We start from the raw sequence: 72,089 nt of genomic DNA, 5'->3' as shown, positions 1-72,089 counted from the left end.
AAAAAAAGGTTTATACCGAACAAAATGATGAGTCGAGTTCCGCCGTACATGGTTTCGTAATGAACAGGTACGAAACTCCGTCGTGACTCCATCGTGACTCCGGTTCCGGCGAGACCTCCAACTCCGGTGACTGGTGGTTTATGGAACTCCGATCTCCGGCGAACTTCGAGACCGTGAGAGTGAGAGATAGAGGATGGTGTGTGATGGTGTTCGAAACAGGTTGTGAAGTGGTGGTGGTTGCCGTGGTTGTTTGCGGCGGTTCAAGAAAGAAAAGGGAAAGGTTATGGCTCTTAAGAATGAAGACAAGGGAGATATTTATAGGCTTGTTTGATCGAAGGCAAAATAGGAAACGCGTAATTTTATTCCATCTCGTCAATCAAGTTCAAGCCGAAAAGGAAAGGATGATAACTCTTCACGTTTCGTCTCATATATTATGGAAATCAACTTGTGATTGATTCGTGTGTGCATTATAAAGAGTCTAGGTTCATGATTTACGTCGAAAAAAGAAACACGCGTATTCGGGAATAAATCCCGATGAATCAGTGATCGTGAGAAAGGAAACAGGTTGTCTACATTCTGTTTTGGCGGCAAAACATAAACTGGAACGAAATTGTCGCTTCTTTAAAGATTATTAGAGGATGTAATCTTCTTTCGATATCAAGGCAGTGGTGCACTGGTTAGGTTGTTGTTGTTGAACCGCGTAGACCTGGGTTCGAGTCTGTGCATCGCCCTTTTTATTCTATTTTTTTGTTTGAAGGTTTCCATAAATTACAATTAGCACCCCCTTAGTTATAATAACTGAGCTAACTTAGTTATTAACTTAAAAACCAATATTAAAGCCTAACTACTAACCAGCTTTAACTTAAATCTAACTAGAATTCATTAACTAGTTTTAAAATAACAAAAAAAGAAGATTAATTTTGCAAATGTTTATTTACATAAATTAATTTACTAAAATAAATAAATAACTATTTTGATATTTAAAATAAGGAGAGAAAAATGGTTTCAACGGTCATCTAATTCGCGAAAATTTTCCGAGGTTTCAAAAATTAGGATTCGGGTTTCAAAATGGGTCGGAATTAGGAAATTCATTTTGACGGATGTTACATTTTCGGGCAGCCACACTCTTGGTGAAAACTAGTACCGAGTAGTGCTTTTGTGTCTCCGTCGTGAATCGACAACTAGAAAAATGCATATGGTTTGGTTGCTTCCTATGTCGTGTCACATGTTAATGGCCTTGCAACCCATTAACAACCTTGATACATACAAGAATACTTTATTGGTACAAGATTTGTACCACAATAATACTTTATTTTACAAGAATACTTTATTTTACAAGAATACTTTATTTCACAAGAATACTTGATTTATACAAGATACATACCATGTTTTTCATTCAAAGTATACAAACGTTTAATAGAAGAACTGCATGAATTCACACCAATATTATGTTGACGTTTTTCCAAAACTCACATGTATTTCAGGTAATTAAAGTGGATGTGCGCGCGGTCTTACTCATGCTCTCGGATGTCGTTATGTTTATCGTTGAATAAAGCTGTAAACTTTTAAGACAATATGCTGTCTCGTGATGTAAACACTTAACCTATGTTTTCAGTAATGTAATGTTTTGTTTTGGGTATTTGAAGTTATTTTTACGAGCATGTAGTATGTTTACCTTTCGTGATGTAAACACTTTGGAAATGAGTTTTATGATTGAATAAATCTTTTGGATAAGAGTAATAGTTAAAGTTATAAGCCTTTTTGGTCAAATGCCTCGTAAGGGGTCTTTTCCGTGAAATGACAAACCGAAGGGTAGAATTCGGAATAAATAGTTCACTATATTAAATCCACCACAAATATAGTTGTCGTGGAAGATAAGCATATATCTTAATGTGGAAATGGGATGTGTGAAAAGAAAGAGCTAGATTTAAGCTTAAATGCTTAAATCCTCTAAACGAGTCAAGATGAATTATGCGCATAACTTGGGTAATTGCTGCGTAATTCATAAAAGTTATGATCACGAGTTAAAGATTTTGAGTTAGATATGTAGTCCATGTCTTTATGATGATTTAGTGTAACACCTCGAAAATTTGTGTCCAATAAATGATAGACACGTGTCGCATACGACAAAAATGATATAAACCCGGATTTAATTAAAAGATATACGGTAGGATTTTTGAACATGTCGACATGTTAATTTTATACCTCTGAGCGACTTCGTCATTATAAATCCCGAGACCCTAAGCAAAATTTATAAGCATCTAATATATCTTAACCCGGTAATTACTAGTAATCAAAAGTGTCCAAGTGCTAATATTGAATCTTAAAGAAAATAATACAATCCAAATAATTGCTCATGACCACATATTTGCCCCAATGAATGATACATGATGGAGTAGACATAACTGGTGCAAGCATGGGTTAAAAAGGGCCTCATACTGACTTGTTCCAAATTAAAAAATCATGCATATTGCAAGTTGACCATTCAAACCTTGAAAGGTTAATTTTTTTGCCTCTGTTAAGCGCTTACGGACTGTAAGGGTCCTGCCTTATGGACCGTAAGGGGGTGAAAGGGTAAAAATGTTTCCGCCATAGGCTTACGGACCGCAAGGGCCATGCAATACGGTCCGTAAGCGACGCCCAGCGACAGAAAGTTGGCTGTTGGCTGTTTTAAGCGATAAAACATTAATGCAAAGATTTTCCAGAGATATTGGCGACCCCTAATCATCTTCTAGCACCAAGGGACAGTTGTTGATCATCAAGGAGCATTGGTAGGCCTTGTTGTAATGATCTTAAGGATCTACATTGCCTATAAAAGGCCACATTGTTGCTACAAGTTCCTCACACCTTCTTGATCACATCTGGAGCTCAAGAACACTCTCAACTCTTCTCTTATCTTGCATAGGACTTCAGTAAGTTGTTCAACCCTTTGTGGTTTAGTTTTTGCTTAATTTTAGCTTAAAAGTCAATCCGTCGTAACTAACGGTTGACTTAACGGTTAATCACAAATGGTCCAGTGATTAACTGAATCAAAGGGAGTTATATGTTGGTATTCATGTGGGCATTAAACCCTTAAAAGGGCACCCTCTGATTCCCACTCTAACTAGTTCAAATGACGAGTCAAACATGCTTAGAAAAAGTCAACAGAAAGCTATTTTGCGATTTTACACATAATCTGTAATGTAGATGGTGTGTAACCTGTCTAAACACTCATAAAACATGATAATAAGTATATTAACTAGTCTAAGCTTGTTTGATCCGACCATTTGCTATATTGACCCGGTGCGGAACTGAAAGTCGCAAAACTTTGACTTTTGCTTTGACTTCAGTTCTGACCCGTTAAAGTATGATTTAGATATTCCTTAGGACTCTCTTAGGACCAGGTTACATGATGGTATAACCCTCTGTGACCGGTTCGTTGTTTGTCCGAGTCTTTTACACCTTTCCGTTAAATGCTTAAAAGTTGACCGTAACGCCCTTTTTAAATTAATACGAGAATTTCGGACATGTGAAAGGACCATAACCTTAGTTACTGAATTCTAAACATGTCCCTAAAATTTCACGTCAATCCGAGGTCTAGAATAGGAGTTATGCTAAATAGCGCAAATTACGGAAACTTTGTAATTAAATAGCGCAATTGGCATAACGCCTATCTAAACCCAGATTTCGACACCAAACCTTTTACAAACTGATGTAAAATAATATTTTGGGATTTTTAAAGATTTTTTATTATTTTTAACCTGCTCATAACCTGCGGTTATGGCAACGGTTCGGTAAATACCGAATATACCCTTTTCGGCCATAACTTGAGTTCTACAAGGTCTTTTGACCCGATTCCAGTTGCTACTGATTTTAAATAATAAATAAAGTATTTTGGGCTTATAAACTGATCGGGAAACACATATTTCCTGTAGAACTCAGAAACCTCTTTTATAATCTTTAAAAAAGACCGAAATACCCCTACGGGGCATAATATGAACTTAAACTCGTTACGGGCATTATGGAAGGTATCCTACTGATACCACAACCTCTTTAAAGCATATTGACTTAGGAAACCAGTGTAGGACCCTTACGGTTACCCGTTACGCCTTTTGCGCGCACGGTTCGGCTTATGTAACTAGTTTACATAAACTAGCCGAAACGGGTCAAACCATATGGTTTTGACCCCAAAATCCAGAGTGCGATTATTATACCCATATAAAACAAGTCTTCAAACTTGTTGGGTCAAAATCACATTCCATTCCCGGTTTTCGCCTTACACGCGATTAAACCATAACTATCCGTTGAAACTGACCGGTCTAAGCTACGGCTAAATTAAAAGACCCGTTAGGATTCTAATAGGTTATATTAAACCTTCGTTCCAGAATAGGAGACCAGTAAAAGCTATCTGCAATTTATTTCGATTACGGACTTATACTTGCAAAGGTAAATACTTTTAACTTATTTTCCGTTATACGGGCTTGGGTTACGGTATATAGCATACCGCTTGATCGGGCATCAAATTCTCCACCGATTGAGTGGGTAATTGAATAAATTTGATCGGCTCGTTTAAACAGTCTTGTTACTTAAAAGCCTTTGGGGGGTTAATGACCATGTCCCGGATATCCCTGGCATCATTTTACGAAATGGCCACGACCTAAGCGCGGAGTGTAGGCGTACACTCGTCAGTGCATAAATAGTCGTTGTGGTGTGTCTATTGATCTTTAACCCGGACTTGATCCGGGCTACTGAACGCATAAGGAACATGTAATTCGTTCACAAGATTATATATTTAAATAATTCTCCCAAGTTATAAAAGAGTTTGTGCCGTGTGCATTCAAATCAATTTTAATAAACATTTTTCAAAAGTGTCGGTTGAATGTATTTACCAGTGTAAACTGACGTATTTTCCCAAAAAGACTAAATGCAGGTACTATGCGTAATTGGCTGGATATTCTCCTTAGCATCATAAAGAGTCTCGCAAGCTTAAGATGCCTTCGTCTGTTGAACAAAACTTATATTTTTATTTGATCCCCTGTGGATACTTTTCGACTATGAGTAATACATTTGATATTACAAACAATGGTTGAAATATAATTATCTTTATGCTTCCGATGTGCATTCATATATTGTGTGGTTTGACTATATTGTTGCCAACTACGTCACAGTAATCCCCCACCGGGCCCACCGGTGAGACACGTGGAAATCGGGGTGTGACAGGTTGGTATCAGAGCCAACGTTGAGTGAATTAAACACTATCCTTAAGTGTTTAATCTCAATGACACAATTGCGCATACTAGAGTCTAGACAAGAACATAGGACAAATTCGAATTGTTATTCCAGTTTGTCTTTTTATTATTTATTGTTATTTAAAGTTTTGAAAGCAGGAAATATGCCACCAGCAATCAGACGAGGAAGAGGAGGAAGAGGCAAAGGAACGATCATTACTCACAATGATCACGAGGCTGGACCTTCGAACATGCGAGCTCCTTCCAGTACAAGAAGTGAGGAACCACAGAGACGAAGAAGAAACCTCTTTGAACCTGCGAGACATTCCACATCACACAGTTCGACACCCTCATACCGTCATTCGTTTGGACCAGATTCGGAAAACAATCCCAATAACCCTCAACCATCCTTTATACCTCTCTAGCGATCTGCTTCGCACCGTTCTTACGGCGATCCTTCACCTTTCTTTGTAGGACAGTTTAACCCGACGGATTATGTCCGAGAGCCAATAGGGTATAACCCTTTAGAACCAGAGGATCACTTTTCTGAAGATAATGCAGTGGACATGGATGAGGATACAGACCCCGTCGAGCCTGCAAGGGGTACTCCCAACCATCCAATTGAGATCTCTGATGGGTCATCCTTTCATGGGACACCCTATCAAGGTCCCGACAGCTACCAGGCGAGGTTTGACCAATGTAATTGGTACTTCACACCATCGCAACATTTCTCGCCTCACGATCATCAACAACAAACAGGATCCTTCCGAGGATTTGCGGTTCATGGCAGTTACGCCACCGCCACCGGTTCAACCAGTAATTCCAGACCCGCCAAGGCGTAGAAGATCAGGCGCTCGGATGTCCACCCGAGGAGGGGAATTCCACTTCAGCACCCCTCGCCACTCGAGTGCGAGTCACTTTCCGTCAGTACCTAAAGAAGAACCACAACTAGGGGAACCTTCTGGTCACCCTGCAGAGGTGAATTCTACACCAGTTGCACCACCTCCGCCACCTTTCGGATATGACAATCCGATACCAGCGTACGGCGGTTCCACCGCGTAGAATGCGTTTGAGCAGCCGACTCACACACACTACAACTATAACTATGATGCCGATCCATATGTGGTAGTGGCAAATTATAATGCCCTCCATGGAACCTCTTGGAGACCAGATTACTCAGCTCATGGGTATCCAATACCTCCTAGACCTCCAGTTCAGCAACCGTCGCAGCAGCCACGTTTTTCTCCACTGGAGCAAGAAGAAATACTCCACCGTCTAAACCGTGTGGAACGAGACTTCGAACAAGAACGAAAGAGTAATCGTGGATTTCTCAAGGGCCTAGCAAACCTACTAAAAGGGAGGAAGAAACGAGATCATTAGCCTCCTTATTTACAATTTGGTCCCTGCATGGACTTGTTTTTCTATAAACCTCTGCGTAGGTAGTTATTTATTTAAAAGTCCCGTTTAGGGCAGCGTGTAATCATATTTGAAGTTTATGGAATGTTATGTTATAAATTTCATTTTTGTTATTACTATATATGAAATAAATCAAAAAAATCATTCCTTTTAAATTTAAATCTGCCTAAATAAAGAATCTTAAGAGTGAAACCTAGCTAGGTGTCTTTATAAGATCCGGCCAAGATGGTAAGACCTGATTAAAAGATTCAAATTTCCTGTTAACCTCTGTAATCATGTTAACGTTCATGGCAGATGTGATTCGTTAAAAATCGCACGCGTCATTCTTGTATAAGAATCCTTCTAAGGATTCCAAAGCCCAAATTAATGATTTATAAATCATGGGTTAAATCATCAATAAAGATGATCATTTATTAAACATCCATTAGCGATGTAGTGCCTACGGGCCAAATTATTAAACATCCATTAGTGATGTAGTGCCTACGGGCCATAATTATTGTCATATAAGACAAAAGGCAGTGGTAGTCTATGACTCCCTGTCAGAAAAGGTAAAAGGACTACGGTTCAAACCTTCATGCCTTGATTCTCTGTAATCCCGGCTAATATTATAAAAACGTCCTCGTGACTAGGCTTTTATGCCAATAACAATATTGTTTGTAATTAGGATAAGTATGTTCAAATCCTAAATAAAAGTGAGTAACAAATTAACCAGATATGGTCTCTGTTTACCATGGTTAATGAATTGCCATAAAAGACAATTCCATAATAAACTCCTAAATAAAATTTTTCGTTATCTTCTGTAGCAGATTCAAGTTACCATGGCTGATCCAAGTGGGGAGAATAGTCATTCGAAAGAAGACGAATACGATAACGCCCAGGTTCATTTGACGGGCGCAGAATTGAAAGCTCTGGTCGACAGTGCTGTTAAGGCAGCCCTGGATCGACAATACGAGGAGTATACTGAATCCCGGAGCAGAACCATATCTAAACCACACTCAAAGTCAAAAACCCACTCAAAATCTCACAGCAAACCACCGTCCAAGCCTAAAAAGGACGATGATAACCACTCATCCAATGAAAACAGTGTCCGTCCAGAAAAGGTGTATACTGATGCATCTCGCGCCAGGGGCTGCACCTACAAGTATTTCGTATCATGCAAACCCCGAGACTTCACTGGGGAGAAAGGCGCGGTTGATTGCATGACGTGGCTAGACGAGATGGACACCGTGGTGGACATCAGTGGGTGCGCAGAGAAAGATGTGGTAAAGTTTGTTTCACAATCATTCAAGGGCGAGGCCCTGGCTTGTTGGAGGTCTTTGGTTCAGGCCTCGGGAAAGGCTGTTCTATGCAGCATGACATGGGAGGAATTCATTTCTCTCATCAAGGAGAATTACTGCCCTCAACATGAGGTTGAAAAGATAGAATCCGATTTTCTATCATTAGTTATAACGAACCTTGATTGTCAAGCTTACCTCACGAGCTTCAACACGATGTCCCGGTTGGTTCCGTATCTGGTAACCCCGGAGCCAAAGAGAATAGCTCGTTTTATCGGTGGTTTAGCCCCCGAGATAAAGGCAAGCGTAAAGGCCTCTCGGCCAGCGACCTTTAGATCTGTAGCTGACATTTCTTTGTCCCTCACTCTGGATGCGGTCCGACAAAGATCGCTGAGGAACAAAGAAGCTGAGAAGAGAAAGCGTGAAGATGATACTTCACGGAGGTCGGGCAAGAAGCACCGTGGAAACGGTGATAACAAGAGAGGGCCGGAGTCAAGGAGGGATGGGCAACAGTCTGGTGAGAAGCCCAAATGCAAGAATTGCAAGAGACATCACTTTGGAAAGTGTAGACTCGAATCAAACTCGCAGACTCAGTCGAAGTCAATTGCTTGCGGGTTATGCAAATCCAAGGACCACAAGACCGTGGATTGCAAAAAGATAAAGGATGCAACTTGCTACAGTTGTAATGAGAAGGGGGCACATCCGAACCAACTGCCCTAAAAATGCCAAGAAGCCTGAAGAGGCCAAGAAGACCATTGCGAGAGTCTTCAGGATGGATGCGAAAGAAGCAGTGCTAGACGTCAACGTGATCACAGGTACTTTTCTCGTAAATGATATCTTTGCAAGAGTACTTTTTGATTCGAGCGTTGATAAGTCTTTCGTAGATCATAAATTTTGCAAATTGCTGAATATGCCTGTCAAAACCTTAAATGTGAATTATGAGGTAGAGCTAGCAGATGGCACCATAGAAACCGTCTCCACCATGTTAGATGGATGTGTGATATCCATTAAGAACCACTCTTTTCCTCTATCTCTACTTCCCTTTAAATTGGCTGGTTTTGACATAGTTCTGGGTATGGACTGGTTATCTCACAACTAGGCCCAAATCGTCTGCAACAGAAAGCAAGTGGTGATAAAGACTCCAACTGGTGAATCGCTTACCATTGGGGGAGATACCCAGTATGGATTGCCTGAGCAAGTGACTATGCTCAAGGCTTCAAAATGTCTAAAGAAGGGTTGTGTTATCTACATGGCACAGGTGATTATTGAAGAGACTAAACCGAAGATAGAAGACATTCCCGTCATTTCGGAATATCCAGAAGTTTTCCCTAAAGATCTACCTGGTTTGCCACCAGATAGGCAAGTGGAATTCAGGATCGATATCATCCCTGGAACAGCACCTGTTGCCAGAGCACCTTACAGGTTAGCACCAACCGAAATGAAGGAGTTGAGGACCCAGCTGGATGAACTGCTAGCTAAAGGCTTCATCAAACCTAGTTCGTCTCCCTGGGGAGCACCTGTTCTGTTTGTCAAGAAGAAGGACGGATCGATGCGCCTGTGCATCGATTATCGCGAGCTTAATAAGGTCACGATAAAGAATAGATATCCCTTGCCGAGGATCGACGATTTGTTCGATCAGTTACAAGGGGCAGGTTATTTCTCGAAGATTGACTTGAGGTCAGGCTACTATCAACTGAAAGTCAGAGATGAAGACGTACATAAAACCGCATTTAGGACTCGTTACGGTCACTACGAGTTCCTAGTGATGCCTTTTGGGCTCACAAATGCACCGGCTACGTTCATGGATCTCATGAATCGCGTTTGCAAGCCGTACTTAGACAAATTCGTCATCGTTTTCATCGATGATATTCTTATCTACTCTAAGAACCAAGCTGACCATGAGAAACACCTTCGTTGTATTCTCAAACTCCTGCATAATGAGAAACTCTATGCTAAATTCTCTAAGTGCGAATTCTAGCTTCGAGAAGTCCAATTTCTAGGACATGTTGTCAGCGAGCGTGGTATCCAAGTGGATCCCGCTAAAGTAGAAGCTGTTATGAATTGGCAAGAGCCAAAGACGCCTACAGAGATTCGTAGTTTCCTGGGGTTAGCAGGATATTATAGGCGTTTCATTGAAAATTTTTCAAGGATTTCTGCGCCCTTAACTTCCTTGACCAAGAAGAAAGTAAAGTTCGTTTGGGGCCCTAAGCAGCAAGAGTCCTTTGATATTCTGAAGCAAAAGTTGAGCAACGCTCCTATGCTGACATTACCTGAAGGTACCGAAGAGTTCGTAGTTTACTGCGACGCATCACACACTGGCATGGGATGTGTGCTCATGCAAAAAGGCAAGGTTATTGCCTACGCTTCGAGACAGTTAAAGGTGCACGAGAAGAATTACACCACCCATGACTTGGAGCTGGGTGTCGTTGTGTTCGCACTAAAGCTGTGGAGGCATTATCTGTATGGTATCAAGTTTGTGATCTATTCTGATCATAAGAGCCTTCAACATCTGTTTAATCAGAAGGAACTAAACATGAGGCAACGCCGTTGGATGGAGACTTTAAATGATTATGATTGTGAAATCAGATATCATCCCGGCAAGGCGAATGTAGTCGCTGATGCCCTGAGTAGAAAGGAAAGGGTGAAACCCATCCGAATCAATGCCAAGAGCATTGAAGTGAAGAATAACCTGATTGAAAGGTTGTTAGCTGCACAGAGAGAAGCTGTGTTAGAAGCTAACTATCCTAAAGAGAAGCTGGGAGTAACTGAGGAGCAGTTAACTCTTAGCAAGGACGGAATTTTACGATTGAATGGATGAATATGGGTTCCAAGTTATGGAGGACTACGAGATGTTATCCTCCAGGAAGCCCATAGTTCCAAATATTCTGTTCACCCGGGAGCTGATAAGATGTATCAGGATCTAAAGGCAAATTATTGGTGGATAGGCTTGAAAAAGTCTGTAGCCGCTCATGTAGCCAAATGCTTGACTTGTGCGCAAGTCAAAGCTGAGCATCAAAAGTCGTCAGGCTTGCTACAACAGCCTGAACTCCCCGAATGGAAGTGGGAATGTGTAACTATGGATTTTATTACCAAGTTACCCAAGACGAGGAAAGGAAATGATACAATATGGGTTATCGTTGATAGACTGACTAAGTCAACGCATTTCTTACCCATCAAGGAGACTTATAGCTCCGACATGTTGGCCCAGTTATACGTTGATAAGATTGTAGCCTTGCATGGCATACCCGTGTCTATTATCTCTGACCGGGATACTAGATACACGTCGCATTTCTGGAAAAGTTTCCAGCAATCTTTGGGCACACATTTGAATTTTAGTACGGCTTACCATCCTCAGACAGACGGTCAAAGTGAGCGTACTATTCAGACGTTGGACGACATGCTACGTGCATGTGCTATTGATTTGGGTGGTAGTTGGGATAAGAACCTACCATTAATCGAATTCTCCTACAATAATAGTTACCATACCAGCATTAAGGCTGCGCCTTTCGAGGCATTATACGGTAGAAAGTGTAGATCGCCTGTTTGTTGGGCGGAAGTTGGAGATGTCCAATTATCAGGACCAGAGATAGTCTTCGAGACGACGGACAAGATTGTCCAAATTCGAGACCGTCTCAAAGCTGCCCGAGATAGGCAGAAGAGTTACGCAGATCCAAAGCGTAAAGATTTTCACTTCGAAGTAGGTGAAAAAGTGTTACTTAAAGTATCACCCTGGAAAGGGGTGATGCGTTTCGGTAAGAAAGGCAAACTAAGCCCGAGATACATAGGACCTTTCGAGGTTATCGAACGTGTCGGGTCAGTTGCCTATAAGTTAAACTTACCTGAAGAGCTCAATGGAATTCACAATGTGTTCCACATCTGCAATCTAAAGAAGTGCTTCGCCGATGAATCACTGGTAATACCACATACAGATGTGCACATAGATGAGAGCTTAAAATTTGTGGAAAAACCTTTGTTGATTGAAGATCGACAGGTAAAGAAGCTTCGAAGGAAGCATGTACCTATTGTCAAGGTCAAGTGGGATGCCCGTAGAGGTCCCGAATTCACGTGGGAAGCTGAGTCCACAATGAAAGAAAAATACCCTTATTTGTTTCAGTAAATCTCGGGTCGAGATTTATTTTAAGAGGGTGAGGATGTAACACCTCGAAAATTTGTGTCCAATAAATGATAGACACGTGTCGCATACGACAAAAATGATATAAACTCGGATTTAATTAAAAGATATACGGTAGGATTTTTGAACATGTCGACATGTTAATTTTATACCTCTGAGCGACTTCGTCATTATAAATCCCGAGACCATAAGCAAAATTTATAAGCATCTAATATATCTTAATCCGGTAATTACTAGTAATCAAAAGTGTCCAAGTGCTAATATTGAATCTTAAAGAAAATAATACAATCCAAATAATTGCTCATGACCACATATTTGCCCCAATGAATGATACATGATGGAGTAGACATAACTGGTGCAAGCATGGGTTAAAAAGGGCCTCATACTGACTTGTTCCAGATTCAAAAATCATGCATATTGCAATTTGACCATTCAAACCTTGAAAGGTTAATTTTTTTGCCTCTGTTAAGCGCTTACGGACCGTAAGGGTCCTGCCTTACGAAACGTAAGGGGTGAAAGGGTAAAAATGTTTCTGCCATAGGCTTACGGACCGCAAGGGCCATGCCATACGGTCCGTAAGCGACGCCCAGCGACAGAAAGTTGGCTGTTGGCTGTTTTAAGCGGTAAAACATTAATGCAAAGATTTTCCAGAGATATGGGCGACCCCTAATCATCTTCTAGCACCAAGGGACAGTTGTTGATCATCAAGGAGCATTGGTAGGCCTTGTTGTAATGATCTTAAGGATCCACATTGCCTATAAAAGGCCACATTGTTGCAACAAGTTCCTCACACCTTCTTGATCACATCTGGAGCTCAAGAACACTCTCAACTCTTCTCTTATCTTGCATAGGACTTCAGTAAGTTGTTCAATCCTTTGTGGTTTAGTTTTTGCTTAATTTTAGCTTAAAAGTCAATCCGTCGTAACTAACGGTTGACTTAACGGTTAATCACAAATGGTCCAATGATTAACCGAATCAAAGGGAGTTATATGTTGGTTTTCATGTGGGCATTAAACCCTTAAAAGGGCACCCTCTGATTCCCACTCTAACTAGTTCAAATGACGAGTCAAACATGCTTAGAAAAAGTCAACAAAAAGTTATTTTGCGATTTTACACATAATCTGTAATGTAGATGGTGTGTAACCTGTTTAAACACTCATAAAACATGATAATAAGTATATTAACTAGTCTAAGCTTGTTTGATCCGACCATTTGCTATATTGACCCGGTTCGGAACCGAAAGTCGCAAAACTTTGACTTTTGCTTTGACTTCAGTTATGACCCGTTAAAGTATGATTTAGATATGCCTTAGGACTCTCTTAGGACCAGGTTACATGATGGTATAACCCTTTGTGACCGGTTCGTTGTTTGTCCGAGTCTTTTACACCTTTTCATTAAATGCTTAAAAGTTGACCGTAACGCCCTTTTTAAATTAAAACGAGAATTTCGGACATGTGAGAGGACCATAACCTTAGTTACTGAATTCTAAACATGTCCCTAAAATTTCACGTCAATCCGAGGTCCAGAATAGGAGTTATGCTAAATAGCGCAAATTACGGAAACTTTGTAATTAAATAGCGCAATTGGCATAACGCCTATCTAAACCCAGATTTCGACACCAAACCTTTTACAAACTGATGTAAAATAATATTTTGGGATTTTTAAAGATTTTTTATTATTTTTAACCTGCTCATAACCTGCGGTTATGGCAACGGTTCGGTAAATACCGAATATACCCTTTTCGGCCATAACTTGAGTTCTACAAGGTCTTTTGACCCGATTCCAGTTGCTACTGATTTTAAATAATAAATAAAGTATTTTGGGCTTATAAACTGATCGGGAAACACATATTTCCTGTAGAACTCAGAAACCTCTTTTATAATCTTTAAAAAAGACCGAAATACCCCTACGGGGCATAATATGAACTTAAACTCGTTACGGGCATTATGGAAGGTATCCTACTGATACCACAACCTCTTTAAAGCATATTGACTTAGGAAACCAGTGTAGGACCCTTACGGTTACCCGTTACGCCTTTTGCGCGCACGGTTCGGCTTATGTAACTAGTTTACATAAACTAGCCGAAACGGGTCAAACCATATGGTTTTGACCCCAAAATCCAGAGTGCGATTATTATACCCATATAAAACAAGTCTTCAAACTTGTTGGGTCAAAATCACATTCCATTCCCGGTTTTCGCCTTACACGCGATTAAACCATAACTATCCGTTGAAACTGACCGGTCTAAGCTACGGCTAAATTAAAAGACCCGTTAGGATTCTAATAGGTTATATTAAACCTTCGTTCCAGAATAGGAGACCAGTAAAAGCTATCTGCAATTTATTTCGATTACGGACTTATACTTGCAAAGGTAAATACTTTTAACTTATTTTCCGTTATACGGGCTTGGGTTACGGTATATAGCATACCGCTTGATCGGGCATCAAATTCTCCACCGATTGAGTGGGTAATTGAATAAATTTGATCGGCTCGTTTAAACAGTCTTGTTACTTAAAAGCCTTTGGGGGGTTAATGATCATGTCCCGGATATCCCTGGCATCATTTTACGAAATGGCCACGACCTAAGCGCGGAGTGTAGGCGTACACTCGTTAGTGCATAAATAGTCGCTGTGGTGTGTCTATTGATCTTTAACCCGGACTTGATCCGGGCTACTGAACGCATAAGGAACATGTAATTCGTTCACAAGATTATATATTTAAATAATTCTCCCAAGTTATAAAAGAGTTTGTGCCGTGTGCATTCAAATCAATTTTAATAAACATTTTTCAAAAGTGTCGGTTGAATGTATTTACCAGTGTAAACTGACGTATTTTCCCAAAAAGACTAAATGCAGGTACTATGCGTAATTGGCTGGATATTCTCCTTAGCATCATAAAGAGTCTCGCAAGTTTAAGATGCCTTCGTCTGTTGAACAAAACTTATATTTTTATTTGATCCCCTGTGGATACTTTTCGACTATGAGTAATACATTTGATATTACAAACAATGGTTGAAATATAATTATCTTTATGCTTCCGATGTGCATTCATATATTGTGTGGTTTGACTATATTGTTGCCAACTACGTCACGGTAATCCCCCACCGGGCCCACCGGTGAGACACGTGGAAATCGGGGTGTGACAGGTTGGTATCAGAGCCAACGTTGAGTGAATTAAACACTATCCTTAAGTGTTTAATCTCAATGACACAATTGCGCATACTAGAGTCTAGACAAGAACATAGGACAAATTCGAATTGTTATTCCAGTTTGTCTTTTTATTATTTATTGTTATTTAAAGTTTTGAAAGCAGGAAATATGCCACCAGCAATCAGACGAGGAAGAGGAGGAAGAGGCAAAGGAACGATCATTACTCACAATGATCACGAGGCTGGACCTTCGTACATGCGAGCTCCTTCCAGTACAAGAAGTGAGGAACCACAGAGACGAAGAAGAAACCTCTTTGAACCTGCGAGACATTCCACCTCGCACAGTTCGACACCCTCATACCGTCATTCGTTTGGACCAGATTCGGAAAACAATCCCAATAACCCTCAACCATCCTTTATACCTCTCCAGCGATCTGCTTCGCACCGTTCTTACGGCGATCCTTCACCTTTCTTTGTAGGACAGTTTAACCCGACGGATTATGTCCGAGAGCCAATAGGGTATAACCCTTTAGAACCAGAGGATCACTTTTCTGAAGATAATGCAGTGGACATGGATGAGGATACAGACCCCGTCGAGCCTGCAAGGGGTACTCCCAACCATCCAATTGAGATCTCTGATGGGTCATCCTTTCATGGGACACCCTATCAAGGTCCCGACAGCTACCAGGCGAGGTTTGACCAATGTAATTGGTACTTCACACCATCGCAACATTTCTCGCCTCACGATCATCAGCAACAACAGGATCCTTCCGAGGATTCGCGGTTCGTGGCAGTTACGCCACCGCCACCGGTTCAACCAGTAATTCCAGACCCGCCAAGGCGTAGAAGATCAGGCGCTCGGATGTCCACCCGAGGAGGGGAATTCCACTTCAGCACCCCTCGCCACTCGAGTGCGAGTCACTTTCCGTCAGTACCTGAAGAAGAACCACAACTAGGGGAACCTTCTGGTCACCCTGCAGAGGTGAATTCTACACCAGTTGCACCACCTCCGCCACCTTACGGATATGACAATCCGATACCAGCGTACGGCGGTTCCACCGCGTACAATCCGTTTGAGCAGCCGACTCACACGCACTACAACTATAACTATGATGCCGATCCATATGTGGTAGTGGCAAATTATAATGCCCTCCATGGAACCTCTTGGAGACCAGATTACTCAGCTCATGGGTATCCAATACCTCCTAGACCTCCGGTTCAGCAACCGTCACAGCAGCCACGTTTTTCTCCACCGGAGCAAGAAGAAATACTCCACCGTCTAAACCGTGTGGAACGAGACTTCGAACAAGAACGAAAGAGTAATCGTGGATTTCTCAAGGGCCTAGCAAACCTACTAAAAGGGAGGAAGAAACGAGATCATTAGCCTCCTTATGTATTGTTGTATTTACAATTTGGTCCCTGCGTGGACTTGTTTTTCTATAAACCTCTGCGTAGGTAGTTATTTATTTAAAAGTCCCGTTTAGGGCAGCGTGTAATCATATTTGAAGTTTATGGAATGTTATGTTATAAATTTCATTTTTGTTATTACTATATATGAAATAAATCAAAAAAATCATTCCTTTTAAATTTAAATCTGCCTAAATAAGGAATCTTAAGAGTGAAACCTAGCCAGGTGTCTTTATAAGATCCGGCCAAGATGGTAAGACCTGATTAAAAGATTCAGATTTCCTGTTAACCTCTGTAATCATGTTAACGTTCATGGCAGATGTGATTCGTTAAAAATCGCACGCGTCATTCTTGTATAAGAATCCTTCTAAGGATTCCAAAGCCCAAATTAATGATTTATAAATCATGGGTTAAATCATCAATAAAGATGATCATTTATTAAACATCCATTAGCGATGTAGTGCCTACGGGCCAAATTATTAAACATCCATTAGTGATGTAGTGCCTACGGGTCAAAAGTTTAACAATTGAATTTTAAGTCGAGGGCTTAAAATCTAGAATTTTTGTTAATTCAGATGTCGGATTTTGACTCCATATGATGGACAATCAAATTACGATCACGTAGGATGAAATGGATCGTAAAACGGACAAAAAACTTAGAAAGTTATGATCAAATTGGTAAAAATTTGCAAAGATGGGAATATGCAGCTCTTCCTTAGAAACCTTCTGTCGAAATGGGGTTGTCACGTCACGCGACGAGTGAGGTTAATCACCGTCGCGCCCCGCCAAGGCCCTCACGCCTCGCGACGGCTTAAGCCTTATCTGGTCGCGCCCCGTGACGGCTGAAAAAGTTGTTTAAAAGTTGCTGTTTGCTTGTTTTTGGCTTACGGATTTGTTTAAACATATTATAAACTCTCATAACTAACTCAATTCATGTTTTATGAAATGTAGGTATACCGTAAAGTACCGGATGACGATCAAGTTCAACGAAGAACCGAACACCATCAAGTTTCTCGCTTCCGCTTTATGTTTTGTCAGTACAGAGTTAAACGACGATATTATGATGAAATGTTTTAAATCTTAAAATGTTTTAAGCAACTCATATTTTCAAATGTATGTGTAACTGTAAATACACAATTATATACGAAACTTATATGAAATAGTTACAATAGAACTAAGGGTCTTACAAGTTGGTAATCATAGCTCAAGGTTAAAGAGTAAAGTGTTTGGTTCGAGACTTGATCGCATAATCCGGTAAGTTATTATGCATATTAACGGTCTAGCTTGTCAAGCCTCAACTATCATTTATAATTCGTAAGACGGTTAGATTAGTCATTACCAATCATGACTACTCCACCTTACGGATTTTATGTCGAAATTATTATTCGTTCTTATTGTTGGTCAGTTTGACTTTTAAAAAGTCAATTGGCTTATTAACATATGCAAATGCACAAATTGGTTCATCGAACTCACTTAGGCATCTCATCCGAATACTTAATGAAATAAAATTTTACATACTAACTAGTAGGTAACATGTTTTCAAGCATCTATAACATGATTTTAACATAAATTTCTTTATATCATACAAAAACCCATCTCATGGCAAGTATGATCATATACCCGAATTCATAGATTATTCAAACACCTTCTTATCACCATCATGAATGATGATTCTAAACATGTTTATATCATCAATTTCATCATATTGTTAAAACCCACTTATCTAAGTGTGGTAAATCATCTAAACACTCAAATCATAGCAACATATGTATAATTTTCACCTAGGGATTTGTTCATAAGCAAGTATACATCACTAATTCAGCCATAACCTCTATGATTCATACATAAATCGCAAATTGTGATGTTCATCAAATTTCACAACTTCAATAAATATCAAAATTCTACATACCTTATGACCCCCTAGCTTGGGTGATCGTTAATTCACGTTCATTCATGAATTTGAGCTCCAATTAGCCCTTCAATTTGATGATTTTGGTTGAATTAGAGTTTTGGCTTCTTGGAGCCTCTCCTGGTCGTTCCAGAACACACACTTAGTGTGTGTTTTGTTTTGTTTTTCATTTAATAGTTTAACTTCCAAGTTATCCCACTTTGGTCCCTCATGTTTGGTTAGTTATTAAGTAGGCTATAACCTACTTATTTCCAACAATATTTTCTCTTATTAACTAGGTTAAACATTCCTAGTTAACTTAGTGGGTTCAGGGAGGTTATAACCCGTTTTATTTTAAGTCCTGTTAACTCGGGCATCTTGTAAACCTTTATTTTCTCAAAAGCTTTCGTTCACCTTTTATTTAATATTAGGTTTATTTATTTAAATCCTAATATTCACCAGGTTAATTTTTTCCACTAACGGTATTTTACCCGTTCATCGACCGGACATTTCTTTAAGTTTGAAATATGGAATGCATTGTGTATACCACTAAGCTCCTCGGGTAGTTTGAGCTTATAAGCGACATTACCAACACATGCTATTATCTAAAATGGTTCGATGTATCGTGGGCCTAACTTGCCTTTCTTTCCAAATCTCATAACACCTTTCCAAGATGATACTTTCAACATGACTATCACCGACTTGGAACTTAAGAGGTTTTCTTCTTTTGTAATCATAACTTCTTTATCTATCTCGGCCAATCTTGAGTGTGTCACAGATTTGCATAATACTACATGTGGCCTGAAGAACTATCTCAGGCCCAAACAACTGACTTTTTCCAACCTCTTACCAACATACGGGAGTTCTACCCTTCCTCTCGTACAAAGCCTCAAACAGTGCAACCTTAATACTGGTGTGGCAGCTACTGTTGTAGGAGAATTCAATCAACAGTAGGCGGTCATCCCAACTACCACCTAAATCGATGACGCATGCTCTAAGCACGTCTTCTAGGGTTTGAATAGTACGCTCACTATGAGTATTAGTTTGAGGATGGTAAATGCTATTGAAATTCAAATGTGTGCCTGAAGCTTTTTAAAAGCTCTTTCAGAAACGAGAAGTAAAACGACTATCTTTATCTGATACTATTGACAATGGTACTTCGTGAAGAGATATAATATTATCAACGTATAACTTTGCAAACTTCTCTAAACTAAAAGTCTCTTTGGCAAAAAGTGAGCCGACTTAGTCAGTCTATCGACTATCACCCAAATTGCATCATTGCCATGGATTTTTCTAGGCAGCTTAATGATAAAATCCATAGTTACTAATTCCTATTTCCGTTCTGGCAATTCTAATTGTTGTAGAAAATCTGACGGTTTTTGATGTTCGGCTTTAACTTCCGAACACATCAGACATTTAGTTTTGTAGGTGACAGAGGATTTATTCATACCCATCCACCAATAATGCTTTTCCAAGTCCTGGTCTCCACCAGAAAAAAGCTTAAAATCTCAAGTCCTAGCGAGCCCCTTGAGGGTGGAAGGGCTCCCCAAATAGGGAGTGGTAAACTTTTCCCCTAACCAATAATCTTATGCCATGTCAATTTCCATTTTCACTCCCTTATTTGCACTCAAACACTAGGGGTGTTCCCACATAGGGAGTGGCAAACAACTAAAAGAGAGATAAATATGTGATTGGTTGGAAAAGAGTTGAGCCTACCATTAACCCCCTCTCTCTTCACGTCCCCATATCGGTGAGTATAATCCGAATCAAACTCAATCACCCACTCAAACAAGGGGTGGCGGTGCATTCCCCGCACGGTGAACCCACTTACCGCACACACCCCTTCCACCCTGATAACAAGAGTTTTAAGCTTAAAATCTTATGTCATACGTAGGGGTGCAAACGAGCCGAGCCGAGCCGAGCCCGAGCTTGACCAGGCTCGAGCTCGAGCTTGATTAACTTTATGTGAGCTCGGGCTCGAGCTCGGCTCGATTCGAGCTTTGTTTTCAAGGCTCGAGCTCGGTTCGTTTGTATTTTCTCAAGCTCGAGCTCGACTCGTTTATTATATATTAGTTAATATATTAAATAAAAATAATATAAATAATATACTTTTTAGGCTCGTGAGCTCGATAAGTGAAGCTCGGGCTCGAGCTCGTTTACTAAATAAGCTTATTTTTAGGTTCGAGATCGGCTTGTAAACAAGTTTGAATAAGCTCGGCTCGACTCGGCTCGTTTACACTAAGGCTCGATAAGGCTCGACGAGCCTAACGAGTTTCACATGCGAGGCTCGAGCTCGGGCTCGATAAACAGACGAGCTTTATTTTAGGCTCAAGCTCGGCTCGGGCTCGGGCTCGATAAGGCTCGGCTCGTTTCGAGCTTTTCTCGAGCCGATCTCAAGTAGCTCGCGAGCCGCTCGGCTCGTTTGCACCCTTAGTCATACGTGAAGTCGGGGACTAAATAGTGAAGTACAATGAAAGTAAACGGGCAAAATTTAAAACTTCACAAAATCACCCATCACTTATGTAACTTATGTATGACCTGAATACCCTTTTCCCCAAAAGATCTCAACCCCGTACGAGTCATCTTCTATCCGTAACCGCCTTCTGCCGCCGGCCACCGTATGTTTCTTCTTATCCGTCACACTCTCCATCCATATAACTTGTTTTCATTAACATGTAGCTTAAACTTTTATGTTTTATTTCACGATATGTATACAGATATTTGCGCTTTCTTTCTAGGGTTAGGGTTTTGGAATTGATGTTAGATTATTACACAGTAAATTAACTTAGAAACTTCGAATCTGTATTATTTTGTTATTACTTGTTATTGTCTTATTGATTATAGATTGATTCGTGGAAGTATTATCAGGATTTGGGGATAGGAAGATTCTAGGGTTCGTGGTTTGGGGCATATATATGTGTGTGTGTCTGTGTGTGTTTACTGACGTATAACAATAGCATAAACTCTGTGTTTGATTTTACTGTAGGCATACAAATATCTGCGCTTAATTTCTATGGTTAGGGTTTTGATTTAGTTGAATTGATTTCAGATAGTAAATTAACTTGGAAGCATCGAGTTTATGGATTAATTTGTTATTAATTATTTAGTTGTTATTGATTGACTCGTTCGAAGCATTGACAGGATTTTGGGGATAGGAGGATCGTAGGGTTTGTGGTTTGGGGAATATATGGCTGATCGTAACTTGGCGGTGGTGAAGCCAATATGGATGAAGCAAGCAGAAGAGGCAAAAATAAAGAGCGATGCTGAGAAAGACGCTGCAGCAAAGGCGGCTTTCGAGGCTACCTTCAAAGACGTTGAGAACAATCGAGAGCCTGCTGCTTTGTCGGATAGTGATGGCGATGAAGAAGAGGATTTGAGTAACAAGCCTATTGGACCGGTGGAACCGTCGAAGAGCACGGCTGCTGGGACTGGTGTTGCTGGAGGAACTGCGTGTGCACCGTCTTCGTTTGTGGTTGTTACGAAGGATGCAGATGGTCGTAAAGTACCCAACGGTGGAGCCCAGGTTAAGGTGAAGGTTTCGCCTGGTGTCGGTGTTGGCGGGTCTGAACAAGAAGGTATTGTTAAGGATATGGGTGATGGGACCTACACTGTTACTTATGTGGTTCCGAAGAGAGGGAATTACATGCTGGATGTTGAGTGTGATGGGAAGCCTATTATGGGAAGCCCGTTTCCAGTTTTCTTCAGTGCAGGTACATTCGTACATGAATTGCATGCTTATATGTAGGGGTGAGCAGATAACCGAAAAAACCAAACTGAAAAAAACCGGACCGCACAAAAAACCGAGAAAACCGAACCGAAACTTATGGTTCGGTTACGGTTTTGCATTTTATGAAAATCGAAAAAACCGAACCAAAATAGCCCCAAAAATAGTTTTTTTAATGTTTGTTATTTATTGATTTAGAAAATTTTATTTTTATTCTTAAATGTTTTGTATTTATAATAAAAACATTAACATGTTTATATATCTTTGAAATTATTTATCCATTTCCTACAAAAAATAACAAAATTTAACATAAAGATTGAATGATTTTCAAAGTATTATAAAAGAAAATATCCTTAAAAAACTTTGGAGAAACATAAGAATAGATTAGAAGGTTAGGTTTATGCGAACACTATTAATGAAAAAGGTTAAATATGTTAACTTAAATGTAAACAGCCAAAAAAGATTCTTAAATACTGTATTGTACATTTTATTTTTGAATCTTACGTAATTTGTTCCAAAACCGAAATAACCGAACTGAACCATTGCTATAACCAAAAAAACCGATACCAAACTGAACAGTTTCTAATAACCGAAACGAATCGTGCACACTTTTTGACTTTGATTTGTGATGTTAACGAGCTATTTTTTGGTTATATACAGGCACAACTACAGGAGGGCTTATGGGTTTTGCCCCACAATTGAATTACCCGAATATGGTTAACCAAACTATGCCAAACATGCCGAATTACTCGGGTTCCGTTTCAGGGGCGTTTCCCGGACTGCTCGGTATAATTCCGGGTATTGTTCCTAGTGCTTCGGGTGGGGTTGTTTTGCCCGGTATTGGAGCATCACTTGGGGAAGTTTGCAGAGAATACTTGAACGGACGATGTGTAAAAACGGATTGCAAGTTCAATCATCCACCGCACAGTCTGCTGATGACTGCTTTGGCTTCCACAAGCACCATGGGTACTCTTAGTCAAGCGCCAATGGCACCGTCTGCTGCTGCAATGGCAGCTGCTCAGGCCATTGTTGCCGCTCAAGCACTTCAAGCGCATGCTTCCAGTGCACAAGCCCAGTCGTCTAAAGACGCGTCTGGTATGTAATTCATTTCCGTTGTTTTATTGAATTTAATCGTAACATATTACTGTTCTTAGAGCATTCACAATGGATTTCTTATATTTATGTGAGTGCGATAGTTATATTATAAGGAATGATTGTGAGTGGTTTTGAGTGTAGGAGAGAAAATGTTACTGTTCATCTGTAAATATACGGGAACACTTTTCACCCCTTATATTTTTTTTTAATATTTCTGAAAGTGGTTGTGAGTGGAGGAGGGAGAAAATGTAATGATAAAGGTATAAAACATATTATTTAATTGAAAAGGAGAGAGCAAAACTGATGATTTTTAGTCTAATTATATGGATAGAGAAAAGGAATTCAATGTGAATGCTCGTAGAAAAACACAGTTTTGTTTAAACTTTAAATGTTTTGGTTAGGTGATATGAGATATTGTTGAGAGGCTTCATGGATAAAATCAACTTTATTGAAAATGTTCATTACGGATGTGCTGTGATGTTATGTATTTTAATAAAAAAATGTTGGTACTTCTTACACTTAACATTACTTAAAACGTACACTGGTCACTGGATTTTATGTACTAGATTGAAGTAGACTCGGCGTTGTAATAGTGTATATGACAAGCTTATAAGAGCTAATAAATGTTGTATTCTACTCATGCTTTTAAAAATTATGTGACATCTATTTTTTTGACACCTTTTGTCTTATAAAAATATCAAAAAGTCCATATGTATATTGTGGGTGTGGGTATGTATAATAGTATATGTGTGGGCTTGTGACAAAATGGCAATTATCACTAAACTTAATAACGGAGTTACCATAGGACCTCATTGAACTACTCTGTTTTTATTTATTTCTCGTGTTACCACTGTAGACTGTTAACTTGTATTTACTAATTTGTTACTCTATTTTACTTATTGTTACCAGCCATGCAAGTTAAATCGGTGATGTATTGGTTATCGGGTCCGTATGTAAACTATCGGTGTCAAATGTTGGTCAGAATATCAATATCGATATTGACTGATATCGGACCGATATTTGACCGATACATCATCGATTTTCCCGATATCAATACATTTCTTCTCAGTTCTACCATTCGTCTTTCTTCTTATTGCTACTATCAGTGTTTTATGTCTTAATTGTTAATTGTTAGTGTTTTAAGTCTTAATGAGTTCTTACTTGCTACAGTTGTTAGTGTTTTGCAAGTTGCTAAAGGTTAATTTGTTAATGGTAGGAGTATACTGAATTGTTCGTGTTAAATTGCTATATATATAAATTCTTCGTGATATTAAAATTATCGATATGGCGATATCCCACCGCAATAATCTATATCTCAAATATTGGTCCTTGACCGATATCCGATTTATTACCGCATTAACTGCTTACTTTACCAGTTTACCACTGTAACTGTACGCGTTTTACTAAGTTCAAGCGTTGAAACTTTATGACCCAAGTTTTTACCCCATGATTTTCTGAAATCTGTTTTAAGTTGGTTCAACTTTGTCTGTCTAAATCAAGCAATGTACTACATATCAATGCAATTAATATATATATATATGTATGTGTATATATTTTTTCTGTCGACTTATATTGTTTCTGTTTTCTTGTCAGGACCAGAAGATAAGGCAGCAAAGGCTGATTCTTTAAAGAAAACTCTACAAATTAGTAATCTCAGCCCACTGCTTACCGTAGATCAACTAAAACAGATTTTTGGTTTTTGTGGTACAGTTGTCGAGTGTAGTATCACAGATTCAAAGCATTTTGCTTACATAGAATATTCAAAACCCGAAGAAGCAACAGCTGCACTTGCGTTAAACAACATGGATGTTTTAGGTCGTCCATTGAATGTCGAAATGGCAAAATCGTTACCTCAGAAACCTGCCAGTAATTCCGCTCTTAATTCTTCTTTGCCAATGGTGATGCAGCAGGCTGTTGCAATGCAACAAATGCAATTTCAACAGGCTCTTTTAATGCAGCAAACCATGAACGCACAGCAGGCAGCTAATCGAGCTGCAACTATGAAGACCGCAACAGAATTGGCTGCTGCTAGAGCTGCAGAAATAAGTATGAAATTAAAAGCTGAAGGGATTATCGGAAATGATGATGAACCAGTTAAAACTCTCAGGTATCGTTATGCAATATTTTATTTTTATTCTAGTGTAAAATGCCATTTTTGTCCCTGAAGTTTGGCCTGTTTGGCGACTTTTGTCCAAAGGTTTGTTCATAGTTGTTAAAAGCCATCGCCTCTTGCGCCTAGGCCCATTTTCCAAGCTAGGCGAGACAATTGCGCTTTAAGTCAAGGCAATTGCGCTTTAATTCTCTAGGTGATGGTTCAGGCTCAAATTTCTGCAAGATTCCTAGATTCTGGAAAGTTACCGGCTAAATTCTCTAAATTCCGGCAAGATTCCAGCCAGATTTCTACTTTTATCTAAGGAAAACTACTTTTCTACACTAATATTTTACAACTTTTGGTACTAATCAGATGATATTAAAAGTTATATGATAGCTTTTGTTTATTTTATTTAAAAAATAGTATTAGTTTTCTAATACATAAAATATTTTTAATTTTTTTCATTGTGCGCTCTTTTTTTCTTAGGCCCTCGCTTTTTTTGCGCCTTTCACCTAGGCCCCGGGCGAGGCCTATGTGCTTTGAGTGCGCCTAGAGCCTTTAATAACTATGGGTTTAAAATCTTGCCATTTTCATCCGGCTCGTTGACTTCATTCATTTTTCTCCGTTAAGTTAGGGGTAATTTTTGTCTTTTTTGTTAATTTAAATGGCAATTCGGTCTTTTTCACTTAGCATAATGTACATGCGAGTCCTTAAGTTAAAAAAGACCTAATTGCCCTTTAAGTTAACAAAAAAGACGATATTACCTCTGATTTAACGGAGAAAATTAGATAGAGTTAACGAGCCGGATGAAAATGGCAAGATTTCAAACCTTTTGGATCTAGATGCGGAAAAACAAACCTGTGAACAAAAGTCGTGAAACTGGCCAAAACCTCTGGGGCGAAAATGGCAATTTACTCTTAGTATATTATCATATTTATCCTTTCCTTTATTAATATAGCTGACGAATTTTAAGTGTTAATAGGTCACCTTCACCGGTCCCTGCAAGGTCAAGATCCAAATCGAAGTCTCCCATAAGCTATAATAGAAGGCGTAGGTCCCGCTCTTTTTCTCCACATCATCGCGTGAGGGGTTATAGATCCAGGTCACCTATAAGATCTCGCCATTACTCTAGTTATGAATATGACAGACGGTCTTTTCGGGATTACAGGGGCGGTAGTGATAGAAGTAGAAGAGGTGATTACGGCAGATCAAACGATCGACACTCGTATAGGAACCGAAGCAGGAGTGTGAGCCCTGTTACCAGAAAATCATACCGTGATGGGTCAGGATCTCCGAAACGTCGTCATGAAAGCCCAGCCCATAGGTCAAAGAAATCTTCTCGTGGCGGTTCTAGATCCCCTGTAAGTCATCGTGATGATCAGAGTAAAGAAAAACACAGAAGACGGTCCAGGTCAGCGTCTTTGGAAGTTAAACATCGATCAAGTGATAAAACAGATCACAGTAGGGAGGAAAAGGAAAAGTCAAAACGTCGTGATCGGAGAAGGTCAAGGTCAAAATCGTTAGAAATTAAGCATGGTTCTGGTGACAAATCGGGTGACACAAAACATAGGGACCGTAGACGGTCCAGGTCAGCATCAGCAGATGAAAAGCATCATAGAAGTTTGGATGGAGGTAAATCAAAACATAGGAGACGGTCCAGGAGTAGGAGTCCAGAAGATAACCACCGTTCGAGCGGTAAAACTGATAGAAACAGGAAGGAGAAGTCAAGGTCAAAGTATCATAGTAGAAGGCAATCCAGGTCAGCATCTCCCGAAGTCAAACGTCACAAAGAAAGTAGAAAATCTCCTGGATGCTCTGATGAACATAAACCAAAACACAGAAGACGGTCAAGATCAAGGTCAAGGTCAAGGTCAAAATCAGCTGAACGTAATCAATTGAACAATCGTGACGATGGGTCTGGTCCCGAAGTCAAACGTCACAAAGAAAGTAGAAAATCTCCTGGACGCTCTGATGAACATAAACCAAAACACAGAAGACGGTCAAGATCAAGGTCAAGGTCAAGGTCAAAATCAGCTGAACGTGATCAATTGAACAATCGTGACGATGTGTCTGGTGATGCTAATTATAATGAAAATCGTTTGAAGGATATTAAGGATGATGCTGATTTTAAATCCGAAGTTTATAGAAATGTTGAGAGGGATGATGAAACAGCCGAGGATGTGTAATGATGTACCAATGGGATAATGCAAGCTGGACGGAAGATTCATGGGATTTCTGTTTAAACCTTTGGGCTCTGTAGAATAAATGTGTTGTTTGTTTCTTTTGCAGGTTCGATGGGATTATGCCGGATTCACACTTTCTGCTGATTTTAATTGGTTAAAATGTTTGAAGAACTTTTCTGCAACCCTAACTGGAGTATGTTTTTAGCGACTTAATCAACTTAATGTATGTCCTAATCTATTACTACCTTCATCATTCGGTAGTGATACCGTAGTTGCTTGCTGTTTCTATGATTTGTCTAGTTAACTGTGTTACATCTGTTATGATCAAACTTGTGTTATTTGGTGAACATTTTTTAAGCAAACGCTATAGCTGTACCTTTTAGGCGACTTATTTTACAGCTGAAAATAGGTTTACCTTGGCCACATTATAATTTAAACACATGCAGGTTGCTGGATGGTTTCTTTTGGCGGTTTATCGGATCCATTTGGCAGGTTTTTTCTTTATATTAAAGGTATGGAGCTGAACATTAGTTCAATGTCAAGCTCTTGAAATCTTTTGGAGTTCCGAGCGGTTTGAACTTTGAAGTGAAACATATTTTTTGCGAAGTGTTATTTTGCGATAATCCGATTGTACCTTACTCAGTTATTCTTTTCCTTTTCTTTTTTCCTTTTTTTCTTTTTTTTTCCTTTTCTTTTTTGTTTTTTTCTTTTAAAATTGCTAATTTAGGTCTCGGGTTATATAAGACCGACTTCAACCAGATGTAGCCGAGTTGACTAGCATCACCAGATCTTGGATATGCTAATTGGCAGGTAATAGTTCTTTGGACATTATAGTTACTTTTAAGAAATAATGTTAATTTATAGGTAGTATAGTCTGTCACCAACTATTGGAGGGTGATTAAGTTTAGCTAGACATCATTTACTTGCTATTATACCCCACAACAGCCTGTGCTGATGTCTCCTTACAAAAATAACATATTTTTTATATGGATTTAACATTTAGTTTTTTTAGTTTAAATTTGATTTGAGTAACAGGATAGAATAGAATAACGAGTCACAGGGAACCAGTGTTGTTCCCCAATCTATTATCTCCCTACAATTGGTTTAATAGCAAACAAGTCCCCAATGGAGTGCGAGAGGGCGTTCTTAGGGGGTGTGAATTTCTGGCACAACACGGAAACACCACTCTAAACGGGTTTGGGTCAGTTTCAAGTCGAACCCTCGAACGTTGTGTTTTAGATGTGATAGAAATGTTGGACTAGAAGACCTTTAAGCTTGAGATGTTGAACCTGATCCTGTTAAAGTTGTCTTTCGTTGTTTGTCACATTGGATGATTGTTGTCTTTATTTCTTTATATATTTTTTTCGAACGGCGAATTTCTTTAATTTTGTTATGTGCGGTACCCAAGACCTCAAAACCGAGGTGTTCTTGATACAAACCTATTTCCATACTATAATTTACTAACATGTTGATGCTTTATGTTGTTGTTTCTTATGCATGGGGGGTTTTCCAAAAAAAGTTGATTTTCCATTTCTAACCCAAAGGTTTTTATTTTTGTATTTTAACCCATTGATTTTTTACTTTTAACACAAAGGTTTTATTCTTATTAACTTTAACCCTAACACTTTTTATTTTCAACTTTGGACCCCCACACTTTTCATCTCTAGCAAATTTTTTGTTTTACGTTTCGTTTTAAATTTTGCGAGTTAACACGCCACAACGTGCGTATGGGGTTCAACGTTTTTTTCGTCTGGTTTTACTTTTCTTTTATTATTTTATTTTTACAAGCTTTTGCGCTGTTGGTGGTCGCTGGCAGTGCGACATTGGTGCAACTTGGCATGGTTTTACAAACGTTTTTAACGTATAAAGTTTTTTACTAATAGTTTTTTTTGAGTTTACCCATGTACTTCCTTTACTTAAAAAAACTAATTTTTACGTGCGTATATTTATGTATGTGTCGGTATAAATTCGATTTGTTCTACGTTTCGACGTAAACTTTTTCTGGAAACGAGTCAGGTCAAATTCAATATGTTTTCGTTTAAAAAATATTGTCACGTGCATATTTTATGTACGTTTTGATATAAATTCAAGTTGGTCTACGATTGGACGTTAATTTTTTGGGAAATGAGTTAGGTCAAATATAATATGTTTGTCGTCTTATTTTATGGATGTTTCGTAAATTTTGTTTCCAACCGAGTGGAGTCAAATTGTTGTTTTTTATTTTTTTCAAAAGATGTAATTCATCCTTTTTGATTAAACGTGTCAATTTTTTCTTTATACCCGTTATGTTTTCTATGTATGAGTTGGATCACATATAATACGTTATGATTGTACGAAATAAACTAGATTTACTTTACGTTTTGATCCAATCGCAATGCTTATATAGGTTACATTGAGTTCAATCGGATATGTCAAAACACACATTTTCATATGGTTAACGCATCGCATAAACAACAACAACAACCATACCCAGTATAATCCCACCTATAGTGAAGCTATTGATAGGGTCTGGGGAGGGTAGGATGTAGGCAAGCCTTACCTCTATCCCAAGGAATAGAGAGACTGCTTCCAGTGAGACCCCCGGCTCTAAAAATCAAAACCAAGACATAAGCTTCTGGAAAAACATATATAAGCACCCAACTACTAAAAAGGTGGAAAAGAAAAATAATAAAAATAAACACACAAATAAATAAATAAGCAGTTGTTAGTAAAAACTACGACGCCGGGAATAAGTGAAAACTTATAAAGCTATATCATAAGACAAGAACTTAAACCAAAAACCAAGCCAAACTCCTAGAAGTCCTTAACCTTAATCCTACGTCTCCACGCAGTTCTATCCTCGACCATGTCCTCGAAGAGGTGCAAATCTTGCCTAATCCGCTCATCCCAGGTCATTTTCGGCCTACCTCTACTCCTTCCATCTACAGTGAGTGTTTTAACTATTCTAATCGGTTCTGTCATCTGTCTCCTCCTGATATGCCCAAACCATCTCAATCTTCCCTCCCTTATTTTGTCAGAAATACCAGCAACTCCTAATCTTACCCTAAAAACCTCATTTCTTATCTTGTTCAACCTAGTATGCCCACACATCCATCTTAGCATCCTCATCTCTGCCACCTCTAGCTTTCGTGCATGAATTTTCTTGATGGCCCAACACTCTGTTCCGTATAACATAGAGGGTCTGATTGCAACCCTATAAAATTTCCCTTTTAATTTATCAGGGAACCTCTTGTCGCATAATTTTGTCGCATCGCATAACGTTTGAATTAATTCATTCGATGTTTACGATGTACCCGCGACACAACGTGCGCGGATGTTATTGCTAGTTAAGAACATTTTAAATGTTTTAGCTACAAAGTCTCTGTGTACCTTGTTATTGGTCGAAATGTTGTTTTCTAGTTCACTGTGAGTATGCGTTATAAGTAATGTTCCGAAGGCCCTACCAGTCTTTTGCCCGAAAGGCTTATGTAGGCAGAGATGGCTATTAAATAAAGTTCGGACAATAGTAGGCTTTGTATTAGGTGTCACGTAGGCATGACCTTGGTTTAAAAAAGCGAGTTTAAAGTGTGAAACGCGCGAAGCGTTATTTTAGGTAAAGCGTTTCGAGGCGACACTTTAAGCATGAAGCGCTGGGTGTATGAAGCGACATTTCAGGCCCAATCAGGTCAGATTTAGGTTTTATTTTGGCCCAATACTCTAAACAGCTCCAATAGGGTTTTAAAAGGGGCCAACAACTTTTAATTATGTTAGATTTGGGTTCTTTACCCTAAAAAAGAACTTACTTGATTATGATGATTATTGGTTAAAGACTATTTTTTATGCTTATGTTTTAAGTGTGTTTCGACTTGAATGTATGTTTTAACTATGTTTTTATGTGTTTTATAATCATGTTTTTGTGCTTATTAAAATTAAAACTACTATAAAGAAGCAACAAAAACATGCAATAGAACTTGTACATTGTGCTTTATGAGTTTTTCAAAAAAAAAACTTGATTTTTTACTTTTAGTCCAAAGGATTTTTGCCTTTTGCACATTTAACCCTACACAATTTGTTTTTTTAACTTTAACACAAAACTTTCATTACTTGGAATTTATAATTTTACAACTTTTGTCGCTTTTAGTTTTCATCTTTCGCAAATTTTCGTTTTACGTATAGTTCTAAATTTTTCGAGTTAATACGACGCAACGTACGACTGTGGTTCAACTTTTTTATGTTTTGTTTCAAATTTTGCAAGTTAACACGGCGCAACGTGCATGTGGGGTTGAACGTTTTTACCTCTATTTTTTCATGTTGACAGGTTCGTCACAGCACGCATATCCTGGGTCGAGTCAGTGTTGGTGGTCGACGACGGTTGTGTGGCATTAGTACTATTTGACACCGTTTTACACCTTGCCGCAACGCGGGGTGTGCTTTGGGGGTTTTCAAAGAAAAAAAAGTTATGCATAAGGTTGTTGTAACCTTGGCTTTAGGGGTTTTCCAAAAAAATTGATTTTTTTTTACATTCCACCCAAAGGTAGTTCATAAATTATTTTTAACCCAAAACTATTTGTTTTTTTTACTTTTAACCCAAAACTTTTTTATCTTTTGCAATCTATCCTTATAACTTTTTTTACTTTCAACTTTAGTCCTTTATAGTAGTTTTCATTTTCCGCAAAATTTTCGCTTTATGCTTGGTTCTGAATTTTGTGACTTAACACATCGTAACGTGCGTCTTTGGTTTAACGTTTTTACGTTTCGTTCTAAATTTTGCGAGTTAACACGACGCAACGTGCGTGTGTGGGTGAACGTTTTTACATCGTGTATTTTTCCCCGTTTGACAGGTTTAACATAACGTACGGGTCCTAGATCGACTTAGTTATAACTAAAGAATCCCCGCCGCATTGCGGCGGGTCGGAATCCTAGTTGTTGATTAAGAAGTAGAATATGTTATATTGATGTGTACAAATATTTATATATATATTTTTTAATTTTTAATTTTGAGCGCCCCGCATACGTAAAGCTCCGGCTTTGAGGTGGGGCAAGGCAACCCCTCATTCATAAAATCATTGTTAATGTTTGAATAAAAAGAGTTGGGTACCTATGGATTTAGGCATTTAGCTAACAGGCACCCCTCTACTACCAAACACAATCCAATATAAATTCATGATTTATGTACTACAATATAACAATCAATTGCAGATATTTAATTGTTAGTTCTTTCGTATTATTAATCAACACTTGCACGCTATTAAGCTAACGAGCGAGGCACCTCCTGACGAAAAATCCTGAATCCGTCACCGCTTTACGCATATTACAAAAATGCTCCTTATGGTTTGCAACTTATTACTACAACGGTCCCTATCATTAACGTTCATTTATTTTCTTCGTTAAGTGATATGTGAAATGACCTTATACTCCTGTTCATAAAAAAGTAAATATAAGTAATCAAAGAATGATAGGATATTATACACTAAACAGCTAAAATAAAAAAATTGGTTCCACAACTTAAAACAATAATACGCAAACCATATCCTTTTCTTCTCCTTAGGCCTGTAAACAAAATAAATGTTCATGAACTGTTCATTTATATGTAAAACAAACATGAACACATACTTGTGTTCATTTAATTAAACGAGAGAATGTGGACACGTGTTTTGTTCGTTTACTGTGTTCGTGAAGATCCGTATATGTTCGTTCATTCATTTATTACGTTCGTTTATATTCGTTTAAATTTTAATATATACATAAGTAGTTGTATTTATATAAATATAAACATTAAAGTGGCTTTACAACTACTTATAAAATATAAGTAACAGTAATTAGGCTTTCTAGTAATAAAAATAAGCTTTACAATGGAACCTGTCGTAATTATTTACTAATTTACATATAAAAAACTAGTTATTGTTCGTTTGTGTTCGTTTATGTTTCTTAAATTATGTTCGTTTATGTTTGTTTGTTTGTTATGTCCGTTTACATTCGTGAATTGTTCATTTACAGTAGAAACTCTATAAAATAATACACTTGGGACCACCAAAATTTATTAACTAATTAATCGATAAATTAATCATTATTAATTTATAGTAGAATACCTAGTTTACAAACACCTTTCAAGCTTCCACTTAATTATTGTATACAATGCATGTATATTGAAATGGAGGGCATGGAGGACAAATTAAAATCCATAAGAGACAAGGTTGATCAGTTTGAAATGAAAGACATCTTTAATATGGATGAAACATATTTGTTTTTTTATTATTTTATTTTATATTTTGTACTTTAGTGATGTAATTATTTACATGTTTTGATCTTAAACAGGCTTGTTTTTTAGACTTCAACCGGATCATTCCCTTGCAACAATGCAGCTTGAAGGGAAAAAACAAGAGAAGGAAAGACTAACTGTTGCTATTTACTGTAATGAGGACGGTTCGGAAAAACTTCCTTTATGGATTATTGGGAAATATGCTAAACCAAGGTGCTTCAAGAATGTAAACTTGAACAGTCTGAAATGTGAGTACCGTGCTAACAAACGAGCTTGGATGACTGGTGTTTTATTTGAAGAATATGTTCGCCAACTTGATAAAAAAATGGTTGGAAGAAAAATTCTCTTGATTGTGGATAATTGCCCTGCTCATCCAAAAATTATTGAAGGATTACGAAATGTTGAATTGTTTTTTTTTTTTTTTTTTTTTTTTTTTGCCACCAAACACAACTTCAAAAATTCAACCTTGTGACGCGGGGATCATACGAGCTTTTAAGATGCATTATCGTCGTCGATTTTATAGAAGTCTTTCGTCATTGTAAACTTCGATCAACAGATAACATGACTTTTGAGAACTCAGATGAAGGTGGTGAAAGCACTCAAGAACTCCAGAATTTGATCAAAGAGTTGGGTTATCGCAATGCAATGGATGTCGAAGATGTTCTGACTCACCCAGAAGAAAATGTAGTTGCACAGTTGTTAACTGATGAGGAAATTATTGAAAGCGTTATTGGAATTAATAAAGATGATATCGATGAAGAAGATGATGAAAGTTCTACAATGGAGCCCCCTTCGCGAAACGAAGCTATTAAAGCGGCAATCACATTGAACAATTTCTTGTTGAGCTATGAGAAAACAACACAAGAAGTTATTATCATGCTAAGGAAAATTAGAGACGAGATTCAAGGGGAAACTGATTTCAACAAAAAAACAAAAGACAATTGAGTCATTTTTCAAGAAACCTTCATAAATCATTCATGTAATATACTATATATAAGGAATTATTAATTTATATTTTATATGGGGTCTAAAGAAATTATCAAAAATGTATTATCTTATAATTTTAGCTAATTATTAATTTAGCACCCTATCCCCAAGTCGGGACCAGCAAAAAATATTATCTTAGAGAGTTTATTAAATAATCGAGTATTAATTTATCGAGTTTCTACTGTAGTTTTAAACGAACGAACATAAACAAACACGAACATACCTATTTTCTGTGGACGAATATAAACATAAAAAAGTTGTTCAATTATATGTTGGCGTCTGTGTTCGGTTAAAATTAAATGAACAAACACGAACACATCTATGTTCATGTTCATTCAGTTCGTTTGCAGACCTATTTCTCCCCCTTCCCTCTCACTTAAAACTAGCACCACCACAATCATGGAAGCAAGTCCTGCCATCTCCAGCGAACCTCATCATTACCGTCGTTCATCCGACCGACAACCCCCCTTCAACAACCGACAACCCCCCTTCAACAACTACATCATATGTGCCCCACCATTTTAACAATTTCACCCCACCCTCCTCACACCACCACCACCACAACCAACGTTCCCCAAGTAATGTTTTTCCGGCCATCAATTGCTGCATGTAACCACCATCCATGCTTGAACCACCGTTGTTAGGATTAGACCTCACTGCCGCGACGCCTGAGATCAGTGTCATATATTTCTCCATCGTTGTTGGATGTTCTTTAGGTGGTGCCGGGGCTTCTTGTTCCATCCTCGTATCTCCATTTCAACCTAGATCTAGTGTTGCCCTTTCTTGTTCCATCTAGTAGGAGCCATGGACGGTCGGCTTATGGGGTGGGGGGTGGTTGGGGTGATGGTGGCCTAGTTAATTAATAAATTATATATAGTTAAGTTTTTTTTTTGTTATATTCAATTAATTAGTTTATGTTTCTTTTAATAATGAGGATAATATGGTCATTTTACTCAGACTTTAACACTTAACGGAGAAATTTAACGACCATCAATGGTCATAACTATCATAGTAATAAAACTCATACTTCTAAGATCATCAAGCTCGGAGCATTGATATGTGCAAATCACATGAACCATCCGTGTAATGAACTTTAATTTTTTTTAAATGATACAATTTAATTGTATATATATAAATTCAGATAATATATTAGGGGGGGGGGGATAGTGCACGGTCCTCCCAACCGCCGGAGTGATCTCACTCCGGGAGCCGCTACCCGACCAAGCTAGCTCCGCGGTGACTTCCCCATGCCGAGTTCTTACATTGGGCGACATATGCCACTCCCAAGACTCGAACCCGGTACCTCTGAGAAGAGGTGGGTGTCGGTGGCCAACTGTGCTACCCCAGCTGGTTAATTCAGATTATATATTATTGTTAGTCGTATGTGTCAAATGAATACATACATACTGTAAATTAAAAAAAAATAAATATGTTAAATAAATACATATATAATAAAAACAAGAGTAAAATGCACGGATAGTCCCTGTGGTTTTGCAAAATAACATCTATAGTCCTCAACTTTTGGAAATTACACCGGTGCTCCCTGTGGTTTGACAGTTTGTTACTCGGATAGTCCCTGGAGTGGATGTCCGTTAGTTTTCTCCGTTAGATGGATGTAAAATGACAAAATTACCCTTCATCTTCTCCATTCTATAAAAATAAAACAACCTATCCCCAATCCTATAACTAAAAGCCCTAGAAGTCCCCAAATCCCCAATCCTATAATTAACAGCAGCATACACTACCTCTCCCATAACCCTAGCCACTGCAGATTCAAACTCCAGATAAAACACACACGCTTTACATACATATCCAAACAATTCGGCATAAAACGAAGCAATTGAAGCGGAACCGAACGTATTCAGCCACAGTATCTGGTCAAATGAAGCTGGAATTGTTCGAATAAAGTCAATAATAATGGTTTGAGGACGAGTATCATTGTAATTACCGCATTTGGAGATGAATCTGGCTGTAATGAGGATTGCATTGAGGTGTTCAGGTGTGATTGTTGGAGATCTGGATGAGAAAGAGTCTGACGGAGGACATCGGTTGCAAATCCAGTCGATTTTGTCGGGGAATTGGCTAGGCTTTTGGGCGATCAGATCGCAGAGCTCCACCAAGGGTTTCATGATCTAGTTGTACTTGTTTGAAGATGATTTGGAGTCAGATCAGGTGTTCATGGTGGATTTGTTAGAAATAACCCGTTGATGTGGCCTTAGGGATCATTTGGTAACATTACCAATATGACATAACTAGTCCCCGACAATTACTTGATGGTAGTAATTGTAATTATTGATTAGTATTAAGGGGCAATTATGATTTCCCTTTAGGTACCATTAATAGAGAAAACATAGAGTTTTATAACGGATCACCATTCATGACCATTATTTATTGATCTTTTTATATTGATAACATGTGGTGATCAAAACTCTAGAGTAGAACACCAATACTAAAAATACTAAAATTATCTCTAAGGTGATCCATCAACCTAAGGTACCATAACGGGAATCATGGCTTCATCTTTATTCTCAAAGATAATCATCCCTACAAGTAAGTATCTCTATCTTGGTATCTATATTTGGATTATGATTGAATAAACATGATTAGGGTTCTATGTTTTTAACCCGTGTTTAAAGATATAATCAACATGTGGTATCAAAGCTATGTTGATTATATCAATCTTATATGATTATGATTTCATGAATTAACTGTGCCATCAGTTTCACCCTTTTGATGTCGATCTTATAATTTATTGCCATTGAGATCTTGATGGTTCACTATATTTTAACATTGAGATTGGTTGATTCTAAACCGTGCGATGAACTGATGATGATGGTTATATATTAAATACAAATGGAATGAAAAGAAAAGAACGAGTCCTCCAAGGGTTCTTTTATGTACTGCCGCCACTGCTTTTTCATCATAATTAATGAAGGTCAAAACAAGAAAAAAAAACTAAATTTTGATATGTGATTTTGTAAAAATCACTTACTGGATCAATTGGAACCAAACATGTTTTTTACCTTTTTATAATTTTGATAAAGAATTATTCATCATGATTGGTTCTATATTTGAACTTTGACATTTTGAAGATTTTTTAATGGATTACGATGTCATCATTTAGTTCAATTTGAACTTGTTTGAAATTTGTTTTATACGAGAGGAATTGTTATGATTTGTTCCATATCCTTTTTCATATTTAGCTTTGACTTTTCAAACTAAATAAAGATGAGTATATGAAGTATTTGATTGAACTTTTACATGTTTATGTTCCTTGTGAATAAAATAGATAGATATGAGATTTTAATGATTAGTTAAGTAAATAACTTAACCTTTTATTTACATGTCTTAAAATCTAAGTTTTTGACATAGAAATTAGAATTATATAATGGTAAATTTCAATGTATAGTTAGATGATTAATCAAATGATATATCCTTTTGGTTTGACATTGAAATTTTAAATGATACTGTTTTATGTAAATATGTGTATGATAATGAACCTAAAGGTAAGTTGTAATTAATAATTTTTCAATGCACTTGATTATGTATTCTTGCATTCTTGAATTAATCGGTTACAAAGTTCTCATGAATTAATGTTTGAATTTAATGATTGCAATTAATGAATTGATTATAGAAATTCTAGACTATAATCCATGAACTGAATAGTTGATTTTGTGCCTAAATGTTTGTACACTTAAAGCCCTTTATATGCAACTTTTATGTGAGATTCTTATTTTGCGAATGGCCCAACTTTAATTTATACCATTTTATGTGATTATGTGTATTGTTGGATAATGAAACCAACAACGAATTGTTTGATGATGCACATAATAAATTATCAGCCTAATTTACATAAATATTTCATTTCTGGCCCAAAGGTGTTATGTTATATTTATGTGCTTTACTTTATTGTTTATGTGTGTTTATGATACATGAATTTTGGTCAAAGCCAAAGCGAAGCCAGAGTTCATGTAGAACACTAAAGACGGTCTATTATTTATATCGTTCATAATGCTGAATTTTGGTCAAAGCCAAAGCGAAGCCAAAATTTAGGTAGAACATTAAGCCGAGGTTTATTATTTTTTTTATCGTTCATAATGCGTGAATTTTGGTCAAAGCCAAAGCGAAGCCAAAATTCAGGCAGAACATTAAGTTGGTTTTATTTATTTATGTTCATAATACATGAAATTTGGTCAAAGCCAAAGCGAAGCCAAATTTCATGTAGAGCAATAAGTCAGTTTATTATGTATGTTCATAATGCATAAATTTTGGTCAAAGCCAAAGCGAAGCCAGATTTATTATAGAACATCAAGACAATTTGTTATTTATGTACATTCTTTGAATTTTGGTCAAAGCCAAAGCGAAGCCAAAATTCAGGTAGAATCTTAAATTAGTCTGTTATTTTGGTGTTATAGTAGACTATATCTTCAATATAATAATTTGTGTATGTCTTACTTGATTACCTCATAATGTAAATCACTCCAAGCTTCTTCTTAGGTTTGTATCTCATCTATTTCATCCACTCTAATTTCAAAACCTAAAATGTTTTGCTTACTAAAGAGTTTCTACAAAATTTGCTCTTGTTGAATTGTTGATTATTTCTTAAGATATGATAATCCTACTGCTCTTTTCTGATAAAAAGTATTACAGAAGAAAACTAGAGTATGACTAGTGGGATAAGTCAACCATTATATCTCTTATGATAATCAAGAACTAATTTCATTATTGCTATCATAGGAGCTATTCTAGATTCTAAATTTCCTAAGACTAATTTGTTTTTTTTTTTTGGAAGAATCAAAATAACTCCTAAGCTGCATGCATTACTCTAGATTCTTACTATAAAGTTTGTGGCATATGTGAATACATCATAATGTACAATACCATGACCCATAATTTAAAGGTTTACACATGGAAATCATTACACTTTTCCGGTGCATTACATATAACTTTTCCATTAATACCATAAGTTTTCTTAATAATCAACTATAACACTCAAGAGTACTAAAGGAAAATGAGTGTGTTGATTGATTAGCAGCATATGTACAGGAAAAGGAATGCATGAAACTGGATAAATTAGATGATGTTCATCTCACCGCCACTAAACCTGAAAGGAGGATACTTTTAAGATTCAGAGATAGTGTACAACTACTACTTCCAGCTATAAGTTTCTTCAAAGGAAAGTCTCACAGCAGGTTTATGCCATTAAACTAGGCATGAGCATCGAGACTATCCATAATTCAATGAAACAGCTGGCTAAGATAAGTAGTAAGATATTTATGATATTTAAGTCTGCTAATGGTAATATTCTAACTAACATATGACCGGTTGATTCTAGTTCTATGTGTTTCCTTACCAGAAATCAACAAATAATTAATATGAGAGTTAGTGGCAAAATTTTATGTTAAGACTATAAGAACCATAATAAACTGTTTTATAATTGGGCTTAATGATACCTTATATATTCTGTAGATTATTCAGAATTTAGTATCAATATAAAAGTTACATTATGACAGTTGTGAGGTTTGCATGGTTAAAACAAAGTCACTTTTACCTTAAACTCTCATATTATTTGTTATCTCAATCTGGATAGAAACCTTATAAGATAGAACTTGATGATGCTACTTTTTTCACAACCTTTGTTATCATGAAAATGAAAATTTAACAAAAGAAAATGAGACTTACAAATTCCATCCATTAAGACCAAATTTCATGAGAAATCATGACTAGGTTAATGAAGGATGAAATATTATCAAATCTCATTCTTAGTGACTTATGAGCATGTGTTATAAGCCTTAATATTTAAATGGCTAAGGGAATAAATTAAGTTCCATTAGAAGTTATATTTCATTGGAACTTATCCCAAAATGAAATATTCAGACATAATTCATTTATCATAATATTTACTTGTATTGTCTTATATGAATTAAGGTATTAAAGAAATTAATTCATATATACTATGATTCCTTCTAAATATGTCCCCAAAATTTTTATAACATATGGACATTAAGGAAATCAAGTCTAACATATATGACATGTTCCCACAGCACATACATCATTGAAACTTATCTTGTAGCATTCCTACAGATCTAAAAGGTTAGTGGGAGTATTAAGTGTCTTAATCTTAATTTGCAAGAGTTGCAAGAGGTGGGAGAGTGAAAACTTGTTATTACCTCAATTTGCACCTCTTGTACAAGACATTGCTCCTTCACAACTTTTCTCTTTAAGAATATACTGCTACTCTAACAAAAGTTTCATTGTTGCTTAAACGCGGGCACACTCAGATTTCTTGCCAAAATTGTAATCCTCAAACAGAGAAACTACAATGAGTAACTTCTTTAATTTGTTTCTCTATTAGAATTTATTGGTCTTCTAATGTTGACCGTAAGCATGCTAAATTGTTAAAGATTTCTAAGTCAGTGGGAGCAGTAAAAGTCCTTATCAGGATTTGCCAGAAGTGCAAGAGGCGGGGGGAAGAGACCTATTAAATTTTACTCCGATTCACCTCTTGCGCACACTTAGAATTATGAAAGTGATAGCAACTTAGGCAAGAGTTAATCCATAAAACTGAAACTCTTAATAAACCCAATAATCAACTAAGGAGGCCATCTAGGTTTAAAAGCCTACTAACTTTTATGATTATGTATCCTCCTTGACTGAAGTTGAAATGGATTTTAGAAAGTTTACTGATCCTACCTCTTCTAATTAAGTCATTAGCATCAATCAATTTTCTAAATGTAATAAAATTGTTATTAGCAAATTTGATTTTATGTGTCAAAATAACGTTTGGGATTTGGTTGAATTACCTAAATCCAAATGCAAATGTTAAGACACTAAAAGCAAGATTGATTGTTAATGGTTATGCTCAGAAGAGATTTATTTATCAAAGAATCATCTTACCTTTCTTACAAAAGGTTTCTTTGAGGATCATTGTTGTTCTAGTAGCTTATAATCTTTTGTAGCTACATTAAATGGATATTAAAACAATTTTCCCTAAACAAAGACTTACATGTTCAAAACAACCTGAAAGTCTAAACTGAAAGGTCAAGAACACTTAGTTTCTAAGTCGATGAAATACATATATGGGTTGAAGCAAACATCAAAATGTGACGAAATCTTAATACGATTCTTTTCATCACGAATTAAGTGGATTTATGTGTACCAACCTCAGGATGAGTGGGAGCAACTAATGTTAACTTGTCCTTATATAGATGACACTCTTTTGATAAGTATATGTTACATAAGTCAAATAATTTCTCACACATATTTTGATATAATGAATCTCGGAAATACCACTTACGTGAGAGATATCAAAATATACCAAGATAGACCCATTGGGGCATTAGTTTCGTGCCATAAGCTTTACTCTAAAGTGGGTCCTTACATATGTAACAAACAATATTGCTCTCATTAAGAGGATAAAATGATAAATGAGATTACTTCCTTATGCTTCATTAATTAGAAGCCTTATGAAGGTTCAAGTCTATATACTCGTTTAGATATTGCTCACATTGATGAACATTATATCACTCTAGATTATTGTGAAGCATCTTACAATATCTTTAAGAAACGAGAAAGACCATAAGAAGAGGTTGATTATTCTTACCTTGATTTTATGATGTTCAAAAGAAACTAAAAGTCAATTTGGGGTAATCCTTGTGTCTGCGGACAAATCTATCTCATGGAGGAGTCATGAGAAACTGTTAACAACAACCTAAATTATAATGACATAATATGTTGTTAATTAACAACGCAATTGTCACTGAATGTTGTTGAAATTTTATCAGTGGACTCGTAAACTTATTAACTCCATATAAATACTATATTGAAGACTTACTGTGAAGAGTCAGCTACCTTATTTTCTCAAACAGTAACAGTTCGAGAGGTGCTGCATTAAACTTCGATACAAAATTATTGTTCGTTTATGAACAAGAAGAGGAACCTAAATACTTGTATCGAATACATTTACATTCATGATATGCTTGCGGATCCGATAACTAAGGTCTGCACCCAAAGTCTTTTTAAGAGCTCATAATAAAGACGGGTTTTACTAAAGGCCTTACATAATAGCATATCGTACATATGAATGATTAGTTATTATTTTTTCCTCAATTACACAATTTGTTTGTCTATAAATACGTATGTGCACCTGATGACGTATAGACAAGAATTATACAAATTAATTTCAAAGGGCTTACCTCAGTCATTTTGGTCTTAAATTTACGTATGTTTTGATTTGGGGTTGTAACATGATTAATGGGGGTCTTGAGTTGACAGTAACTCAATGACTGTATTTTTCTGTTGCAATTTCAATTTGAAACATTGATTAATGTTTTAACTTGGCCAAACTTACTTATACTTATCACAAATGATCACTCGGCCAAGTGGGAGAATGTTAGAAATAACCCGTTGATGTGGCCTTAGGGATCATTTGGTAACATTACCAATATGACATAACTAGTCCCCGACAATTACTTGATGGTAGTAATTGTAATTATTGATTAGTATTAAGGGGCAATTATGATTTCCCTTTAGGTACCATTAATAGAGAAAACATAGAGTTTTATAACGGATCACCATTCATGACCATTATTTATTGATCTTTTTATATTGATAACATGTGGTGATCAAAACTCTAGAGTAGAACACCAATACTAAAAATACTAAAATTATCTCTAAGGTGATCCATCAACCTAAGGTACCATAACGGGAATCATGGCTTCATCTTTATTCTCAAAGATAATCATCCCTACAAGTAAGTATCTCTATCTTGGTATCTATATTTGGATTATGATTGAATAAACATGATTAGGGTTCTATGTTTTTAACCCGTGTTTAAAGATATAATCAACAGGATTTTCTAGGGTTTTGAGTGTCTAGTAATTACAGGATACAGGGTAGCCACGAAGATGGAGGAGAATAATTTCAGTGTAGAGGGACTGAATGTCGTCAAGGTAAATTGATAAACTGAAATGGACCAAACTGATAAACGAAGATGGTGGGTTGTTTTGATTTTATACGGTGGAGAAGACGAAGGGTAATTTTGTCATTTCACATCAACTTAACGGAGAAAACTAACGGACATCCACTCCAGGGACTATCCGAGTAACAAATTGTCAAACTACAGGGAGTACCAGTGTAATTTCCAAAAGTTGAGGACTATAGATGTTATTTTGCAAAACCACAGGGACTATCCGTGCATTTTACTCTAAAAACAAAAAGAAGTTAGATATCACATATGTTAAAGTCACTGAAGTTGGATATCACATATGTTGTCCATACAACTATTTTGCATCACCTTCTTAGTCATGTTATTATCAGTTTTTTTAACAGCAAATTGTTACAATATTATTCAATTCCTAAATTACACTAAATTAATTCTAAAAATATACTTCATGTCAAGATTTGAACCCTAATATTCTCCCAAAAAGACAAGAGTCTCTATCACCCAGCCAAAGCCGGAATAACATCAGTTAATCATGTTATTATCAGAAAGTGTTTCTTCGGTTGTGTGTGTATATATATAATATAAAAAATGATTTATTTTTGTTATGACCACTCGTTATTAAAGATATTTTTTAGAAAAAAAAGGATAAGCTAAAGACATTTGTCACATGCAATGTATTGTATACTAGGTTAGGAAAACCTTTAGTTTCACTTTGTTTCGCCTGCCAACAAATACATTAAATGTTACTTGTTACAGATGCAGAATGCACTTTAAGACAACGTTGTATTATCATAATATTGGACCACTCATGATCTGACTTTGCCATATAAAACACTATCTAAGCTTCCAAATGTATCTTTCTAAGGAAAAAATGGTGTCATCAAAGGAACAAAACTCCATTTACGACATCAAAATCTCCACGGTCTCAGCCGGATGTATATCCGGACATGATGCGGTTCAGGAGCTAACCGCAATGGACCTAGCCATGAAGCTTCACTATCTCCGATTTGTCTACTACTTCAAAACCCCGATGTTTGATGGTTTCACCATCTTGAAGATTAAAGAAACTATGTTCAATTGGTTAAACCACGCCTACATCCCTTGTGGTCGGTTTAGGAGGACAGACGCTGGTCGACCTTTCATTAAATGCAATGATAGTGGGGTGCGACTCCTTGAGGCTAAGTGTCATCTGAGCCTTGATGAATGGCTCGAATCTAAAGATGATTCGAGACACAAGCTTCTTGTTCCTAACCAAGTTCTTGGCCCTGATTTGGCCTACTCTCCATTGGTTTCAATACAGGTTTGCTTGCTAGTATTCCTTTGCAGCTTACTTTGTTTTGAATATTAGAAAGTTTTGTACTAATATTAGCCTCGTCTATGTTTTTTTTTTGTTATATATAGTGATAATGATAATGATGTATCTCTTTAAATAGGTAAGGTATTATATTTGATCAAAGTTAGTTTCTAAAACTAAATAGTTTTTAACTGTTAGTTATGGATAAACGTACTTTTTTGTTATATAATATCTACTAGGTTAGAATCCCGTGTATTACACGGTTTGAATAAATATAATTTTATATATTAAATAATAAAAAGTTATATTTTTATGAATCCCGTATATTGTACGGGTTAAATAAATGTAATTTATATATCAAATAATAAAAAAGTTATATCTTTAAAAACCATGTGTATTACACAGATTAAATAAATGTAATTTTGTATACTAAATACTAAAAATGTCGTATCTTTAAAAAAAAAGCCGTGTATAATCAGGTTGAATAAATCTACCAAATAATAAAAAATTACATCCTTAAAAACCATGTTACACGTGTTGAATAGATCTAAAAAAGAGTTATATCTTTAAAAACCATATGCAGGGGCGGACCCACGTTAACCGGAACGGGGTCCCCGGACACCAATCTTTTTTTAAAAAGTAGTAGAAACGGTATATAAAATTTTCTATGGACCCCATAAAATAATTTAGTTGGACCCCATAACAATAAGATTGAGCCTGGTGCAGTGGTAAAACCCATTGTTTGCACACAAAAGTCTTGGGTTCAATACCTGTTTGTTTCATTTTTTTGTGTTTTTTTTAAACATGATTTTAAATTAATCACTCTATTTTTTTCCTATTTTAATTTGTTCTCACCTATATTTAGCTGAATGTGTAGAATATGAAACTTGTAATTTAGTTATGATATTGTTTTCTATTATGTTTCTCGACCTGACCCGACCCGACCCGAACAACGACCGACCCAAAAAATTTAAACACCGGAAAAATTGGACCCCATTGTCCAAAAATCCTGGGTCCGCCACTGACCATATGTATTACACATATTAAATAAATGTAATTTTGTATATTAAATACTAAAAAGGTCGTATCTTTAAAAAGCCCGTGTATAGTTGGGTCGAAAAATCTACCAAATGATAAAAACATTATATCCTTAAAACCTCTTGTGATATACGTATTGAATAAATCTAATTTTACATATTATATCTTTAAAAACTTCGTGTATTACACGGGTTATATAAATGCAACTTTGTGTAGTAAATAATAAAAAAGTTATATTTTTCAAAACCCCGCATTTTAGACTTGTTTAATAAATATAATTTTGTATATCAAATAATAAAAAAAGTTATATTTTAATAAATTAGGATAACATTTACTATTAATTTATTATTTATATATTTAATATAAGATAAGTAGGAAAGTGGGGTATTTGTTTTAAAAATATTTTTAATTAACAATTTAGATTTGAGGATAATATTTTATTAAAGTATGATAAGATTTAATATTAATTTATTATTTATTTATTTAGTTAATATAAGATAAGTATAAATTTGAGGATACCTTCAATGAATGACACGTGTCCAAAACATGGTTTCTTTTATTATAGTAGATAGATTTGGTTTCAATATATCATTTACGGCAAAAACATGTATGTTTAAGACACAAACTTAAATTTATTACCATAATATACGGGGGAAAGATAAAACGAAAACTCGCTTGAGTTGAGAAAACTCAAAAAACCTTTGTAAAAACCCCATGTAACATTTTTTTTTTCTAAAAAATAGGAAATGTAACATATATATTTTTGCACATTTTTATAAAAGAAAAACAAAAAAGCGCCAAATAGTTTATATTTTAAAAGATGTTAAAAATTTCATGTAACATAATATATATGTAAAAAAATGTAACATACAAATTTTGAACATTTAAAAAAAACTAGTAGGCGCTTTTTGCATTATTTTTATAAAAATATTCAAATACATTTATGTTACGTTCTTTTTTTTTTAGAAAAAAATAAAAATGTTATCTATACTGTTTTTTTTTTGTGTGTGTGTTTTTTTAACATTTTTAAGTCGTCTCTGTCATGCGGTAGGTTTCACCGAAATATCTATATATATATAAAAGGGAAAATGTCACAGAAATGTAACCAACTACTATTACTACTACTCCTGCTGCTGCTCCTCCTCCTGCTGCTGCACCATTATTAATTTTTTTTTTTTTGCTTTTTTACCTTCATTTGTCTTTTTAACGGTTTTTTTTCCTTTGACTTTTTTTACATACTTTTTACCTTCATTTATCTTTTATCTATTTTTCTTTAACATACGTTTTTATAGCGACTTAGTTTCCCGTGCTTTTTTGATACATCGTTACTCATTGTTTTTTTCCATTTGTTTGGATTTTTAAAATAATTGTCGTAACACACCACTAAGAAAAGACGTTATCCCGCAGCGTAGCGCGAGTATAATTGCTAGTTAAATACATAGACGGGTGCCTTTAAACACTATTAATATATAGATGTGTTACGAAGTTGTATATTAATAACCCCACACATATGGAGGAGACCCAAGTAGTATAGACGTGTCACGAATCACGTGACATCAATATAAAAAATGTGTTACATAGATCTAATACTAGTTTTTCATGTGTATTTACATATCTAACTATTCGAAATTTCGAATGACCGATTTACTAAACGTTTCAAAAAGTGACATAGTAAACAAAATCCACAAATGCCACTGAGGCTATGGCCCAGTGGTAGAGGGAAAAACCTCTAGGTGTTTAGATAGGAGGTTATGGGTTAAATACCGGGGAGTGTAACATTTAACCGTTAAAAAAAATCCACAGATCCGTCACTCTTTACGCATGCATAGCCCTTAAATAGTTATTTTATTTAATGATCTTGTACTATATCTCGAAATTGACAAAGATATAGAGGTTAACTTTTTGTTTATTACGTTTCTAACGTTAGAAGTCATCTATGCAGTTAACAGATTTTAAGTGTGGTGGCAAATCAGTTGGTATGAGTTGGTCCCATGTGCTTGGGGATGCTTTTTCAGCAGTGGGCTTCATCAACTTGTGGGCCCAGGCGATTGCAGGCCATTACCCAGCCCACCCACTCACTATGGCCCAACAACAAAATCAAGCCCATGATTTCCAAAACCCAAACCCAAACCTAGATCCACTCTCAGTAAAACGGGTTGACCCGGTAGGAGACCTTTGGTCTACTTCAAATAACTCTAAAATGGAAACATTTTCCTTTAATATCTCAACATCCGATTTGACTCGGTTACAAGCACAAATAGGTGGAACGAAAGTTGATCAACGCGTTCTCGAGTTTGAGTGCATTTGTGTTGTAATTTGGCAATGTTTGTCAAAAGTAAGAGATGGGTCAGGACCAAGGGCTGTGACTATATGCCGAAATTACTTGAGAAACCGAAATAAAGGGACCATCACGAATGAAAGTCAAACCATCAGTTTGGTCAAAACCGACACTCCTATAGGAGATTATAAACCACTAGAACTAGTGTCTCTAATTATCGACAAAGCAGATGATGACCGAATGGAGATCAAAAAAGCAATCGATAGAGATGATGAGCTTCCCGATTTTCTCATATACGGGGCAAATTTGACTTTCGTAGATTTGAGTGACGCCTCATTTTATGAGATGGAAGTAAGAGGACAAAAACCCGTTTATGTAAATTGTTGTATCGATAATATTGGTGATGAAGGGGTTGTTCTGGTTCTCCCAACGCGGAAAGGTTCTTTAGATGGAAGGATTATAAGTGTGACATTGCCGGAAAATCAAGTACTTGAGCTTAAATCAGTGCTTAAAGAAGACTGGGGCATTGCATGAACCCATGTACGATGGAATTATGTTATAGTCTTATAGACCATTCAAATATCTATTTGCTTTCATCTCATTAGTGTATTTTATGTTTTCACTAGTGTAGTTTTCTTGGACTAACGTATGTATGGTTGGTTGGCAAATAAGTTATTTTAAGTGAATAAAGAAGTGTAACAAATGTTTAGTGGATGTATTTTTATATGTTCATCAAATAAATATAGTCTTTATTGCCAAAAGGCTTCCTAACACAAAATCTCTATTTCCTTCTTCATCAGTAAAATTTAAGGATTTTGCTATAGTGAAATAATATATATAGGGTAAGGTTCATCTACAAAGTTCAAAACTCTTAAAAAGTGTAAAAAGTCAAAGAAGTGTGGTAAAACGCCATTATAAAACACCCAAAACCTACATTATCATCGAAGCCCATACTGGTATTCATTTTTCCGGTTTCATTCAGTGGTAAAGAACCGGACCAGTACCAACCAAATCCCCGACACATGACACTACAAGGAAAATTAAATAAATCAAGTACTTTATCGATTGAATTAATTAATATTGATACTATATGGATTTTAGAGATTTAGTTGATTACTATACATTAAAAATTAAAGTTAAATTTAATATACAAAACTACAATACTAATATTTGAATGTTTTTAAGGTATTCGTAACGTTATAAGGGGCATGAAGGAGCTTGATAACGTCTCTAATACCGTCCCTTTGAGCATTAAGAGGAATGAACATTAATATAAATGGTATTTGCAATGTTATGGTGTTTTATATACGTTCATGGTGTTTTACTGTAAAACACAACGCCTTGAATCACTATACAATTAAAACAACATAGAGAAAACACCATGGACTAAAAAGGGTTTGATAACGCCCCTAGCACCACCCCTAGGTGTTATAGGAGTATGAAAAGGGAGTGACATTTCCAGAACAATGCCCAAAGAGGAGAAAAAAATGGAAAATATTGAATGAAATGGACATTAAGAGGCACTAACCGTTACACATTTTTTGAAGGTGCGTTATGATGCTGATGTGACGAAAAATGTCCCCTTATGGGACATTAACCTTTACGCATGATTTGATTGAAAGGGAAATTAAAGGGTGTTAACCATTACATATTTATTAAAGAGATATTATGATGATGTAGCAGAAAATTCTCATTGAAGGGCATATTACGGATGGTATAATTAAAACAAGGAGTATGTTACTATAGATGTGTTTGATCTTTAATAGCATAGATTATAGATAATGCCTTTTAATTAAAACAAGGAGTACGTTACTGAAGAAACACTGATCTAATTAAGGTATTAATTAGGTGGGTTTATGTTCCTATCATAGAGGTTAATCTTCTTTTAGGTATTTGAGCTCCGACTAGTTAATCAACCTGCAAAACAGAACACCGTTACTCGTTAAGAGGGGAATGTGGGGGTTTCCCTCTTAACCGGGCTCCGGCGTGAGAATAAGCGATTGCTTTGAGAGTAATTAAGTAGTTAAGAGTAAGAGCCAAGAGAATAGAATCTTTAACCTGTGAAGTAAGGTCTCTATTTATAGCCGGAGAGGTGTGAGGGGTTATGGGCTGATGGGCCTTGGGCCGGAAGCGGACAACAAAACGGATATGCTCTTTGTCTCACTGGCGTCGACCGCTTAGTGGCTTCTAGACGCTCGTTGGTGCTGGCGCACCTTGATTGGAGCCACGTGTCATTGTTGTCGGCCTTGTTGTCCTTCTGTCATCAGCAGACGAGTGGAGATCGTGGGACAGTTATCTCCGTCCTCTGATTGGTGCCATGTAGGCGTCCTTATGTACTTCTCGTCAGACGATCGTGGCGCACGATTGACCAGAGCCTGCTAGACGCTCATTGGCTCCTTTTACTGCCATTTGTACCTTGTGTACTACTGTAGGTAGCCGCGCGCTTCCCTACCGAGTGGCTCATTTCTTCCATTGTTTTATGTTAAGTGCTGATATCTGGGTTTGTTGTGTGCATTCCCTCGCGCGGGATAATCGTAGAGTGATGTAGGCCGCGCAAGGTTGTTGTTAGCACCTTGTTGTGTTAAGGAGTATGGTCTCACGCGCAACCTGATCTCAGGTTTGCACGACTTTTTGGGACCATACCCCTTCAAGTCCCCCCAGTCCAGTGCTGCACCATGCGCAACGCAAGTGGTTGGAGCTCTGGACTTGATAAAAAGTAAGAGAAGGGGAAATCGTTCCTTTGATCCTGACTTGTATGGCGGACGTTGAAAACTGTTGTTTTCGATGCGCAGGTACTAGGCATGTGTCGAGTGATTTCTTGTTTGGCCTTTTAAGCGCGCGAGGTTATAGTAGTTGACGTATATCTGGCGCGACTCATGTGACTTCTGCATGAAGTTACTTGCACGTTTTGTGGCGGGAAACTTCGAAATTTGAACTTCTGACAGGTTGGTGAGATAAGTCGCTGAGGGCGACGTTTGAGTTGACCCCTGGCACGGGTGCCATCATGCCGCCTGCGGCGGTTGCACTTCGTGTCAGGAGAGTGAGGCCCACGCGCGCGTGGTAACCGTCACCCCTGGCTTTCCGCTTGACGTGGCAACCTCCCGTTGGTTAGCCGAGCGGCGAACGCGGCACGGTTACCCATCGCATTAAATGCGATGGGTATATATATTCGAAGAGAAGGTGAGAGGTTCTCACTTTTCTTCGTTTCTTCTCCACTTTTCTCTCAAAACTCTTTGAATCTTCAAAGTGTTCTTCGTCTTCTTCAAGATTTCTTCAAATCTTCAAACTTTTCTTCGTTCTTTTTTCCAGATCCTTCTAAAATATGAGTGAGGAGCACCAAGAGGTTCCTGCTAGTGAGGAAGGACCGGTTCCAGTCCTTAGATGGGACTTAGGTCTGTTCGAACAGATTGTTCGGAGCTTCAGATTCCCACCGGAGTGGGACGCCCGGTATCCGGCTCAGGGCCAAACCGCGGCTGATGCCCCACCCGGCTATATTACCCTTTATGAAGATTTCTTTCTTCAGGGTAATTTCCGGCTGCCGGCGACCAATTTTCTGGGTAGTATCCTTTCTTACTACAAGTTCCACATATCTCAGATGAGTCCACCTGGGATGGTGAGGGTGAGACACTTCGAGTTCTTATGCCAGTCTCATGGCATCGAGCCATCTGTCGACAAATTTCGTTCATTCTACCAACTGCAAAGGACGATGGGGTTCTTTTCGTTTGCAAGCCGAGGTGCGGCGAAGAAGATCTTGTTAAATCCACCAAAGAGTTTCCATGACTGGAAACCCAAGTTCTTCTTCATCAGGGAAGAAGTCGTGCCGGTCGCTATGACCTTTAGGGAATGGACTGAGGCCATACCCAAGGAAGATCTGCCGATCCCAAAAACGGCTTTGTGGTACCAGCAGCTGACCCCAACCCCTAACCGGGTGTTTGGGGAAAATGTTCTAGTTGCAGCAAAGATGAGTGACCAGTGGCCACCTGTCACACCCCAACCGATGGCGGAATCATCGGGGCGCGGCACTAGGCGAATCAGATTGTTCAAGAGAATCCATAACAACTATATTGCGATAATGTTTATTACATTTGTCATCCCATACTAACAAACAATACAATCACGTAAGTCATCACAGATTTCTTGTCCTCTCGAACAATTCAAATCCGACAACCTAGATTTTAGATGAGTTTCTAGACTCCCTAGCTTGATTTGATGCAAACTTCGGCTAAACCTGCAACATACGTTAAAACTTTGTCAATACAAAAGTATTGGCGAGTATACAGGTTTGATATGTGATAGTATGATAGATTAAAAGTGCTGCGAATTTCCACATGCATAAACGTAATACACAACATATATACTCACAAAACTGATACTACCAGCTAAGTCCTCGATGCTCGACTCTTGATGGCATAACTAGACCCCGTCGGGCGAAATAGTACTATACTAGTCTTGGTGGGACGTCACGAGTATAAGTCCTAGCATACATGTACTAGCATCACGTATATCTATGCAAACAGTTATTCGCAAGTGATAAATAGTCCAATTAAATCATTCGTTTGATAAGTTTGGTTTTTATGGAACGTATGTTACACCCAAAATTCGATAAAAGGGGTCAAGTATACTCACAGCGCGTTTTCGGTTAGGTTTGCGGAACTGGTGCCGGAGAATATCCTGATTTCAGATAATTTACGTGAGTGATAGGTTACTATGCGTTAAACGGTATCGATTTGCGTGAAATCGGGCGAAATTGGGTTGAAATCGGACAAAATGGTGAAATTGGGCTGGCCCAGTCGAACAGGCCACTCGATCGAGTGGGCCTGGTCGATCGGTTGGGCTTGGTCCTGATCGATCGGACAGCCTGATCGATCGAATAGCTGTTCGATCGACCAGCTGTTCGATCGACCAGCTGTTCGATCGACCAGCTGTTCGATCGACCAGCTGTTCGATCGACTAGCTGTTCGATCGACTAGCTGTTCGATTGGCCATCCTGTTCGGCTGTTTTCGATGGTTTTCGAGCGTTTTTCGGCGTTTTGGGTCGAGACGTTACGATGAGGTGTTAATCAACTGAAATCCCGTCAATTCCAACCTGTTTCATCGGCCGGGAATCACCCCGTTCGTCGGAACTGGTCGTTTTTGGTCGGTTTTTCAGTGTTTAACTCGAAATCGATCATTTTATCACCAGATCTGATGTAAAAACCTTGATTTTTCTTAGGAAATGCCCTGGATCTGAGTTGTTCTTGATGATATGAGGTCAACACTTGAAGTTCATAAGAACTTTGTGATGAAATCTATCCGAACAACCCAAATCCGTGGCCTTTTGATTAGAAAAACATTGGTTTGGGTGAGATTCATGAAGAATCGTATGGAAATCATTCGGATCTAAGTTGTTCTTCATGGGATGACATCACCTTTGAAGAACTTTATGGTGACATCACCTTAGAACACCCAAAATCCGTTGATTTCACGGTTAAAAACTGAGATTTGAAAGGTAGAAAGATGAAGGATTGCATAAGGATCAAAGAAGTACAAGATTCGGGTTGAAAACTTACACGAATCGGAAGAAATCGGGAGATTTGAGGGCTGGAACGTCTTGGTCGGTTAGGAGCAGCAACACAAGTGTTTGGGAGTGAATGGAGGGGTATTTATAGGCAAGGAAGGGGAAAGGAAGGCAAAACAGCGACTGGATCGGCTGGCCCAGTCGATCGGCTGGCCCAGTCGATCGGTTGGCCCAGTCGATCGGCTGGCCCAGTCGATCGGTTGGCCCAGTCGATCGGCTGGCCCAGTCGATCGGCTGGCCCAGTCGATCGGCTGGTCCATTCGATCGGACTGGTTCATCCGATCGGCTGGTCCATCCGATCGGACTGGCCCATCCGATCGGACTGGCCTATCTGATTGGGCCGGTCTGACCAATTGGACTAGTCTGATCGAATTGATCCGTTCGGAAGCCTTTTGATCCCGTTTTTGGTGCGATTTCGACGGTTTGAGCCATATTTTCATATATTTATATAATTATTAAATTATTTATTATTATTAATCACAAAAGGGCCGTATATACGTATTTATGTATCCAATTCTCAGTGCGGTGATCGAGTTACGCGTGCCTTCGAGTGCGTTCTTCGATGTGATGTGCCACAATGATTATCGGGGCACCACTTACTCATATTGCCATCATCGTCATGACGGTTAGAGTCATAGTACTCACCCGATAACCCTCGTTAGCGTTGATTACTCACATTTTGACACCCCACGCTCATCGAGAAGGGTAGTTTAGGCCCATATTCGACATCATCGTGAGTGTTATGCAAAATAGGTTTGTAATAGCGATAGAATATGCGTAGTTATTCGATTGTACTTCGATTTAGCGATATAATTGGTATGATTTCATTATGATCCGAATCTCCGGGTGCTAGGCGTAACGAGTGTGTCGAGTAGTAACAACGCACGAAGGTGCGGGTTGTTACAGTATCCCCTCCTTTAGGAAATTTCGTCCCGAAATTAATCCAATAGTAGGGTCGTAAGAGTTGATGCGATTGAGAGTAGAGATTAATAGCGTCTAGATAACGAGCGATCGATTAAGATTTGACGAGTGAGAACGGAGAGAAGATACGATTCGATTAGTTGAAAGTGATAACACACACAAAAAGCAATTTTATAGCGTTTTAAACTTACCAATACTCGATTAATTTCCGAAGTTAATTAAGAAAAATCTCCTCATGGCGCGGTGTCGACCGTTTTGATGTCCACACCAGCGCTATGTGGAGGGTTTTGTTATTTGATAACAGGTTTTGAGTTTTACATTTTAAAAGAATCAGGTGGCAAAATAAGTTTTAAGAGAACTTTCCTACAACGTGGGTTCGAGCGGAACTCGACTGCCGAACCCTCGTTCTCAGGAAGATTCCTGTCGGTCATTGCAAAGGTTTTTAAGAAAAGAATTGGACTTATGAAATTTTCATTGGGCACGGAGCCAAACTGATTCAATGCTTTCTCCATGTTGTAAGAAATTTCATTTGTCCAACGGTTTTAGTAAAAAATTTTATAAAAATAGGTTTTCCTTAATACTATGGAAAAATAACTTACATCGGGCCCCACGTGGCACCTTCCCACAAAAGTTCGTTAATATGGTTAAAACACTTATATATAGGAAGTACCAGCGGCGTATCCACCATGCTTTACCCATATTAACTCTGTTTCATGAGGCAGTGTCATGCGTGCCGATAAGACACAGTTAGAATTTCGATTCCCTTGATCCTAGCGATGAGATGATAGACCGAGTTTTGAAAAGAAATAAGCTGGATGCAAACCAAGCGTAGACAGCGGGTGCGAGTAGTCCGGTCGCATAACGCTGATATGGTATGCTTGATTGGGCAACGAATGACACGATTTTGATTTGGGTAAATGAGATTTCGATTTGATTACACACAAAGTTCGCATGGCACGTTTCCACAAGACTTGCTAATATGACAAACACCATGTTTCCATATTAGTTTTACCTTGTGAAGCAATGTCATGCACCCTAACATTACACCACCTGCGATGACTTCCAAGTAACTTTCGAACATCGATAGACAATAGATTTCAACAGATTGATAAGCGACGATTGTTGCGTTGCGAGTGATAGACGATTGATTGAACTGATTGCACCACGAATAGTGCTAAGGCTAGCCCACACGGCCTTTTTCCACAAAGTCAACTAATATGGTCAAAACATCACCATGTTTCAACCTTGTTAGTTTTGTCTCGTGAAGCGAGGTCTTGTGCGCTAACATGACACGTAGAATGCGTGCATTGATAAGTAATAGCGAACCATGATAAGAGTATCGAGTTGGTGGATTAGGTGCGAGGCGCGTTAAGAGTGGAAGGCGGCGAGTGATTCTCGATACTCGTCTAGCGAATCCACAATAGGCGATCCACACCAGCTGATAGAGGTTCACACAATTGACAACAACTAGCGTTAGAGATTTCTAGACAAACACATGATGCGATTGCGATTCCGAGCCATATATCGATTGTTTTGATTGCGAGATTGATCCGGCAAAACTGCGATTAAGTTGCGTTCTAGACTTTACGACCAGTCTCGCGTTGCTCCAATTGCTCTTCGGGGTGAACTTACCTAAGTTCATCGATGTGGCAATTTGTGTACGCGGACTTACGAGAAGCCTCGCAGTGATGCGGTTTAGTTTTGTTACGCCTTGTGATTGATGGTAGAGTGTCAAATTAACCATAATAGTATAATAGGTCTAATAACGTCCAACTCCACATGGCACTTTCTTCACGAAATTTCGGTAGTATGGTAAAGCGTACCCCCGCGTCACCCCTACTACTTATGCCCCGTGCTTTGGTGTCACACTTTGCTGACACGACCAAGACCCTTGACCGTGCTTTTAAACGTTATGGCACTTTCTTCACGAAGTTTCGGTAGTATGGTAAAGCGTACCCCCGCGTCACCCCTACTACTTATGCCCCGTGCTTTGGTGTCACACTTTGTTGACACGACCAAGACCCTTGACCGTGGTTTTAAACGTTATGGCACCATTAGAACTTCACTACGATCTCCGTGCACTGACCAAGGTAATCCCGTGTGCACCCGTGATTAGTTGTCCCTTGCACGTATACCGTACCTCATTCTAAGAGTGTTATAGGGATAAAATACATAATATAGTACATAGTGCTAGCGTCTAGATAGTGCTCGATTGTAAGAGAAATAGAATCCACACACGATGACATATGAAATAAGTTCCAGAAATGATAGCGATAAGTCGGATTATTACAACAACATTAGGATCATCATAACGTTGTTGTGGATACTTGCGGAGACGGCGGTTGCTGATGACTTCCTTCCAGGTTACGGTCTTGTACGGCACTGCGACGTATCATGCCCATACCAGTTGCAATTTGCGCAATAGCGACATTTCGCTTCTAGCGGGTGATGATACGTGCATGTGAAACACAGGGGATGAGATCCATTGTAAGCTCGCTTTGACTGAACTGGAACTGATCGGAGAGGTTCGGGTTGCGGCAGTCCAGTTGTTGAAGAGTCTGGGCTCACGGTCCTTCGTTTGCGGCTAGGTTGGGCTTCCTGAGTTGATGCAGTGTCGTCTTCGGATTCGCCTGATGATTTGACGGAGACATTGTCGGAGCAATCCTTAGAAGAATCCTCCGAGGAGCTGTCAGATGACCCACCGACCGATTCTCCAGAGGAATCGTCGGATGAGTGGATGATGATTGCTTGATGAGCTCGTGTGACAGGCTTCTTGAAGGAGAATCCGTCCACGACTCGTTTGCTGTTGAGCTCTGCGGCTAGACGGTAGGCTTCTTCGATGGTAGTAGGTTTTGCAGCTTCGACAAAATCACCCACACACTCTGGTAAGCCACGAATATACTTCGCGATAGCTTTCTTCGGAGTGTTGACTTGACTTGGGCAGATTATGCTGAGCTGTTTGAACCTTGCTGTATAGCTCGCATTGTCACCTTCGGTTTGCTTGATTTCCCAAAATTCGTTCTCTAGTTTCTGGACTTCGTGAGGGGGACAATATTCTTCCTTCATGAGTTCCTTCAGCTCACCCCATGAAAGGGCGTAAGCTGCGGAGATCCCACGTTTGTTGCGTTCGGCGGTCCACCAATCGAGTGCTCGGGATTGGAATACTCCGGTGGCGCAAGTAGTTTGAAAGTCTTCGGGGCACCCACTCTGACGAAAGGTAACCTCGATGGCATCGAACCACTGGAGTAGTTGAGAAACATCTCCTTCACCAGTGAAAGGCATTGGATCACAGGCTTTGAAGTGTTTGTAGAGGAATGCAGATTCCGTCTTGACGTCTTCCGGGGCTCGAGAGTGGCTTTGAGAGTGCACTTGCGCGATAATTTGAGGAATGAGCTTGACCACTTCCTTGGTCACAATTGAGGCAATCCTCTTATCGGCGCGTCGTTGGGCTCTTCTCCTAGCTACTCGTCTCGAGATCGAGTTGTTGGAAGGCATCTAGACAGAAGGATTCGGAATGAGATTCGATCATAATGATTTTTGAGCTTTTGATGCGATTTGATTCGATCAAAACTCGGTATAGAATTTAATTAAACACATAGGAGCCACATAGGAAAATTCTAGGTTCCTAAACTCTCACATAATTGATTCGTTTTGTATTTAATACGTATAGTTATAGTTGTAGGTTACACACAGATATTGGTTCAGAATTCACGAGGCCGCGATAAGAGAAATAGCGTAAGCGAATTCGAGTACTTAGATGTTGGTTTTGTTGCGATCATTCGGTCTTTGTTTTAGATTGCGATGGCTGTGCAAGTTGTGCGCTTTGTAAATCGAGGTTTGTAAATCCGATAAATCGAGAAATCGATAAATCGTAAAGCTTAAATTTGAAAACTCATAGACGTAAACCATACACGTAAAATTTAGATGGAATGCCTTGGGTGTTTAGGTGTTGACTACCCAAGTAACCCGACTATACCCAACAAGTTCGGGCATACGCGTTGACCGAGGGGACTCATGCTTCCACTGGGATGCAGCTCCTGACATTCGTCTCTCTAGTCTTCGCGTAGCCTGAGTCGTTGTTATGGTCGTGACCTTGGTGAGAGCTTTTGTAAACCATTTTATGGAGTGGAACAGTTGATTAAGGTATGGGTTTCACCCCTGGCTTAACAACTTCGTTCCCATTTGTGGTTGTGCTCATCGAATAATTCCGAGAGTTCCACCAGAATTTCGAAATGGAGACCTTTTGTTGAGATGTGGATGTCACTCCTAGCTCAACAAAGAGTTCTCGTGCTAGAAAAATACGCTGAGTGAGTGATCCTATCGAGAGTTATTGGTTTTCACACCTGGTCTCGACTAGATCACTCGGTTTTGTTATGCGAGTAGTTTTGAAAACATGTGTATTGTGTCAGCCTTAGGAAAGGCTAAGTAACCTTCTAGCCTTAGGAAAGGCTCTTTGTGTGAAGCTGTAGTATGCGGTGTTCACACAATAGTTGTAACTTTTTCAACAAATTCGATCGAGAGTAGCAAGTTGGCCCAAACAAACCCTAACGAGTTCGTAAGAGTCGGCCTGTAGGTACTTAGACTATAGACTAGGTCAATTTTTCTAAGACATCGACCCGGACTAGGTCGAGTCTCAAACTTTGCCTAATTCCCTATAGTTATGGCTCTGATACCAATCTGTCACACCCCAACCGATGGCGGAATCATCGGGGCGCGGCACTAGGCGAATCAGATTGTTCAAGAGAATCCATAACAACTATATTGCGATAATGTTTATTACATTTGTCATCCCATACTAACAAACAATACAATCACGTAAGTCATCACAGATTTCTTGTCCTCTCGAACAATTCAAATCCGACAACCTAGATTTTAGATGAGTTTCTAGACTCCCTAGCTTGATTTGATGCAAACTTCGGCTAAACCTGCAACATACGTTAAAACTTTGTCAATACAAAAGTATTGGCGAGTATACAGGTTTGATATGTGATAGTATGATAGATTAAAAGTGCTGCGAATTTCCACATGCATAAACGTAATACACAACATATATACTCACAAAACTGATACTACCAGCTAAGTCCTCGATGCTCGACTCTTGATGGCATAACTAGACCCCGTCGGGCGAAATAGTACTATACTAGTCTTGGTGGGACGTCACGAGTATAAGTCCTAGCATACATGTACTAGCATCACGTATATCTATGCAAACAGTTATTCGCAAGTGATAAATAGTCCAATTAAATCATTCGTTTGATAAGTTTGGTTTTTATGGAACGTATGTTACACCCAAAATTCGATAAAAGGGGTCAAGTATACTCACAGCGCGTTTTCGGTTAGGTTTGCGGAACTGGTGCCGGAGAATATCCTGATTTCAGATAATTTACGTGAGTGATAGGTTACTATGCGTTAAACGGTATCGATTTGCGTGAAATCGGGCGAAATTGGGTTGAAATCGGACAAAATGGTGAAATTGGGCTGGCCCAGTCGAACAGGCCACTCGATCGAGTGGGCCTGGTCGATCGGTTGGGCTTGGTCCTGATCGATCGGACAGCCTGATCGATCGAATAGCTGTTCGATCGACCAGCTGTTCGATCGACCAGCTGTTCGATCGACCAGCTGTTCGATCGACCAGCTGTTCGATCGACCAGCTGTTCGATCGACTAGCTGTTCGATCGACTAGCTGTTCGATTGGCCATCCTGTTCGGCTGTTTTCGATGGTTTTCGAGCGTTTTTCGGCGTTTTGGGTCGAGACGTTACGATGAGGTGTTAATCAACTGAAATCCCGTCAATTCCAACCTGTTTCATCGGCCGGGAATCACCCCGTTCGTCGGAACTGGTCGTTTTTGGTCGGTTTTTCAGTGTTTAACTCGAAATCGATCATTTTATCACCAGATCTGATGTAAAAACCTTGATTTTTCTTAGGAAATGCCCTGGATCTGAGTTGTTCTTGATGATATGAGGTCAACACTTGAAGTTCATAAGAACTTTGTGATGAAATCTATCCGAACAACCCAAATCCGTGGCCTTTTGATTAGAAAAACATTGGTTTGGGTGAGATTCATGAAGAATCGTATGGAAATCATTCGGATCTAAGTTGTTCTTCATGGGATGACATCACCTTTGAAGAACTTTATGGTGACATCACCTTAGAACACCCAAAATCCGTTGATTTCACGGTTAAAAACTGAGATTTGAAAGGTAGAAAGATGAAGGATTGCATAAGGATCAAAGAAGTACAAGATTCGGGTTGAAAACTTACACGAATCGGAAGAAATCGGGAGATTTGAGGGCTGGAACGTCTTGGTCGGTTAGGAGCAGCAACACAAGTGTTTGGGAGTGAATGGAGGGGTATTTATAGGCAAGGAAGGGGAAAGGAAGGCAAAACAGCGACTGGATCGGCTGGCCCAGTCGATCGGCTGGCCCAGTCGATCGGTTGGCCCAGTCGATCGGCTGGCCCAATCGATCGGCTGGCCCAGTCGATCGGCTGGCCCAGTCGATCGGCTGGTCCATTCGATCGGACTGGTTCATCCGATCGGCTGGTCCATCCGATCGGACTGGCCCATCCGATCGGACTGGCCTATCTGATTGGGCCGGTCTGACCAATTGGACTAGTCTGATCGAATTGATCCGTTCGGAAGCCTTTTGATCCCGTTTTTGGTGCGATTTCGACGGTTTGAGCCATATTTTCATATATTTATATAATTATTAAATTATTTATTATTATTAATCACAAAAGGGCCGTATATACGTATTTATGTATCCAATTCTCAGTGCGGTGATCGAGTTACGCGTGCCTTCGAGTGCGTTCTTCGATGTGATGTGCCACAATGATTATCGGGGCACCACTTACTCATATTGCCATCATCGTCATGACGGTTAGAGTCATAGTACTCACCCGATAACCCTCGTTAGCGTTGATTACTCACATTTTGACACCCCACGCTCATCGAGAAGGGTAGTTTAGGCCCATATTCGACATCATCGTGAGTGTTATGCAAAATAGGTTTGTAATAGCGATAGAATATGCGTAGTTATTCGATTGTACTTCGATTTAGCGATATAATTGGTATGATTTCATTATGATCCGAATCTCCGGGTGCTAGGCGTAACGAGTGTGTCGAGTAGTAACAACGCACGAAGGTGCGGGTTGTTACACCACCTAGCAGTAGGGAAGTTCCCGTTTTAAAGCTTGGCGATCAAGGTTAGTCGTTTTTCTGTTCTTTGTCTAAGTATGATTTCTTTGATTATTACTTACGTATCTCCGTTTATAGAAGCGCAACTTTACCAAGCTGCCTTCTCTACTTTTGGAGGCTCCATGGGCGTTCGCCCATTGCGCGACGAAGAGGAAAGCTGGTATGACCAGACTAAAGGGAACTTCATGTTTCCTACTGCTGATGCTTTTGCTTCGCCGCCAGATGCTACTGAAGGTGCGCAATACCCTAAACCTCGTCCATTGCGCTCTGTGACTCTCGCTGGGAAAGAGACTTTCTATCTTTCCAGCGAGGAGTCCGTAGGATCTTCCAGCGGCGAGCTAAGCTCTTGGTCTAAAATATTTGCAGGTGTGTTGCGCGACCTGGGGATTGACCCAGAGGAGAAAAAGAAGAAACCAGTGAAGAAGAAGAAGAAAACGGAGCCGGAGGTGACCAGCAAGGGCACTGGCCCTAGTCGCGCAACAACTGCTGCTGGCAAAGGTACTCTTCGCCTTCGTCAACGTGACTTGGATGATTATGTGATCATCAGTGACTCATATGAAGGTTTATCACATGCAGCCAAGGGAAAAGATGGTGCTGGTGGTTCAAAGAGTTCTGGGAGCGCGGGTTCTCGTAACCCGGATGCTGGCGCGACTCCCAGCTTCCCTGAAGATGTAGAAGAAGAGGAAGATGCTGGTGCCCGACTTATTGGGCGGAAGAGGGGTAGGAGCGAGGCTACAACTGGTGTGGCTTCCGCGCCTCAATCTGTTGTGATCCCTGCGGTCGGGAAGACGAGCAGGCTGCGCTCATTGTACCAATTTTCTCCTGGTATGTTCTTCTTTCCTTCTCTTTTCTAAAAAATCTCTTTGCTTACATACACTTGCCTTATTTTGCAGAGATCAAGAAGAGGACTCCTGAAAAGGCGGTTACATTCGGTGAGGCTGTGGTAAAAAGACCCAAGATAACCGTTAAGCCCACTGACACTGCAGCCCAGGACGCCGCGAAGGCGGCTGAGGCGCAGCGAAAGGTGGAGGAGGCGCGTAAGAAAGAAGAAGAGAAGAAGATTGTTGAGGAGAAGAAGGAGGAAGAAGAGAAGAGGAAGGAGGAGGAAAGAAAAAAGAAGGAAGAAGAGGAAAGGAAGCGCAGGGCGGAGCAGGAGAGGCTGGCTGAGGTGGCTAGGAAGCAGGCCTTGGAGAAGGAGGTAGCGGCGAAAAAGGCTATGGATCAGCCTTTGAAGTCTCAAGGTCCTGAGGTCACCAGGCCAACCAGCACCGGCCCTGTTATCACTTCGAAAGGGTCCGGCCGCTACCCTTCTAGCGGCGCGAGCTCCGGTGGAGCCGGGGGTTATAACCCTAACGTGATAGGGGCGAAAGATACCGTTGGAGATATCTACTACAAGACATATACTGAAGAAGAGCGCGGTGATGCCCTCCATCAAGCCCCCTGGAGCTTAAAACAGAAGGATACATTTGTTGAGTTTGGCGCTTCGCGTGAATGGTTTTTGAATTCCTTCCCCCCTGGTGAGGTCAATCGGCAAAGGGCAAAACCCCATGAGATGTTATATCGTACTTATATTCTTGGGGAGGCCAATGCCCGCGCTGCCAACCATCAGATCGTTCGCGAATGGCGGACGATGGTCAGAGAGCGTGCCGATTGGGAAGGTTACCGCGAGCGTACTCTGAAGCGAATTGCGGAGTTTGAGAAGTCGAAAGCTGCGTTCGATGAAGAAAGAGCCAAGTTTGAGGCTGACAAGAAGGCGGAGGAGTGGGGCCGCGAGGGGCTGCAGAAAAAACTCCACAATGTTGAGGAGCAACTGGCCAAGGAGAAGGCCGAGTTCAAGCGTATATGCGCCCAAGACAACGATCGTGCTTATGCTCTACGACAGAAGATCGTTGATCTTGAGGCTAAAGTTGCGGACTTGACCTCAAAGGTGGAGGAAGCGCAGGGTGAAAAAGCTGCCAAGCAGCAGATGGAGGTTAGTTCTACTGATTCTCGCTCTTCCTTTTTTGTTTATGAGATTTCTTTAAGTCAATTCTCAAGGCGTTTGCCAATTTTTAGGTTGAGCTGACTGCAGCCAAGGTGCAATTGTCCAACAAGGACAAGGATCTCCATGCCAAGGATGTTGAGATAGCGGAACTCAAACGTCGCTTGAATGAGCAAATCGACAGATGTGAGTCTTTGGAGATTGACCTTGAGGCTGAGAAGGTCAAGGCTGCTGATGCTGAGGAGGCGCGTGCTGTGAGCACTGCCGCGCTGAATGTGGCCCAAACCAACTACTCTGAGGCTCAAGGTATCGTCGATACACTTGTCTCAGAAGCGGAGTGGATGCGCACTCGTGGAGTAGTGTTGGTAAGTGCCTTATGCTTTTTTCTTAAGTTGATTTGAAGAGTTTTTTCTTTAATGCTTATCTTTTGTTGAAGGTTGCCAACTCCATCCTAAATGCGAACGAGCTAGATCGCGCCGTAGCGGCTCTGACAGATGCGGCGCGTGCGGTGGGTCACCGGGGAGGCTACCTGGAGTGTGCTGATCATGTTGAGCAAATGCTTGGGCAAGAATTTGACACAAGCCATTGCTCAGTAACAGAACATGCCGATGCTGCGTTGGCAAGTGCTGAAAATTCCTATGACAACCTCTCCTTGCCTATCATGGAGTTGGTTGTCGAATCGTTAAAGAAAGACGACTGGTGCCAGCGTCTTAAGGCAATCCTCGATCCACCGGTTACCGTCGAGTTGTCCGACGAAGAGCCAGTTGGTGATGATGTCGGTGATGGTGATGATGATGGCAACGATGATGATGGTGAAGATGACGGAGATGATGGTGATGATCGTCGTGAAGAGTAGGAGAGTTTGTTGAGTAGGTAGTTGATAGGCATTTGTGCCTTTGTAATTTCTTTGAATATTCTTATGTATGATGCTGCGCGGTTGCGCAAGTTGTTAATGAAACATTTTGTTTTTTCCGTTGCAATTATTGCATTGTTATAAAACTTTATGCTAAATTAGCTCGAATAAATGGAAGCGTTTTGTAAGTATTTAGGTGATCGTCCGGTCTCGCGCTTTGTTTGCGGAGGACCTTGGAGGTGGTTTGAACCGTCTTGAAATGCTGTAGTGTTTTCGCGCTAATCAAAAGTTTAACATGCATTTGTAACGAAAAAATGTAATAGAAAAAACATGTCGTATGTTTTCATTCAAGTCAGAAGTTGGCTCTTAGGCCTTCATACATATTTGCCAGTGGCTCGTAGCCGGCGTAGTTAATTGAACGATGGCGTAAGGCCGAAAAGATTACATATAGCATTTGCGCAATTGTTGCGCATTCCAAGTTCTTGGTAAGATGTGGCCATCTAAGGTGCGTAATTTGTAGGCCCCCTTGCCCAGGACCTCATGGATCAGATATGGGCCTTCCCACTTAGGTGCCAATTTCCCTGGGCGTTCCGCATTCGATGCTTCGTTGTCGCGAAAGACATACTCCCCTGGGTTGAAGGTACAAATGCGGACCCTTGTGTTGTAGTACCTTTCCAGCTGAGTTTTGTACTTGGCCTCTCGGATTCTTGCGATTTCGCGTCTTTCTTCTAACAAGTCCAAGTCTAGGCGCCTTTCCGCTTCATTGTCAATTGTGTTGACCGTTGTCATGCGTGGCGAGGGCAGGCCAATCTCCGCCGGGATTACCGCCTCTGAGCCATAGACCAGGCTGAAAGGGGTCTCGCCGGTACTCGTCTTTGGCATGGTCCGATGAGCCCATAAAATGCTTGGGAGCTCATCAACCCATCCGCGCCGCCTTGTCCCTAATCTGGCCTTTATCCCTTCGACGATACATTTGTTCACACTTTCCACTTGTCCGTTGCCTTGTGGGTGCGCAACGGAGGTGAAAGTGTGTTCGATGTTCATCTCCTTCATCCAGTTCTTAAGATCGTCCGAAGCAAAGTTGGTGCCATTGTCTGTCACGATCTTGAGCGGGAGGCCAAATCTGCATATGATGTGTTCCCATATGAACTTGCGCACAATCATAGCTGTGGTGGATGCAAGGGCTTTGGCTTCTACCCACTTTGTGAAGTAGTCAACAGCTACTATGATGAACTTTACGGCGCCGGGTGCATCCGGGAAGGGTCCCACCATGTCAATTCCCCATTGTTGGAAGGGCCATGCGGTGGACACGGGAATGAGATCGTTTTTAGGACGCAGCGTTTTTGGAGAGTGTCTCTGGCAAGAGTCACACTTGCGGATCTCCTTCATTGCGTCGACATGCATACCCGGCCAGTAGTAACCGGCGCTCATGATCTTCGCGACAACCATCCGTGGTCCGGAGTGAATGCCACAAATCCCTTCATGAATTTCCCTTATCAGATAATTTGCATCCTGGGGGTCCACGCAACGTAGTAGTGGTCCCAGGAAGGATTTTCGGTACAGGATACCGCCATTCATTTCGTACTGTAAGGCTTTGGTTTGGATCTTTCTTGCTTCCGCTTTGTTCTCGGGAAGCACCCCCTCTTGCAAGTATTGGATGATGGGGGTCATCCATGATGTCTGCCCTGTTTCGATTACGTTAACTTGGCGCAGTAAAACCGATGGGTTCTTGAGTACCTCTATCCTTACATCCTTGGCGAGATGTTGAAAGGAAGTCGAGGCAAGCTTGCTCAAAGCATCGGCAGGCTTGTTTTCTGAGCGATTAATGTGTATAACTTTGTGGGATTTGAATTGCTGTAGCAATTCCTTCGCTTGTTCCAGATACAAGGCCATGACTTCTCCTTTCGCGTCGTATATGCCGTTCACTTGACTTGCGATCAGGAGTGAGTCAACATGTGCGCGCAAGTTTTTTGCTCCCATCTTGATGGCGAGGCGTAAGCCTGCCAGGAACGCTTCGTACTCAGCCTCGTTGTTGGTATTTTTGAAATCCAACCTAATGGCGTAAGTAAACTCGTGATTCTCGGGGCTTACTAAGCGCAAACCTGCTCCCGCGCCATCTTCATTTGATGCCCCGTCGGTGTAAAGTATCCAAGTTTCCTCTGTATCTTCTTTGGGAGTTTCTATCATCTCGCATTCTTTGATTTTATCAGCCGGCACTTCCGTGATGAAGTCGGCTAGAACCTGACCTTTGATTGCTGGGCGTGGCCTATACAAGATGTTGTGACCTCCCAGCTCAATGGCCCACTTCGCTAATCTGCCCGACGTTTCAGGTTTCTGTAGTATGGTTCCGATGTGGAAGTTCGTCAGCACGGTTATCACATGCCCTGTGAAGTATCGGCGCAGCCTCCTGGAGGCATGAAGTAGCGCAAGTACTAACTTTTCCATCGTGGAATATCTTGTCTCTGGGTCTGTGAGTATCCTGCTGACGTAATAGATCGGTGTTTGAATTCCATTTCTGTCCACTAGCAACACTGACCCTACTGCCCTATCCGAGGATGATAAGTACAGTACAAGGGGCTCTTTCTCAAATGGCGCCGTAAGGGTGGGCAGTTCAATCAGACATGCTTTCATTTGTTGAAAAGCTGTCTCTGCCTCCGGTGTCCATCTGAATTCTTGCTTCTTTACACAGTTGCGTAGTGTACTGATGAAAGGATATGATTTCGCGGCGTGATTAGATAGGAAACGATTAAGCGCGGCCAGTCGGCCGGCCAAACGTTGCATCTCCTTTATGTTTCGCGGTGATGGCATTCGCTCAATAGCCTGTACTTTCTCTGGGTTCACTTTGAAACCGCCGTTTGTGACGATGAAACCCAGGAACTTCCCTTCCTCCATACCAAAAGAACATTTGGCAGGATTTAGTTTCATATTGACGCCGCGCAGAGAGTTGAACGTCTTTTCAATATCCTTCAGCATCTGATCTTCTTCGGGACTCTTGATCACCAGATCATCAATGTAAACCTCGATGTGCTTTCCAATGTCACCAGCAAAGGTCTTGTCCATGAGGCGTTGGTATGTCGCGCCTGCATTCTTTAAACCAAAAGGCATTTTGGTGTAGCAGAATATTCCAAGATCAGTCCTGAAGGCTGTCTTGTCTTCGTCCTCAAGCTTCATCTGCACCTGATGGTAACCTTTGTAGCAATCCAAGAAACACTTCCATCTGTAAGGCGCGAGGGAGTCAATCTTTTTATCGATCTCTGGCAAGGAATAGCAATCCTTTGGGCATGCTTTGTTGAGATCGGTGTAATCTACACACATGCGCCATCCGCCATTTGACTTTTCCACCATTACTGGGTTCGCGACCCAGCTTTGGTATCTTACCTCTCTCAGGATTCCAGCCTTGAGCAACTCACATACTTGCTCATTCATCGCTTTTGTCTTATCCGCGCCTAGGCTGCGCCTTCGCTGGACTTTTGGTTCTACAGAAGGGTACGTGTTTAAGCAATGCTCAGTTATGTTGCGCGGGACGCCGGTCATGTCTGACGGGGTCCAGGCAAATATATCCATGTTGCGGAACAGCAGTTGCTTTAAACGTTTTCTGATGTCTGACGAAATGGCGTGGCCAATTGTCACTGTCTGCTCTGGGTACTTGCGGTTTAAGACCCATTTTTCTGGCTCGGTCGTAGAGACCTTCGCCGCTTTTGTTGGGCGCAGCTCTTCAGTTGACATCACTTCTTTCTTGGCGTATATGATTGCGACGCCTGTCTTGGTAGGGAAACCTATGGCAGAATGAGGTGTTGAAGTCACCATGTTTAGCTCGCCTTGTGTTTCCCTTCCAATGAGTACATCATGTCTTGACTTCACTGGCATTACCATGAAGTTTACGGTTGCTGTTCTTGAGTGTTTCCCGTCAGAGAACGTGACGGGGAAACTGATTTGGCCGAGAGGGAAGACCATTTCATTGCAAAAGCCGGACAAAGGATAATCGACTGGCTCGAGTCTCGCTTTGTCTTCTTCATCGAATTGATTGAAACATTGTTCGTAGATGATGTCGGCTGTGCTTCCTGGGTCGATGAAGATGTATTCTGTTTCATAGTGACCAATTATACCAGTAATGACGACGGGTCGTGTGGCGCGAGGACCGCCGCGCACTACTGGGAATATGACTTGCTGTTCTTGCCAAGAAGGCTCGTAGGGCCGTTTGCCTTTTTCTCTCGCGGTGTATCTTGGTTCGTTGACCATGTGAGTCTCTAGCCGTCTCACCTTTTTGTGGCTACCTTCATCGTGACGCTGGAGCTGACGGGTGTCCTTGCGCACATTCTTCACTAAATGGCTTAGCTTGCCGCTTTTGAGCGCTCTTTCGATTTCCTGGCGCAAACTGTAGCAGTCATCGGTCAAATGCCCAGAGTCTTTGTGGAAATCACAGTACAAATTGGGGTCTTGCCCTTTCTTGTTTGTCATAGGCCTGGGAGCCTTAAAATCGTGATTCTCCGTCATCAACACCTCTTTTGGTGTTTTCGTGAGCGGAGTCCAGTGTTTATCGCGGTTGTCATCTCTGACTGATTTCTTGTAACCAATCCGATCAATTGTTTCTCGCGCATCTTCTCTGTAACGCGGTCTGTCTTCCCGGCCTCGTGGTCTTTCAGATTTCCAATCGTTATTTTTGTATTTGTTGCGCTTGTTATTGTTGTCGTGCGGCCTCTCGTTTGCTCTTGAGAATCGATCTTCGGAGTAATAACCCTTTCCACCAGCAAGGGATTCCTCGGTTTGCGCGACGATCTTCGCTGCTTCCATCAGCTTATCCCACTCTTTTGGCATCCCATCTTTGCCTGTGATGGTTCTAATGAGGCTATCACAGCGTATAGCCTTCTTGAAGTGGCAGCGCGTGAGTTGCTCACTGACGCCGCCAATCTCTAAACATTCTTTGTTGAAACGCGTGATGAAGTCCTCCAGACCTTCACCATCCCTTCGCCATATATCTTCTACTTCCGCCGTATCACGCTGATAGCGACGTTGTTGGCTAAAATAGCTTAAGAATTGTGTCTTGAAGTCTGTCCATGATTTTATCTTCCCAGGCGGAAGGCTGTCGAACCAGGCGCGAGCCACCCCGGTAAGGGTTTGGATGAATAGGTGGCACCACATGGGCATGTTCCAACCTCCCATGCAGCCCACACTAGTGAACGTTCTGACGTGATCATCTGGATCAGTCAATCCATTGAACTTCCCGACAGTCGGGGGTAGCTTCTCTCTTGACAGTGGTGCGAGTGCAATTTTGGGGATAAACTTTGAGTGTTCCGCGGCTTCCGCTGGTCGGTATGCCAGGCGGAAGTCTCTTTCAGCTTCTTCTGTGTAGCCAATATGTTGTCTTGGCTTATAAAACTCATGGTTTTTTGGCAAACGATTAAAGGCTGACGATTCTTCGTCCCTTTCCCATGTGGGATCATATGGGTCTGTTTCTTCCCACTCTTGGTTCATGTTGCGCGGCGCAAGCCGGCTGTGAACAGGGCCTCGTTGGAGGTTCGACGGATAGACGTAGTGACTATCCGTTTCCCCTCTTGTATCGCGCGTCTCTGGGACACTCTGGCGTCGTGCAGGAGGAGGCCTGTTGGTTCTATCCTGGTGGTTAGATGGTGGCGGCATTTGGCGCACCCCTTGACTCTGAGGGGTGACCAAAGACGGATCTGCCGTCAAAACGGACTGTTGCGCAATCAGTGATTGGTAGGCTGCATTTATGGTGGCAAGGTTTTTGGCGTACCAGGAAGCCGGGGTTTCGCCTTCTGGTAAACCTAACAATGCCGAGACATTCTGAGCTGGCGCCGGGTTGGACGGTCCTTCGCCGTTGTTACCTGGGGTAACCATTTGTGTGATACGGGTAACGCTCCCGCGCTGACCCCCCGTGTTGGTGATCTCGACTTCACCTATTTCTTCGACTTGGGCTTGGAGGTTTTGGACTCCTTCACCCAAGACCGTGTTAGAGTTGGCTCCGAAGCCGAACTCTGGAAAGATTCCTTGACCAGTCATAGTCGAAGGATGAAAAGATGTCAAAGGCTCAAATAAAGAAGATGAGGGTGGTTATAGAAAAAATCGGTGGGCGCCAATGAAGAAACACTGATCTAATTAAGGTATTAATTAGGTGGGTTTATGTTCCTATCATAGAGGTTAATCTTCTTTTAGGTATTTGAGCTCCGACTAGTTAATCAACCTGCAAAACAGAACACCGTTACTCGTTAAGAGGGGAATGTGGGGGTTTCCCTCTTAACCGGGCTCCGGCGTGAGAATAAGCGATTGCTTTGAGAGTAATTAAGTAGTTAAGAGTAAGAGCCAAGAGAATAGAATCTTTAACCTGTGAAGTAAGGTCTCTATTTATAGCCGGAGAGGTGTGAGGGGTTATGGGCTGATGGGCCTTGGGCCGGAAGCGGACAACAAAACGGATATGCTCTTTGTCTCACTGGCGTCGACCGCTTAGTGGCTTCTAGACGCTCGTTGGTGCTGGCGCACCTTGATTGGAGCCACGTGTCATTGTTGTCGGCCTTGTTGTCCTTCTGTCATCAGCAGACGAGTGGAGATCGTGGGACAGTTATCTCCGTCCTCTGATTGGTGCCATGTAGGCGTCCTTGTGTACTTCTCGTCAGACGATCGTGGCGCACGATTGACCAGAGCCTGCTAGACGCTCATTGGCTCCTTTTACTGCCATTTGTACCTTGTGTACTACTGTAGGTAGCCGCGCGCTTCCCTACCGAGTGGCTCATTTCTTCCATTGTTTTATGTTAAGTGCTGATATCTGGGTTTGTTGTGTGCATTCCCTCGCGCGGGATAATCGTAGAGTGATGTAGGCCGCGCAAGGTTGTTGTTAGCACCTTGTTGTGTTAAGGAGTATGGTCTCACGCGCAACCTGATCTCAGGTTTGCACGACTTTTTGGGACCATACCCCTTCAGTTACTATAGATCTGTTTCATCTATTGCCATGTGTAATGAGCATTATAGAGGTGTGAATTGTGAAAGCGGTTGATAACGCTTTTAGCACCGTCCCTTTGAGCATTATAGGGGCATGAAGACGGAGAGATATTTCTAGAATAATGCCCAAATATAAGAAAAATAATTGAAAGTAATGAATGAAATGTGCATTAACCGTTACACATTTTTTAACGGGCCATTATGATGCTGAAAACATAAACGGGGAAAGTCAAGTTTGAAAACATGTCTTCAAACGTATTTGCCCAAAAAACCTTTATTTAGCAA

The 72,089-nt window shown here is 39.8% G+C and overlaps 2 protein-coding genes and 1 pseudogene across 7 annotated transcripts; all 3 read left to right on the top strand.

The window, feature by feature from the left end:
* The first annotated feature begins 20,938 nt into the window (after positions 1-20,938).
* LOC110877361 (splicing regulatory glutamine/lysine-rich protein 1) lies at positions 20,939-33,915 on the top strand. Of its 6 annotated transcripts, none has more exons than XR_004861059.1 (8): positions 20,939-21,090; positions 21,614-22,182; positions 22,857-23,291; positions 24,891-25,398; positions 26,366-27,789; positions 28,013-28,078; positions 28,294-28,376; positions 33,861-33,915. XR_004861059.1 is itself a non-coding variant. In XM_035974658.1 (5 exons), the coding sequence occupies exons 2-5, from the start codon at positions 21,660-21,662 to the stop codon at positions 27,567-27,569; spliced, it is 2,670 nt and encodes an 889-aa protein (XP_035830551.1). In that variant the 5' UTR covers positions 20,939-21,090; positions 21,614-21,659; the 3' UTR covers positions 27,570-27,953. The 6 variants fall into 6 exon arrangements, 2 of the variants coding, with proteins under 2 accessions (XP_035830551.1, XP_021981199.1); XR_004861055.1 differs by having other exon boundaries at positions 21,018-21,090; positions 24,885-25,398; XR_004861046.1 differs by lacking the exon at positions 33,861-33,915 and having other exon boundaries at positions 24,885-25,398; positions 28,294-28,968.
* A 336-nt stretch (positions 33,916-34,251) lies between these two features.
* Positions 34,252-34,893, top strand: LOC118479857 (annotated as a pseudogene).
* Positions 34,894-44,537: 9,644 nt separating this feature from the next.
* On the top strand, positions 44,538-49,123 carry LOC110877369 (protein ECERIFERUM 26-like). Its single transcript, XM_022125511.2, has 2 exons — positions 44,538-45,035; positions 48,010-49,123. The coding sequence occupies exons 1-2, from the start codon at positions 44,586-44,588 to the stop codon at positions 48,877-48,879; spliced, it is 1,320 nt and encodes a 439-aa protein (XP_021981203.1). The 5' UTR covers positions 44,538-44,585; the 3' UTR covers positions 48,880-49,123.
* Positions 49,124-72,089: the final 22,966 nt, after the last annotated feature.

Source organism: Helianthus annuus, chromosome 1, assembly GCF_002127325.2.
Source record: "Helianthus annuus cultivar XRQ/B chromosome 1, HanXRQr2.0-SUNRISE, whole genome shotgun sequence".
Lineage (NCBI taxonomy): Eukaryota > Viridiplantae > Streptophyta > Magnoliopsida > Asterales > Asteraceae > Helianthus > Helianthus annuus.
Note: the sequence above shows the minus strand (reverse complement) of the source record. Positions and strands in the feature narration are given on the sequence as shown.

Excerpts from the sequence above, each read along its gene's own strand:
- LOC110877361 (XM_022125507.2), top strand. The coding sequence starts at position 21,660 with ATGGCTGATCGTAACTTGGCGGTGGTGAAGCCAATATGGATGAAGCAA. Across the intron at positions 23,292-24,884 it reads GTCGTCTAAAGACGCGTCTG|GACCAGAAGATAAGGCAGCA; the intron begins GTATGTAATTCA and ends TTTTCTTGTCAG. Across the intron at positions 25,399-26,365 it reads GAACCAGTTAAAACTCTCAG|GTCACCTTCACCGGTCCCTG; the intron begins GTATCGTTATGC and ends AAGTGTTAATAG.
- LOC110877369 (XM_022125511.2), top strand. The coding sequence starts at position 44,586 with ATGTATCTTTCTAAGGAAAAAATGGTGTCATCAAAGGAACAAAACTCC. Across the intron at positions 45,036-48,009 it reads CTCCATTGGTTTCAATACAG|TTAACAGATTTTAAGTGTGG; the intron begins GTTTGCTTGCTA and ends TCATCTATGCAG.